General features: G+C 50.3%; 1 protein-coding gene across 1 annotated transcript; it reads left to right on the top strand.

Annotated features, from left to right (window-relative positions):
- The first annotated feature begins 30,941 nt into the window (after nt 1–30,941).
- KCNK1 (potassium two pore domain channel subfamily K member 1) lies at nt 30,942–69,487 on the top strand. The gene is made up of 3 exons (XM_045861213.1): nt 30,942–31,367; nt 66,371–66,766; nt 68,489–69,487. Exons 1-3 carry the CDS (start codon nt 31,013–31,015, stop codon nt 68,746–68,748), a joined length of 1,011 nt encoding a protein of 336 aa, XP_045717169.1. The 5' UTR covers nt 30,942–31,012; the 3' UTR covers nt 68,749–69,487.
- Nucleotides 69,488–71,107: the final 1,620 nt, after the last annotated feature.

Here is a 71,107-nt window from a genome sequence, read left to right as displayed (position 1 = left end):
ACTGGAAGTTACAGGCACTCTCTTCCACGATGTTTGCATTTCAAAAAGACGGCTCCAAGCCCTTAAGAGAAACATCGCTCAGCTTGTTTATCCTCTCCAAGGATTTATACACACATCAGGGGGACACAGGAAGGATGTATAAATAAGTACTCATTATTTCCAAGGAAACGCTCTAAAAAAGAGGTGGAGGAAATCTCTTTCCTCTTTACCAATATGGAAAATTCAGGGATTTTTACTCTTACACACAGACCGATGACAACATCCTCCATATACAGAAAGCTCTGAAAGCCAGCCAGGAAAACATAAGCACAGCAAGGGAAAAATAGGCCAATGATCTGAAAACATGATTCATGCAATCGTGCAAATTTAATGGCCATTGAACATATGAAGACAGGATCACATCATGAATGATCAAAGACGGGCAAATGAGATCGCACCTTCACCTGCCAACCGGACAACGGCTTTGGGAAAGGAAGATGACGCTCAGCGTTGACCTTGGGGTGAGGGAGCCGGCACCTCCGCAGGCTCTTCGGGCAGAAGAATAACCCGGCACAGCTCTTCCAGGGGCCGGTGCGGCAGTGCGTGTCCAGTGCCCACAAATGTTCGGAATCTTGCTTTCAGCGGTTCATCCAAAAAAGGTATCAGAGATGTACATACAGATTCATCTGTGAGTCTATTCTCCACGGTGTTATTTAAAATATTGAAAAATGGGGAAACTTCAATAACAGAGAAATTAGGTCGCTTTTGATATATCCGTATGATGTGTTACTGTGTAGCTCTAGAAATCTAATTTTCACAAAACATTTAATGACAGAAAAATGCTCACGATGCAAGCTAGAGGAACAGAGCGTGAAGAGAAGTAAGTGGATTTATCAACAATTGTTGTCTCTGAGTAGAGGGAGGGACCGTGTTATTTTCCTCAATTTGATGTTTCTTTCCAGTAAATAGGCACCTACCATTTTTCAAAAAGTACAGGCAGGGTTTTAGAAAGAATTGTTTAGGCAGCGAGAGTAACACAAAAGGATCGGGGAGCCGCTGAGACTCCATCTCCATGCCAACTGAGCCGCTCACTGTCAGACGTAGGGCCAGGCGCGGGTCCTGGCCGCATTCTTATGTCGGTGAACTTGACCCCTCCACAAAGCCAGGGAGGCTAGCCCCAGACTGTGGTGGCCTCTCCTTCATACCCTTGCAGTATTGCCGTGTGAACCATCCACTTTGACCCAATGCTATGTTGTGTTAAAATAACACTGACATCTGAAGGGCCCGTTGAAGCTGATCTGGCTCCATCCCAGAACAATGCAGCTGAGGGCAGTGAGCCCAGACGCTGGTTGTCAGCGGTTATTTCTGTATTCGTCCTTTTTTTTAGGACTCCAGGGAACGGTGAGGTACTCAGGAGACTCCAAGGTAGGAGTCCTGGGTCACTTCAAGGCAAGGACGCAGGAGACAGAAGAATACTTCGGGCACCAAATACAGTTAGGTCATTGAGGAGGCAATTCCGTGACCAGGTCATCTCAGACTCATCTCGAAGACCACAGGCAGCCTCTCCTCACAGCTCGAATCCTTTATTTGGCACTGACTCCTTTTCTCCAAGGTCCTTCTCTTTCCTGCAGACTCCTCCTTCTCCGAGTTTCTGCTGCTCTCTGCCTCGCACCGTCTGGCCAGGTGTGGTCCAGCATCTGTCCACGCGATGAATGGTTATGTTCTTTGTAAACGTCACAGGCAGCCTCCTCCCTGCCTGCCCTGACAAGGCCTGGCTGGTTCAGGAAGTCAGCACACCATGTGGAGGCCCTTCTCTGCCTGCCTACAGGGCCAGCCCGGGCGAGTCCACGTTCCCAGGGCCGTCGGGCCCGTGGTGTGCAGAATGCTGACCAGCGCATTCTAAATCCCCGAGGAAGGGGCCGAGGCCCCAGCGGCCGAGGTTCCCCAAGAGGTTCTCCAAAGAATGTCTGCGCAACACCAGGCGCTGACTCCTGGCCCGACGTTTCTCATACCAGAGCCAACCTTTTCCAGCATACGCGCCCCAGGGTATTCCAAACAAGCTACTGCCCCATTCGGTCGTGTTCCTTTCCTGCTTATTCACTTACTATACTGCAAAGGCGGAGCTGAGAGGGATGAACAGCACGTCTCATTGACTGAGCAGAGCAATGCTCTTGCCAACTTGGACCGTCCAGCTGTTACTGGCGTGATGGTTAACTTGATCTGTCGGCTCGGCTACGCCAAGGTACCCAGATATTTTGGTTTAGATGTGGCTGTGAAGGTATCTCTTTTTTCATGTGAGATTTAAATCAGTAGATTTTCATAAAAGCAAGTCCCTCTCCAGAATGTGGGTGGGCCTCACCCAATCCACTGAAAATAAGAAAAAGACTGGCCCCTCAAAGAAGAGGGGTTTCTGCCAACAAACTCCTTCTGGACTTGAGCTGCAGCATCAACACTTCCCTGCTGGCCTGCCCTGCCGATTTGGGGCTCACCAGTTCTCACAGTCTCCCCCCCCTCTCTCCCTCCCTCTCTCTCTCTCTCTCTCTCTGTCCCTCTTTCTCTCTCTCTCTGTTCCTCTCTCTCTCTCTCTCTCTCTCTGTCTCTCTCTCTCTCTCTCTCTCTCTCTGTCTCTCTCTCGTCTCGTCTCTGGAAAACCCTGGCTAATACAATCGGTAACAAATTAGTTGGGATCCAGTTAGCGATTGGACTCCATTATTATGAGTTACCGAATTAAGAACTGTTCCCAAAGTCAGCTACTTTGTTAGTGGCAGAATCCCACCCCCTGACTCCCAGCCTGAGGGGCAGCGAGTGGAGCCAGCAGGAAGAGAGCTGGTGGGAGACGCAGAGGCCTGGAAGTCAGGAGCAGGAGCACCGGGTAAAGGTGAAGGCATGGGTACCAGGTGGGCGGGGCACTAGGGGACCCAACTCGTGTCTTTGGGAAGATCGTTACCTACTCTGCAAAGCCAGGCTAACCTCCCCTCATACCACACAGCTTGCAGGTGAACCAAGACCCTTCCAGGAGAGGGGAAACTCCCCACCATTAATTCAGAAACAACGTTATGGTCACGTGGCGAGGTCCTGAACACAGGGTTAGTGTCAGTCATGGAAGACCTATAAAATGGGGTCCCTGCTCTCAAACGTCTGTCAATCAAGACTTCATTCCTCCAATTAGAATACTCACTTATGAGCCCTGTGGGGTGTGGAAGGCCTGTGAATTTCGGAGGAATTCTGAAACAAAAGAACCCTGGGAAATGAAGTTCCTGGGGATAAGTTGGAGGCAAAGAGTGATTGGATTTGGGGCATGATAAGATATTAACAAAGCAATTATGTCTATTAATTATTTCTAAGAAATCGGAATTGTTCAGTGAAAGCTTTAAAGGTCTTCATCTGCAGGCTCAAGCAGTGCAACGAGCAGCCCACGTCCTGTTGTCGCACGCGGAGATGGAACTCACGAAAGCATGGAAGCCTGCTTCGAGTCTTGTGCTCCATTCGGGGGATCTTACAAATCAATACAATCTTAGCATTTGGTGGAATTTGCTTTACTGCTGAGAATTGTTTCCCTCTGCACGCAGTCAGTACATCTTTTGCCCTGCACCACAGAGCTAAGGGTGGTGGTCCAACTGAGACAGGAACCTGACAGAAATGGGACGTTCCCACCCAGAGAGGCCCAGGAGGCGCGCCTGTGCGGATGACGGGGACGACTTCTAACCACTTGCCACCCGCTTTCTTACCTGCGGATTCAATTTCAGGGCAAATTCCCAGTGCTCTGACAGCATGGCGAAATGTGTCTGAAAAATATATGTCTTGATTTTTTGTTTGTTTGGGGCTGGGTTGTTGTGATTTTTAATTGTGGTAAAAACACACTATATGTACCATGAGTCATTTCTCTTATTTTGTAGGTATGCAAAAGTGTCATTTTATTTTTATTTTTTATTTTTCAGTTACAGCTTACTTTCAGTGTTATTCTGTATTGGCTTCAGTGTACAACACATCACAAGCTTCACGAGGTGCTCCCAAGATACTTCCAGCACCCACCTGGCGCTCTGTGCAGCCATTACAGTATTATTGACTACATTCCCCGTTCTTTACTTTATATCCCAGGGACTACCAATCTGTACTTCTTCATCCCTTCACCTCTCTCACCCATCTCCCCTCTGGCAGCCACCAGCCCACTCTCCGTTGCTATGCGTCGACGTCAGTCTTGTCTGTTTGTTTATCTTGTTCCATTGCTCGTTTCTATGGATAGAGTTCAGTCGTGTTAAATACTGGGGAGGGCAAAAGTGGGTTTCCATTTGTGAGTTTGTGAAACACTATTCTTATACTATTATTTATTAATCATTGCATTATTTTCCAAAGGGACAACTGTAACCCTACTTTTGGCCCACCCTTGTGTGCACATGGTGCAACAGAGCTACGATCTTTTCCATCTTGCAAAAGTCAAACTCTGTCCCCAAGAAACGGTAACTCCGTTTCCCTCTGCCCCTCAGCCCCTGGCAACTGCCCTTCTACATTCTGTTTCTATGCATTTGACCGTCTTACAGATCCAGTATAAATGGAATCCTACAGTGTCCATCCTCTTGCAACTGGTTTAGTCTACTAAGCATGATGTCCTCGAGTTTCCTCCACGTGGTAGCATGTGTCAGAATTCTCTTCTTTTTAAAGGCTGAATAATAGTCCACTGTATAAATATACCACATGTTGTTTATCCATTCATTTATTGAGGGACACTTGGGTTGCTCCGTCTTCGGCTAGTGTGAGTAACATAGCTCTTAACGTGGCTGTCCAAGTAGCTCTTTGAGATCCTGCATTCAGTTCTTTTGGATACGTATCTAAAGTGGAATTGCTGGATCATAGGATAGCCCAATTTTTAACTTTGGGGGGAACCACCACACTGTTTTCCATAGTGGCTGCACCATATTACATGCCCACTGACAGTGCACAGAGCTCTAGTTTCTCCACATCCTTACCAACGCTTGTTAAATTAAAAAAACATAGTAACCCTCATAATGTGTGAGAGACGATCTTTCACTGTGGTTTTCAATTGCATTTTTAAAATGAGTAATGGTGTTGAACATCTTTTTATAGACTTGTTGGCCAATGATATATCATCTTGGAGAACTGTATACTGAAGTCCTTTGCCCTTTTTTAATAGGTTCATAGTTTTGTTGTTGTTGTTGTTGAGTCATAGTTCTTTATATATTGTGGATATTAATTTCTTTCTAGATATAGGATTTAAAAATGTTTTCTCCCATGTCATGGCTTGCTTTCACTCTGTGGATTGTGTCCTTTTATGAACAAAGTTTCAAAATTTCATATGTCATCCCATTTGTCTACTTTTGCTTTTGTTGCCTGTGCTGAGGGTTAGGGCGAGGGTTTACTATCTAAGAAACATCAAGGCCAAATCCAACATCATAAAGCTTTTTCCCTTTGATTTTTTTCTAGTAGTTTTAAGTCTTCAATTTAGGTCTCTAACCTATTTTGAATTAATTTTTGTAAATATATAGTGTAAGCTAAGGGTGCGACTTCATTCTTTCGCATGTGGTCATTCAGTTTCCGCAGTCCCCTTTCCTGAACAGACTCTCCCTTCCCCACTGCGTGTCCTGGCTCCCTCGTTAAAGGTCATCTAACCACACATGTGAGAGTTCATCCTTTCCTGTTCTTAACCTGCGGAAAATCATTTATTGAGATTGCCTAGTGCCAAGGAACAAAGAAAATTTTTTAATCATTCAAAGCTGTTCAATAAATGCCTTTTTTACCTCAAGTTTTCTTTTTGTAATGCACCCTGTCATGCCAGGATAAATTACACCATTTAAAATTCATTCAGCACAAACAATTCTCTGTAGCCAGACTCAATAAAACTTTGGATTTCCACAGATGGTGAACCAGGAGTGGTCATTTGTCTTACTCGGTGAATTACCTAAGCTTCTGTTTGCATATCAAAGGTATAGAAACAAAGGGAGAATTATTGGGCTTATACGATGTTCCGGTAGTTGTCTCATTGAAAGTTACTGCAGCCTAGAGAGACGACAGCATGGTTTTTCCTTCAAGCAGCGAGCATTGGCTCATGTTTGTGCAGCTGAAGAGCCCCTCTTTTTGAAATTTTCCAAACTAACAGTGATTGCAGCAGAGGAGATGGCATTGTTACCCCCAGAACCTCAAACTATTAGTAACTCCCACACCGGTTAGGGTTAGCTCTGACTATACCCAATAGCACAAAGAGGCTTAAACAAGGTAAAGTTCACTTTTCTCCTGCAGAGAAGTTCAGAAATATGTATTCTAAGAGTGATGTCGCGTCTGCCCAGGGCTGGGAGCATGGGCTGCCTCTCTTGGTGCTCACCACCCACCTCCCAGCCAGCGGGAGTGGGAAGGAGGGGCAAGCCCAGCCGGGCACAACCTTTGCTGCTCACATCCCATTGGCCAGAGTCAGTCACGTGATCATAATAAACCAGAGCTACCTGTCCCTGGTTAGGAAAAGCTGCAACAGGATGGTAAATTGTTAATGTTTTACTAGACGTGTGTGTGTGTGTGTGTGTGTGTGTGTGTGTTTATTCAACACCTGTTTCCAATAAGCTGTTTGAAACTGGCCGACTTTCCCCTGCACTGTGAGGTAGAAGGAAGCCTTTCCTGTCACACCTGTTGAGGACAGGGACCTTCTTCTCAGCCAGACACAAGGCCATTCTTAGAAAGGTCTTCCGTTGAACTTGTGTACTTAATGGACTAATAAACGTTTTATTTTAAGATCTAATTCTGATTACTTTTTAACAATACAATGCCTAGGCATGAGAAAGTGGAAATGTAGTCATTTTTCCAGTTGTAGGTAGAGTCTGTTGCTAAGGAGGAAAGGGAAGATAAATATTGGGGCAGACGCAATAATCTCCTTTATATCTTCAAATGTCCTGTCGCTTGCTAAAGTTAAAGATAATAATAATAAAGTCTCTTTTTTGAGGCAATTCACAGAACTTCCAAGAGGCTTTTCAAAATAACACGGATGTTTCTTGGCTCCTTAAAGCCTGCCAATGGCTGCTCAGTATTTTCCAGAATATCCAAGGCCGTCATTTTTACACTGCCAGCCTTTCTCCTGCCGACCTTACATCCATCCTTAGCCCACTCCTGTCCCTGCACCCGTCCTTGGTTCCAGCCCCACAGAACTACTTACAGCTCCTCAAAAACACCCGCTGTTACCCCTGAGCCTTGCCATATGCCATGCCTCTGCCCTGTGCCTTTCCCCTCCCTGGTCTGGAAAACCGCCTCCTCAACACAGACCTTTGGTAATAAGGCCCTTCCTCATTCTGGCGAATGCCCCGGGCAAAGCACGTGTAAGACCAAAGACTGCGCTCTAGAAGCCTGAGCTCCGTACCTCCCTGGTGGGGGGCAAGGGAACATGCAAGGCGGGGAGGGGCTGAGAGCTTTACCTGCAATTTCAAGTCAAAAAAGACCTGAAAACTTGGTTTTTTCACGTCTCATTTGGCAACAAAATCTAATCTCAGATAACGAGGGTATTTTTCCTCTTTATCCCACTTAGTGAAAATATTCATACATTTCACTGCAGACATATTAATGTGTCTGATTTCGGGGTTCTGCCTCAGGCCCAGTGGGGGGTGTTATATAATATAAAATGCAAGCTGTAACAGGCCGAATGATAGCCTTACAGGCTTCAGCGAAGGGATTGTGGAACTGTGTTCTACTTCTCAACAATTAATACCACGCCAGCCACAGTTTCATTTCTGTGCTAGAGAGAGTGGCTGTGCACCTGTCAAAGGAAACAGAAGGAAGGGAACTGGTCCAGTGGGAACATAAAGTAGGTAATTTGACGGAAGGGTTCATATCCACCTTCCACTGTGTGACCTAGTGCCGATGTCCCCTGGCTGTTCTTTTATCTTTCTCCACTCAGAGAGCGTCTGCCCAGCAGAGTGACGCAAACGTGTTGAGAGGTGAACCTTATTTCCCGAGATCCTGGCTGCCTTCATCCCCAGGGGCTGATCGTCAGCTCCAGCTCACTCCGCCTTCATCACGTCCCCAAGCCCTGCCAGATGGTGGTTCGCAACTCCTATAAAGTGTTGCTTGTTCTCAGAGACCTTGCCCGTGTTGGCAAGAGGGAAAAAACCAACAACACACTTTCTACCTATTTGCTTGGCTAGGGACTTACTTTTAATATTGCATACTTTGTTAACAGTGCTCCATTAAATTCATGGGATAACGTGATAACTGTATTAAAGGTGATCTTTTTTTACATTTCAAAAATCAATATGATTTTTGTACAGACCCTGGAAGCAGAAAGTCTTTTTTACAGATTTATCCACATTCAGAAGCTTGGTGTATATTTTCTCGAACTTGGCAGTATTGGACCAAAGCAAAACTGATTAACTCACCATTAAGCTATCACTGAAGGACAATTATGAGGTTAGAGTTGTGATCATATTTCTTCTAGCTCTATGATTTCCAGTCTTAATAGCTACTCCTAAGAAAATGAGATGTTTCAGATAATAAATGATGATCATAGTTAAAGATTTGCTAATATTTGGGAATAGTTATTCTAATTAGAGTAGCTACTGTAAGAGCCAGAGAATTTTTAATTCCGCGTAGCGCTGGCATGGTGCCTGGCTAATGAGATGTTCGCCCCGAGGGAGCCTTGACTTTTCGGAGAAACGTGCCCATTCCTTCATCACACCTCCGCTGAGTCTTTACCAGGTGTCAGGCGCGACATTAGACCCTGGACATATAAAGATGAGCGAGACTCCACCTCTTCCTTTCCTTGAGTCAGGATGGCTTTGGAACACTGCAAACGAGAGTAGGAAGACCAAGAACCCTTCTGGGCCTAATGATATATTGCATCAAACTAGATGTTCATTTTCTTTAAGAAAATTATTTTCTTTATTTTTATTGTTGGCACTATTACAGCTGTCCTCATTCCTCACCCCCCAACTCTGCCCACCTCCACCCAGCCGTCACCTTCCTCCCCTCTGGCCATCGGCGTTGTCTGTGTCTATGAGTTATGGCGTACATGATCTTTGGCTATTCCCTTCACCTTCTGTCATCCGGGCCCCCCAACTTCCCTCCTCTCTCTCAATGGTCAGCCTGTCCCTGTTTCCATACCTCTGTTCCTATTTTGTTTGTCCATTTATTTTGTTCTGTAGATTCCACATGTAAGCGAGATCACATGGTATTTGTCGTTCTCTGACTGGCTCACTCCACTTAGCATAATGCTCTCCAGGTCCATCTGTGTTGTTGCAGAGGTAAGATTTCCCTCTTTCTTATGACTGTGTCGTATTCCACTGTGTAAATGTACCACAGGTTTTTACCCATTCCTCTACTGGTGGGCACTGGGGCTGTTCCCAGATCTTGGCTATTGTAAACAACACTGCTTTGAACATAGGTGCATATATTCTTTCTGGTTAGTGTTTGGGGATTGTTAGGATATATTCCTGGAAGTGGGATCACTGGGTCAAAAGGCAGACCCATTTTTACTTTCTTTGAGTAAACTCCATACCGTTTACCGCAGTAGCTTCACCAGTCTGCTTTCCCATGAACAGTGTACTAGGGCTCCCTTTCCTCCACATCCTCGCCAGCACTTGTTTGTTGATTTGTTAATTATGACCATTCTGGCAGGAATGAGGTGACATCTCATTGTAGTTTTAATTTGCATCTGTCTGATGATTAGTTACACTGAGCATTTTTCATATGTCTGTGGGCCATCTGTGTGGCCTTTTTGGAGAAATGTCTGTTCAGGCCCTTTGCCCATTTTTTAATTGGGTTGTTTGTCTTCCTGTTGTTGAGTGGTACAAGTTCTTTATATATTTTGGAAATTAACTCCTTATCAGATGTGTCACTGGTGATTATGTTGTCCCATACAGTGGGTACCCTTTTCATTTTGATGATGGTTTCTTTTGCTGTGTCGTCCCATTAATTTTTTTTCTTTTATTGCCCTTGCCCTAGGAGACATATTAGCAAAAGTATTGCTACAAGAGATGTCTGAGGTTTTACTGCCTATGTTTTCTTGTAGGATTTTTATGGTTTCGTGACTTACATTTAAACCTTTTATCCATTTTGACTTTATTCTTATATATGCTATAAATTGGTGGTCTAGTTCCATTTTTTGCATGTACCTGTCCAATTTTTCCAGCACAATTATCGAAGAGACTGCCTTTACTCTGTTGTATGCTCTTGCCTCCTCTGTCAAATGTTAATTGACTGTATAGGCGTGGGATGATTTCTGGGCTCTCTGTTCTGTTCCATTGATCTGTATGCTTGTTCTTATGCCAGTACCAGGCTGTTTTGATTACAGTGGCCTTGCAGTATAGTCTTGTATCGGGTATTGTAGTATGTCCTACTTTGTTCTTCTTTCTCAAGATTGCTGAGGCTATTTGGAAAGGAGGAAGTAAAACTGTCATTATTTGCAGATAATGTTATATTGTACATAGAAAACACTAAAGACTCCATCAAAAAGCTACTAGAGCTAATAAATGAATTTGGCAAAGTAGCAAGGCACAAAATTAATATTCAGAAATCAGTGGCATTTGTATACACCAATAATGAAAGATCAGAAAAAGATAGGAAGAAAACCATCCTATTTACTATTGCAACAGCAACCAAAAAAAGGTACCTAGGAATAAATTCAAAGAGGTAAAAGACATGTACTCAGAAAACTACAGGACCCTGAAGAAAGAAATTGAGGAAGTTACAAATGAGTAAAAGCATATACCGTATTCATGGATTTGGAAGAATAACATCATTAAAAAGTCCATACTGCCCAAAACCATCTATAGATTCAATGCAATTCCTATTAAAATATCAGTGGTCTATTTCACAGATGTAGAACAAATATTCCCAGAATGTATATGGAACCATCAAAGATGTTTATTTTCTATCACAGGTAGAGACCGTGCCTTCCCTCTGTTCTCTTAGTTTCCAGCTTGGCCGTGGGTTTACAAGTCATTAGTTAATTAACTGAAATGGAAAACTACAAAGAAATTAGTAAATGTATCATTAAGTGAACTACAGGGCAGGTCCCTAGGGCAAGAAACTTTCCCCTTTTTATTTTAGTTTTTAACTCATCACCTCACATCAGGCTTGCCCTCGCCCCAGAGAGCTCTCAGAGAGGTGTGGAGTGAGTGAAGGAGCCAGGGTTCTTCCTCTCCCTGGAGACAGACCACTCGAGCCTGTCTTGATGATACGGCGTACTGTGATAACATGACTATATTTCCCCATACTCAGCCTGCTGGGTTACCATGGCGATTACAGCTCATCACTGCCTTCCAGTTTTTTTTTTCTAGGTGCAATATAGCTACATCTGTGTTCCATGTGTGGGGAAAAAGCTGAGGACACCACAAGAACAGGTTTCCATTCAAAGCCCAAAGCCATTTAGACACCAAGAAGTAACATTTAAAATTGCGACATCATGTGCTTATAATGGAATCTTACACTGTCCTTTTTCATCCCCAGTGCTAGTTTCCATCTATAGTTTCAAGTATACAGAAATAGATTGAGAATCCAGAAAATAATACAAATTATAGCATCAACATAAGGAGAAAAGTTCTTCTATTGCACCTTCAATCAGCAGCTTGATTTTAAGTCCCAGAAATAAGATCACGTTGGCACGACAGCAGGTGAGGAGGGGAGTTTCTCATAAAAGGGAGAAAATTGAATGTGTTTTCTCCTTGGACTGCAGCCTGTAGGAGGCCAAGATGAGCTGGCGTGCTTTTACAGGAATGTATTCGGATTTGCACACCTTCGGAAGGAGAAGCAATTCCCTCTGCAGTCAGCTGTGGCCGTGTTTAGAGCGGACCACTCATTTTTCTACAGTTAAGAATAAGGAAAATAATTTCAAAGCAGCATAACAACTTCCAAGTTTAATTTCTTGATTTTAACCTCTGACTAACTGTGCTTTCCATATTACCTTTTTAGGGCATTTTTCCAGCTTCAGTATAGAAAACAATGGCAAGATTTAAGACATTACAATCAAAGAGATTGCAGAGGAGGGATGAAACAGAGGGGGGAGAGGGGAAGTGGGGTGCAGAGATAAGGGGGAGAGGGAATAAAGGATGAGGGGTGAAAGCATTCATAGGTTGCATTACATGAACAGTGGACTTCGATGAGTATTTGTTGTTTCGTTGCTTCAACACACCCAGGACTCAACTGTAAGTTATGGGATGTAAATATGTGGTCAACCTTCCCACAGCCCCTCCTGCCCAGCCCCGGACCACCTGGCTACGTGGTAAGTATTTCAGTTCCTTGGGGTGGAGAGTCTCCATTGCATGCTGCAGTTTCCAGAAACAGTAATAACAATAGCTAATGCTTCCATAACTCCTACTGTGCGCAAGTCCTTCCCTAGCTACTTTCTATATAGGGTGTCAGTGAACCCTCAAAACAAGCCTAAGGGATAGTTATACTAATAGTGGCCCCATTTTACAGATAAGGAAAACAAGGCACAGAGAAAGTATGGTACAAAGTTAGTAAGTAGGAGGCTCAGGGTCTTTCTCCAGGTTCTGAGCAATGATACTATACTGCTTCCAGAAAGGCTTGTCTGGTGAGCATCCCTGGTCTGGCCCCAATATTCAACTCTGAACTCCAGAATATAAATATAATAAAGAAACATCCTGGAAATTGAAAAAGCTTGACAGTCAAAAGTGTCAATGGGAAATTTGGTTTCCATTCATGTAAAGTTTGCCCTAATGATTTTGCCTTGTATGCCATGATGCTCTGATCACGAGTCTCCCTCCTTGGGCGTGAAGGAGATGTGGGCGCGCACCAGAACACAGATGTTTAGGAGCTCGGCTGCGGGGAAACACTCAGAGAGACCATCGAAGGTACGTTCCCGGAAGGATCTTGTTTCTCTAGGATCTCCGGAGTATTTATACCTTCAGTACTCTAACTAAACAGTGGAACACACAACCTGTAGTAGTTCCAGGACATAACAGTTTTCTGATCACAAAGAAATACAATTTTAAGCAATTGGTAGAATAACAAACTGGAATGCTAAACACCTGGAGAGAGTCCACAGTGGGGAGATCCCAGACAGACCTGGGTTCCGGTATTCGATAATGGATGTGTCGGCTACTGACTGTGTGTCAGGCATTGCTAGAAAGGGCAGGGCCCAAAAATCAAGGAGTTAAAGACCCTGAGGAGTTCATATCCAAACACAGGGCAGGAGTCACATATTTTCTAAAGTTCAGTGAACCTTTTAAACATATATTGGTTTTCGAAAAAATGAAACCAGGACTTTTAATTGTTGGAATGTAAAGGGAACCGATGAAATAGCCATTATCTACAACTGAGACCTCTGCTTGTCTCTTGGATTCCCACTTAGAAAAAAAAAAAAGAACTCATTATAGTAACAAGAAAAGAATCTGAATGTGTTCAGCTTGCCCTCCTTGATCTTTCTCTTTAAGGCCCCACAGGTAAGTTGTCTATACCTTATCAGTTAGCAGTCAGTTCCTACCACGTTGCATGACCTCTTTGCTAATCTCTGTTTCTCAAAACAAATGTTAAGTGTCCTGGTCGAAAAGACCATTTCTCTTACTTCTGTAACCTTTCTAGAACCACGGCCCCTGTGCTTCGGTCTCAGAAGGTGAGCGTTTGAAGTCAACACACATGATCAAGATCATCTCCAAATTGCTTGAATCTGTTTAACCTCTGTGGCTTAGGGGCCGGGAAGGAAACCCAGTCTTCTGTTACATTCCCCTTTCGTCCCCTTTCGTGTACATTGCAGCCGCAGGTGCACGTCCTCACTAAAAAACAAACAGAAGTCCTTACTTCCAACTTTATTCTCTTACATCTGTCAAACCAACAGTCTTATTTTCCCCATTTCTTCTTTTTCGATTCACAGAAACTAAAATTTACCCTTTTTCAGTAGTTTTTAGTATATTCACAAAGTTGTGCAACTATCACCACTAACTAATTCCACAACATTTTCATCACACCAAAAAAAAAGCAACCCACTACCTATGGTCATCACTCCCTTTACCCCTCCCCAGCCCCTGGCAACCACTAATCTGCTTTCTGTCTCTGTGGATTTGCTTGTTCTGCACATTCCACATTAATGGAATTGTGCATCTGTGGCCTTTGCATTTGCCTTGTTTCATTCAGCACAATGTCTTCAAGCTCCCTCTATGTTGCTGTATCCCTTTCTATGACTGAATAATATTCCATTGCATGGTGGTGCCACATTTTGCTTAATTAATTATTACTCAATGAGCATTTCGGTTGTACCTGTATTACACTTTACATAAAGTTATTAAAATAAAACAGTATTTCATTAAATAAAAATAAGATATCTAAATTATTAAAATAAAACCATCCTCCAGGGTACAGTCTTCTCTCGGGCTCAGGGTTTTACTCTCTGGGCTGTGGGCTCTTCCCTCCGAGTCACCCTTCCCCTCCTACAAACAGGCGTGCATGAGCAGCTGAACGGATTTTCTCAGCCCGCTCCCTGTCTGTCATATTTTGGGAGCTTAGCAGTTTTCTTCCACTTCACTCTGTCTCTGTACCTTTCATGCTGGGCCGGTGGCGGTTCTGCTGGTGTAACATTCTCAAGATGTGGGGCTCCCGTGTATGTCATAGACTTTTAGAGCCACAGGTCTTTTCTAGACAACCCCATTTCTATTTTTGGCTTCCACGGGGATGCTGAGGAAATTCACAAGTCGTGACCAAGCCCCGTCACTTTTTGTTCCTTCCGAGATACCAGAAAAATGTTGTCTAGCTACGTTCTTGGCTTTCTGTCTAGAGCTCACGAACTTTAGCATTTTTTTCGATCCGAAACGAGTGGGAATTTCCCAAATCATCAAGTACTGATCCCTGTGACTTAACATTCTTCCCTCAATGTCTCAGTGTGTCTCTCTCACCTTTGACCATGAGAAGCACAAAGGAATCAGGCTGCACCTTTCACACTTTGCTTAGAAAGCGCTTCAGTGAACATCCAAGTTCATTGCTTACAAGTTCTGCTTTCCACGAGACTTCAGCACACGGTGCAGTTTGGCATTCCGTCACTGTATGACAAGGGTCTCTTCTCCTCCAGTCTCCGACAGCATGCCCTTCATGCCTTTCTCGGCCCTCGCACGCAGAGTCTTTGTTCTCTCCAACCTCTGACGATCTCTCCGTCTTTCCTTCCTTCGTGACCCCGGTGCTGTGGATGAGTGCCCATCAATCGTTTCGAAGACTGTCTCTTAATTTGCATTTCCTGAAGCTTCCCCATAATTACATTGAAGTGATCCGTTCCCATGCAGTATTCGTGTACAGTTCTTTCCTTCTTTAGCCTTCCAATGTCCAGTCAAAATACTGTTTTCCAACGTTACAGAGGTTCATTCTTTTTTTCCCCTTCAATCTTTGGTGAGAATAACAGAGAAATGATGTTATGCCTTTTGCTGGGGTGTGATATCAATATTTCTTATTATTGGCAACGTTAATGCTGGTAACTTGCTTAAGGTAGTGTCTGACAGGTGTCTCTCCTGTAGAGTTAGTATTTTTTCTTTTGTAACTGACGAGTATCTTGGGAAAAAACTTGAACCACCTTCATATCCTGTTCTTCCTCAGAACTTCACCCATCAGTCTGAGCACCCTTAGGAGGATATTGCCTCAAACAATTATTAACTTGATGTATACCTAATGATGATTTCCCATTCCCCTTATTTTTCTCATTTATTAATTACAATTATTCTGTAAGATATGAATGCCTCTTCTTTTCCATTTATTTACTTATTCAATTATTTATATCAACTGGACTCATGTATGTTTATTTTATTCTATGAGGGTTATAACCTAATATTATCATACTTTATTTCATTGCTCAAACTGTTTCAACTGGGGCCATTGGTTGGATCCTTCAGTTTGATTCTTAGGTCCTTTTGACATGCTTCCTTCCTTTTCCAAGTCTTTTCTTATTTGGGGGCATCACAAGATAGTCTAGTATTTTCCCTGTTTCACTTCTGGGCTTAGCTACTTCTTCCAGGAACCCTGATTTCTTTTATTGAACAACGGTATTTAGGAACAGACCTGACTTGTGGGTGTGGTCACTGCCACGGGCAAGCTCCTAGACTGTGTCTGAGGGTCTAGGGTATAAACACACACACATACACTACACATGTACATATATACATGAGGTCTGTCCGGATGGCATCCAACCAGGTAATATGAAAAATAGAGACATTTATTGAAGAAGACACAAGAAACATAGTACATAGAACAATGATGCCTCAGTCCCCTTCAAAGCAGGCACACTGGGACCTCACACAGTTCTCCCCATTGCCATCAACTGCCCACTGCATCTTTCTGGATCTCATCGACGGTTTGAAATCTCTGCCCTTTCAAAGGTGATTTCAATTTTGAGAAAAGCCACAAGTCATAGGGAGCCAAATCTGGGCTGAGTCACATGGGTGATTTGATGTTTCACAAAAAAATGCTGCGTGATACATGATGCCTGAGTGGGTTTGTGCTGCCAGTCATTGCCCGCAGTTGCGGCCTTCTGAATCATCTGAATAATGTCCACAGAGGAATGTTCAGCTTAATGCAAAATTTGATGCAGATTCATTGCTCTACTCACTCAGTCATTTTGAATGCGACAGCCACACAGTACAGATGCTCACTCAAGGGCATCCACTGCCCCCACTGACTAGTACAGTAAAGTCATCATTGTTCACGCATGTGCATTCCAGTCCACTCTCCTTGGCTGCCAGGTTACATCCATGTCACAAAAACTGTTCTTGTTATATTAACAATGGCTGGTCTTTTTCCAGATAGACCATTATTTTATATATGTATATATGTATATATTATATATGTATCTTATATAAGTTATGTTAAGTGACTTATTATCCTTTAATACGTATATAATTATCCTATATAAAAGGACTACAAATTCCATTAGTTGTATTTTGTTTACTGTTAACAATTTTGAAGCAAGCAGGGACAATGATATTATTCTTATAACGCATGCTACTTAGGTTTCTCATGATGGAGATGGAATAAATCTCTGTGGATAGGCTGGTTCTAAAGCATGGCCCGTGTAGTTCTCGGGCTGCTGGTCAGAGCGTGGGTTTGATAACATTTTGTTCAGTCCTCTGATCTTCATTTCCCCACATCACCTGCTAACTCCTTTCAGAGAAAATCCCTAGTCCATTGTTAGAAGCTGAATGCCAACACCTGCTAGAAATCTTCAACGTGCATTATTCTGAGGTGAAAGAGGTCAAATAAATACAGCCATTACTGAAAATACTATAAACACGCGGTGAGATGATGGGATTAGCCAAATACTCATGATTATATGTAAACTACCTCCGTTAACTTTGTAGAGAAGGACAGACGAGAGGATGGCAGTGACTCTCTCTTTATTTGGCAATTAAAAGTATTGGGGAGCCAGCTCTATTTATCATACTGAACTAGAGCAAAATGTTGCCCAGGGTCTGCTACTTCTAACTTATGCTCCTGGAAAATCTCTTGTAAGTAAAGCCAATGCACTTAACAACATGAGTTGTTAGATATTTTCATGATGCCTTGATTGGAAAATGCCTAGCTTGGCTGAGCTGGCACGAAAAAACCCTCCAGCAAATTTCACTGACAATTGAGACCAATGTTCAATGCAATTGATTAGTAAAACGGAAGGTAAGTCCTTGCTTCTGATGAAGGGCTCCAATGTTATGTACCAAATTTTTTGCAATTATAATTTCACAAATGAAACAATTACACTTAAAAACTCAGCATCATTGTTTCCATGGCTTCATTTCCTTAGTTTCTTGGTGCATAACACACGTGCAACCATTGTTATGACATGGTATTGCTGATCACGGATATGCTCACAGCATTTCAAAGCAAACTGCATAAAACATAAGGCTGGTGGAGGGAGGAATACTTACTTTTGTTTTCCTTTAACTCTAGAAACAGTAGTGAAAGGACAGAGCATAATTTTTCATGTTTACTCACCACTTAAATCATTAGGGGTGACTAGTTGATACAGAGCGATAATGTACTAATTACAACATTGAGTATTTTGTGGTTGAGTATTTTGTGGGGAAGGACTTTGGGAATTGGGGGGCTTCGGTGGCAGGTTTCAGTCTCTTTCCTCTTGGAAATGATGCTAAGGGCACGACCTGGGTGGGGGAGGGGACAGGAGTGTCAGCCTGAAGGACCAGGAGCCGAAGTGCAGACTCTTGAGGAGCAGCTGGGCCTCACGAGCTCCCTGATTTGGAGGAAAGGCTGACTAAAGAAAAAGCAAGCTTTTATTTTTTAAGGCTGCCGCAAAGGATTATATATCATAGCATAGGTCCTAACGAGCTTCTATCTTCGATAAACAGCACTTGGAACCAAATATAATTGCTTGTGCTTGGCCATCATTTTATGTTCAAAAGCAATAATGTCATATGATTCACGTAACTTCTCTTAAATTGTAAGATACTTACCATAAAGCCCAAGCACAGATTTGGGGTCAGTACGAGTTCATACTGATTTATATGTCAAATCTGTAATCTTTGCTGGTTTTGCTTAAAGGAAGGGACAATTTGGACATTTTTCTTCTAATTCCGGCCAAGTTTGTTTGGAGAAGATTGAAAACCACTCCAAAAGCGCCCCCCACCCCCCACCGCCCTAAAGATTCTAAACGTGGTCCACTCAGGAAGGTTTCTGCCATTTGAAACCCTGCTTTGAAAGTGGGGGCTCCTAGAATGACAAAAATCTTGGAAATACCTACAGAGGTCTGTCTACTTATTTTCCAGTGGCTGTTCTGTTGTCTTAAACAGACACGAAACACGCTCCTTGTTCCGAATGCAGCCACCGCTGTTCATCATCCTCATTGTTGATTACCCATCACTTTCGCCTCAGTCATGTGGTTTTCAGCAAAGAACAAATGTATTTTTCAGTGGTTCAGAAGTCCTTGAAAGATGACAAAGCAATAGTGACAGGAAGCTATTATTAACAAGTCCTGAGGTTTCATTTTTAAATATATCACCAAGTGCATCATAATCATTTTGTCGGCATGTTTTGGAGCAGCCGTACGAGCACGCTTTGTGACTTTGCAGTTCAAGGGGTGGGACCCTCTAGACAGGGAAACAGCACAGAACTGAGCTGCCCTTGACAAGGCATCTCCCACATTCTTATTTCACTCATCTGTCAGAATTGCATCATATATAACGCCTTGCCTACTGCCACAGTTATGGCAATGAAATTAACGAATGACTAGATGAAAATCATCTACAAACTTCAAAGCATCAAATAAAAATGAAGTTACTTAGAAAATAAGTAAAAGTAAAAGGTATTTGAAAGTAAAAGGAGTAGTCTAAAATTCAGTTAAAGACCATTCTTGGAATGAAAACTTCCAACATGCACCCTAGGTACGGGGGATATTAGCAAAGACAGGTCGACGCTGGTGTTCGGCTTACTGTGACACTTTCTCATGTTGGACGTGAGCATGCCTTGCATCTGAGGGCAGTGGGGGAGCAGAAGCAGAAGGCATTGCCTGGTGGCCAGGAGGACCGCAGCCAGGACCACCCAGCCTTGAGTTTCAGCTGCACCTGCGTCCAGGCTGCTTCGTACCACAGGTCACTTTGAAACCTTGAGACCAGTTCACTCGGCCTGCTGCATTTCTCCACCTTCCTGGTCACCTTCCACAATGTGGGCTCCTCTGTGTCTCCATTCTCTCCCCTGCTCTCCCCTGCAGTTCCTTCTTGGCTTCCTCACCTGTACTGACAATTTACGCTGCTCCTCTTCTGTGCAAAGTTTTCCACCTACCCTTTGGGACCTTTACCAAAGCCAATTCACCTACTTCTTAATTCCAATCATAGAACATCCCCAGCCTCTTTGCCTTTCTGAAGCCTGGCCCTCCTGGCATAGTCCCACAGTCCTCGTGGAGGCTGCTAATTTTGCTACACCACAGAGGAAGAGAGGTGATCAGCATGGTTCTCCAGTTTTTAAATCAATTTCCACTCGATTTCTCTCTTCAGCAAAAGGACTCTCAATGGGAGGTCTGTGCCCACAGCAGTACTTTTCCCTTCTACCATCATCTCTGCAACCCACTAGCTTCCTGCTCACTCCTGAAACCATGGCAATCTCTCTCCTGGCACCGACATCTTTCTCCACCCCAGTCCTGGCATTGTTTTGCATGTCTTCCATGTCAATATTCATAATCCCAGACTCGCAGTGCATTCGGGGACTTCCTTCTCTCAGCTTTGGCAATGGGTGAATGCTGGAAATTGTCACCACCCAGAACTCGCCCCACCCTTCTGAAATAAATCTCCTCCCCTCGGACTACAGCTTCCTCCCCTTTCAGCCCGGATGTGGCTGACATACCCCGCTGTCCCAGCCTCCCGCCTCACAGAGCCTGCTAGCTGCTCGGACCCTCCGTTCCTTCTGATTTTTCAGCCCCTTACTACCGTCATTTCCCACCCTATGCTTGTCTTCTAATTCTTGTCTTCAGCATTTTATTAATTTTTTCCTAACACAGGTCTGTATCCACCACCTGCTATTTCAAGTTCTAGCTCAAGAACGTCTTCCTGCCCTGGCTGGTTGGCTCAGGTGATGGCACATATGAGAGGCAACCAATTGATGTTTCTCTCTCACATGGATGTTTCCCTCTCTCTCTCTCTCTCTCTCTCTCTCTCTCTCTCTCTCTCTCCCCACCTTCCTCTCTCTCTCAAATCAATAACATATTCTCAGGTGAGGATTTAAAAAGGAAAAAAATAATTAAAAGAATGATTTTCCACCAGAAGACATTTTGAATAACTCAATGCAGTTCATGACACGTCTTTTATCTTCTGAATATTCGGGGATTTTATTAGAGCCCATCGTGAAAACTAACTACAGCCCTGCCTTACATTTCGACAGTGCTCGATTCTAAAGCATGCAAAAATTAATCTCCTTGATCCTCACTGTAGCTCTAGATGGAAGACGGGTGATCGTATCACTCATCTTTGCTCCTTTTTTTGTTGTTAAGCACACACAGAAAAAGAGGCTCAAGGACGCTAAACGACTTGCTGAGGCTGCACAGTTAGTAGAAAGCGGAACCTGAGTCTCCCAAAGCCTGAGCTGGTGGCCTTCTTGTGCTCTGCGCATCCTCACGGCACTCGGGGACCACTTCTCAGCCCACTTCCTTTGTTCCCTCTGTTACTGCCCAGACCCTGGGACTCGGGCACTCGGCTCAGCTGCCTCTCCTGTCCCAGCCCCTGCCCTCTCCTCGGAGATGTTTAACACCCATGAGGGTGTCCCATTCAACAACCACCGTCCGTGTGTTTTTGACCCTCTTTACTCCAATAATCTTATACCTTGACTAAACTTCACTTGTTTCCATTGCCAAGCTGAAACTGGACCATTATGCAGAAATGTTCCATATACATTGCAAAACCAGAACTGAATGACTACCCAGAAAAGTTCCATATGTCACTATTAAGTTAGATAACCCAGCATCTTGATTTCTGCCTCCACAAAGAGTTCTCTGAGCTCCGGGGCTGTATGTAACTGCCCAGAGGGACTCGTTCTCTTGGATGTCCGGGAAGAACCCCCAATCCAGCTCATCCTAAATGAACATGAACTTCCCCTGAAAACCTCCCCCTCCTTCTCCAGTGACCCTGACATTGAGTAATGACACCACCTCCGTGGAAAGTGATACACAAACCGGAAACCGGATGCCTTTCTTACTACCTACATCCACCCCTCCTCCATGCACTCACCCACTCAGGCCAGCCCCCAATCCTGTAGAACTCCCAAGTCTACATACTTCTGCTCACATTCATTCATGTTCATGTCCACGACCATTTATGGAGTTCCTGCTACAGGCCAGGCCCTGCTCTAGGTGCTGGGGGTGTGGCAAAGGCCAGAACAGTGATCCCCGTTCCCACTGCAAGGGCGCACGATGACGTCACCCTCCTCGCGGACCGCTCCCGCACACCGCAGTTCTGCCAGCGCCCACCCGTGTCCCACTCAGACCCCTTTCTCATCCTGCAAAGTGGCCACTTAGAAGTATAGACTCTTTTGCTGAGAACCCTTCCCTAGATTCCTAAGACCAGGGTTCGTCATCTACCGTCCCAGTTCCCACGTGGTCTGGCCCTGCCTGCCTTCCTCGCGGCCTTTACCACCAGTTCCAGTCACCTCCCTGGGTCCCACCTCTTTTTCTTTTCTAAATATTTATCGGGTTGACATTGGTTAATGGCATCACAGAAGTTTCAGGTGTACAGCTGTGTAGCACAGCATCTGCAGATTGCACCGTGTGCTCCCCACCCCAAATCTAGTCCCCTCCCATCACCCCCCCGTGTATTTGACCCCAGTCACCCCTTTATCCTCCCCCCCTTTGCCCCTGCTCACCACCATACTGTTGTCTGTATCTATGAGCTTGTGTGTGTTTTTTCTTTTGTATCCCACATATGAGTCATATATGTGGTTCCTGTCCAATTCTTTCTTACAGTAGCTGATTCTTACCACCTCCTAGCTCACGTCCAATGCTTGTACTCAGGGGAGGCTTGCTGAACAAAATTCAGACAGACCTCCCTCCCTGTCATACGCCTTAGAGTTCCCTGAACCACACTTTCCATATCCACTTCGTGTTTGACTCGCCTCTCACTTGAAAATGTTCTTTTAAGGCAAGAAACATAAATCATTCTGTTCATTATTATATCCCTGGGGCCTCGCACACTGCTTATTCCATGACAGATACTCAATGTCTATTTGTGAATGAAACAATCAGTAAATGAATGAAGAGTTTAACCACTTGCTTTTCTCCTTTTTTTTATTGTCTGCCACGCCTGGGCTATCCACGCAGTCCTGCCCCTTCCTCAGGAACCATCCTTTATCCACTGTCTTCCCTTTCTTCTCTTGCTCCGACCCCACGTCTCCACTGGCTCCTTCCCTGAAGTGCACAGCCAGGCTCCAGCCTCTCCCTCGTGAGCACGGAACACGTCCACACACACACATACACACACACACACACACACAACCACGTGCACACACCCTCTACTGTGCTGTCCCTTGACGGGCGCCCCTCCCTTTCGAGGACTGACTTCAGTGAATGTCCTCGGTTTATGTCTTTGGTTCTCCGTCGCTTTCTCCAAAATGGCAATGACTCTCGGACGCGGTTTCCAAGGTCTTCCTTATGCTGGCGCCTCCCCCTCCCCCTTTCCCGTACCCCCTGCTGCATCCAGCACTCCGGAGCGCTGTGTTGGCGGATCTCTCTCTTTCTTCCGCGCCCGGGCCGCCCACCGCTCTCCCCTGAATTTCTTCCTGCTCCTCTTCCCTGTTATGTTCTTTTATTATTTTTTTCCAATGTCATCATGGTACATGTCTCCCACCTTACAATGATAGACAATGCTCTACCAGTCCCTCCAACTTTTTTCTTCTCTCTCTCTCTGTCACAATCAAACATGTCAGAAGCACAGCACTACCATCATAAACTGGTTTTGCTTTCTCACCCCCATTTACCTCCCAGTGCCCACAACCCACTGCCCCTGTCATTTCACTGAAGCTTACTCCTGCTTCTGCGCCTCGTCCTTTCTCATGTCTCACCCATGCAGTTTCTTCATCTTGAACTTGATCCCTTTCAGTCCCAATGCCTACCCTGCTTGAAAATCCACATTGGATTTTCAAATAGTTGCGGTGAAGTTGATTGGTAGAGAGACGACCACCACTTCGTGCAGGTTGGTTTCAAATGCTGTTCTAGTCCAGTGTGCTGGGCTGCGGCTGGGGGCATGGCCTCGGTCTTCTTCTGCCATCTGTAAAAGGGGTGTTTTTTTTTTGAGATTGTGGGCAAGGAAGATATTTGAAATTAAAAGTCTAATAAAGAATTTTTTCCATCCTTTGGGTTTAATAGAGCCTGAAAAGTCTTCTTTACACATGGAAAATGCGGGAATCCAGAACAAAATTACCGCCAAAATAAACCATTCTCTGTTTAGGTCCCGACAGGAGGGACGTTGTGCTAAGAACCAGCTCCTTCACATTGAAAAGCACAATGCATGTTTATTGCCTGAGCACAGGGTGGCTGCCCGTGGTTCTAAAAATATTTCCCGCTAAACAGTGCACTGTCACCTGGGGAAAGTGTCACCGCTGTGACTGTTTGTTAACCAAACAATCAAAGACATCCCTGTACACACATCGTGTGAAGGAACTATGCTGAGTGCTGACGGGTTACAAGAACTAAGAGAGGCAGGGGCCCCTCCTGCAACTGTCCAGTCTTATGGGGAGACAAAGCACGTACCATAATGACACTGGGAGGTGTGTGTTAGGGACCTAGTGACTCGCTTAGATAATGTGTGTAGCACAGATTCAGAGGGAGGACAGATGGATTTTGTGTGTTGATAGTCAAAGAAGGCAACCAACCGACAGGGCTATTCCACTGGGCCTTGAAAAACAGGATAGGTTTTAGTGCAGAAGCATGTGATAGGGAAGGAACTCAACCGCTGTGGGGCCTGGGGAGGTACTAATCCAGCCCGTGCAGAAGTGGGACGAGGTAGTAGCAATTACAGACTTCATTCAGAGCCGGGTCCTGGAGTTCCTCGGGATTGTGCGGAGGGCCCCGATCTCAAAAGTTTCTTTCCGAGTAGGTAGGTTCCTGAGAAGGGCAAACACTGACCTTCAGGACGAAGCCACTCTCTGCTGGAAAGCTGCCCGCATGGCGCTCGGGGCCTGAGCTGTACTGCTGACCCGTGTCCATGCAAACACAATAGTTAATTGTGCGTTTGCTGTCCCGCATTGTCAGAGAGCTTGCAGCTCGGGCGCTGTCCTCTAGGTGAGAGAGGAACACAAAGGCTCTGATGACAACCAGTGGCCAGGCTGGATGACTACAGGGAGCAGAACAGATAATGTCCAACCCTTTCCTTCCTCTCTTTTCCAGCCTAGGGCCACAAGCTCCAACACACACACACACACACACACACACACACGGACTAATAAAATCAGGGAATAACCAGGCCCGTTCCAAGCTGCTGAGGCATGCAACCTGGTTTTGGAGAGAGAGTGACACGGCAGCTGTGGGGAGGGTACATCCGGGGCAGTGATGTCATGAGAATCTCTCCGCTCCTCCATTAATCGGTGGGGGGTTTTTTGTTTCAGATTTAAACTCCACCTTCTCCCTGCTCCCTATGATCTCCTTTCACTCATCTTTCTTGCTTCCAGGAGACCGTTTCCTTCATTTCATTTCCCCCCTTATCTCTCAGACCCCCAAGGCGCACCTGGAGTAAGAGGTGGGCAGGGATCCGTTGGAAGGCTGGCAAAGCGACAGAGGAGAGGCCGGGGGATCGGGAACATCACCAAGACAGGGCGGGCACTCTGCCACAGGCCTGCATGGGCAGGAGGACCCCAAGGGGAGTCACCTGGTGCTTGCCACTCTACCGCCAGACCCTGAGCTGTGCTGCTCACAAGGCGGACACCTGCCACCTCAATAAGATGATGGAGAAACACTGGGGGGTCCCTGACACCTGGGCATGGCACAACCTGGGAGTCAGGGCTGGAGTGTCCTGGGCACCCTGGAATAAAACTCCAGCACTTTCCAGGGACACATCAGGGCACCTCTGTGCTTCCCTCGCTTCTCCTCTTTCCTCCTCAGAGCCTTGACCTTGGACATGCTGCACCTGTGACACTCAGACTTGGAAAGAGCCTTGAATGACACCAGGCTGAATGTTCTCCATTCTACTCTCCAGTTTCTGATTACCTTCTGCCTGAACACTCACGGCCGGGAGCTCCCTGGTTCCAGGGGGAACTCATTCCAGTGAGAGTCAAGTGGTAGAATGAGAATGTTCTCTCTTGTAGCGATTTTTAATTCTCATACCCCCTATTTTCTTCCCATAAGTCCTAGCTCTGCGCTTTGAAGATGTAAACAATAAATGCACATATTTCTTTCTCTGCTATCAGATCGTCCTGTCTTCTCTCCTCAGGCAAATGCTTGGAATGCTCCTGGCCCTTCTCCAAGTTTCCAGTCCCATCCCTGGCCAGGTGCATGTCCCCGGGGTGTGTGTCAGGTCCCTGGGGTCCCTTGTGCTGTGCCCCAGCTGGACACTTGCATCTTCAAGGGCCCTCACCCCAGGTATGGCCTGGACAGTGATGGCTGGTGGGGAGCATGCCTTCGGCCTGCCTATAATGCCCGTGTCTCCGCCATCAACCCAATGCCAACTGTAGAGAAACTGTGGTAAAACACACACAACACACAATGCACCACCGTAGCCGTGTTCAAGTGTGCGGTCCAGCGGCACTAGGTGTGTTCACGTTGGTGTGAAACCATCCCCACCCTCCGTCCCCAAACCGCTTCATCTAACAAAAGCAAAACCCTGTCCCCATTAAACACGCACTCCCTGTGCCCCTCCCCCCTCCCTGCCATGGGCCTTCATTCTGCTTTCTGTCTCTTTGTACACGACCACACTGGGTGCCCATGTAAGTCGGGTCACACAGCCTGTCCTTTCGTGATTGGTTTATTTCACTTCAAAAATGTCTTCAACGGTCATTCATGCTATAGCATGCGTCAGGATTTCATTTTTTAAGGTGGAAAAACACTTCATTGTAAGTACACACTACACTTTGCTTATCCATTCACCCACTGAGGGACCTCTGGGTGGCTTCCATCCCTTGGCTGTTGGGAATCACGATGCTGTGAACACGGGTGTGTGAATACCTGAGTCCCTGCTTTCAACGCTCCAGGGTGTATGCCCAAGAGAGGAACTACAAACCCTCACGTTTTGTTCTCGCTGCTGATGGACGGGGTTTTCCCAGCCCCGTGTTTGTGAATTTCACTTTGTGATCCCGAGGGAGCCTCCCCCTGTGAACCGTCATCTCTGCAAACGGTTCTCATATATCACCCTGTTCATTAGACCCGCTTCCTGGTTGTCATTTATGTCTAATTACCATGCGGCACGACGGTGGTCATTTACATCACCAGATCTGTGTCGGAATTACTGGCAAGGCTCTGTGCCAAGCACCAGGCTGGTTTCTCACGAAGCTCGGTCACCTGTCTCCAAATGATACCAATGAATGAGAACATGGATAGAAAGTGGCCCTGGTTTGGTACCACGCTGCCTCCCTCCCCCAACCCGGGCTCCCTCCTGTGAGTTGCCGCGCTCTGCTCTGAGCTCTCTTCCACACTCCGTGCTTTCTGAGAAATGCCGGGACAGCCTCTGGCACACTGGGCGGGGTGGCAGGGATCTCAGCCCTCGCTCGTATGGTCCCCTGGAGGGGTCAGCAGTGTGGTACACAGCAATCTCGTGGGGTGAAGGTTTCAACAGAAGAAAAAATCCTCGTGTCGCTAAGGTTGCTAACTGTCCAGAGCAGTGGGCCGTGAAGGGAAGCGAGACAGCCCACTTCCTACCCAACAAGGAGGGCCAGAGCTTCAGAAGCCCTCACCCCCTCAGGCCACCCCATCTCCAGGTCTCCAGCTGCAGGACAGGGCGTGGGTTCCTGTCGGACCACTCAGGTGACTTTCCCCCTTTCTCTCTGTAGTGTAAGGGCCACACAGGAATGTAATGTGTTTGGTATTCCTGCCGTAGTTGTACAAGAATATGGAAGAGGCACACAGCAGTGAAACATGAGAGAGAATGGCAAATTCTTCTTTAGAAAACATCTAACAATGAGTTTTAAAGTTCAGCATAGTCCAGATACACGCTCTTTCAGTATTTTTACCGTGTATAATGAGCACTTTTTTTGCCCAAACTTTTGAGGGAACAATAAGGATGCGCATTATACATGGGTCGTGCCTGAAATACCTTGTGTCTGTTCTTGTGTTTTGTAATTATTTGTTACATGAAATTTCTTGTACCGTAATATGTCCAAAAATAAATGCTAAAATTCCTTTATAATACAAAAAAACAAGTATCTAAATACAAATAAGTAAAAACATTGAATTAAAAATTAAAACAAAAATTATGTTCCTGAAAGTTGGGGCCCAAGATGTGGGTGCGCATTATACATGGCAAAATACGGTATCTTTCATTGCCTAAAAAGCTCCCTCCAACCTAACAGCTGAAGACAACCACCGTCTTGCACCTCGGCATTCAAGTGCCGCACTCTGGGAGACCCTTCGGTCCTGGGGCATGGGCGGAGCTCCCCTGGTGGTGCTCAGCGGGGGGACAGCCTGGTCTGGAGGACTCAAGATGTCTGGGGCCTCAGCAGGGGTGGTCCGCAGGCTGGCCCCCGGAACTGTCACCCAGAACACCTTCTCAAGGCTTCTCCAGCAGCGCGGGTTACCGGAGATCTTAGCAGTGGCTCAGGGCTCCCAGGACAGGGTACGCCAGTGAACCAGGTGGGAGCCTGCTAGCCTTCTAGGATCCAGCCTGGAAATCACGGAGCATCATTTCTGATGCGCTCTGTGGGTTGCAATAGTCACAAGGCCAGAGCCCCAAGGGTGGAAGACACAATCGCCACCTTTTGGTGAGAGGAGGGTCAAGGACTTTGCAACCGTATTTTAAAGCTGCCACATGTGTGCATGTATGTTTGAGTCACGGTGATGAACCACCCCTGTGTGTGCAATTGTTAACCACACGTGCCCCACAAACTGGTGTTCAGAGGGCCCTGTGGTTAGGGAAGGGGGAGTAGTCACATCCCTTTGGGGCATCAGAGGTGCTGTGGGCCAGGCATGGCATTCGAGCCCGCCCTGAAGGGTAGGCACCACATCACAGAAGGAGATGGGACAGGGACCATCCGGAACAGATGGGCAGAGGCAGTGAGGCAGGCAGAGCAGGAGAGGCCCCACAGGAAGCAGAACCCCGAGGGTGCTCTGCCAGAGGAACTGGCCTCAGCAATGTGTCCAATTGACAAAGACCAGGAAGGCTGGGAGGAGGAGCAAGGGTTACGGAGCACTCTGCAGAGAAGGACAGTGCAGGGTGACGGAGCCTTGTAGGGAGTGAGTCTGTCGGCAGACAGCCAAGAGCTGGCAGAGAGGGAGCAGTGTGGGCTGTGGGAGAGCAGGGGACTGGCTGAGGAGCACAGGGCTCCCGGGACCGAGGGACAAGCGTGGTGGCTCAGTGCTTTCCTCCTCAAGGGCAAGAGGAAAGGGAAGAATGAATTCGTGATTGAGAGGCTTGGAAGTGCAGAAAAGTGAAGTTGAGGGTTCAATCTTCTAAGTAGCGGGTAAGGTTATTTACTAAAAGTGAAAAATCACTGCTGAAAATTTCTACATAAACACGAAATACGGTGTTTTTATTTCTACAATTCAGCAAAGTAGGCAGAGACTTAGGAGTTATGCTAAATAATTCCACAATTCAATTTCATTTATTTTTTAATGTTTTTTCTAGTTTATGATAATAACCTATGTCCACTGTAGAAAATTAAAAGAATATAAAAATGTACAATAAATAAAAACCACCCATACCCTCCACTATCACCCCAAAACAACAATTAGGGGCTGGTTTTCCTTCTATGCAGTGGATCTATTAGGCAGAGACAGTTCTGTTTTTAACAAATTTGAGACTCTGTACATACCATTTTATATATTCTATAAAATATTAGAACATATTTTCTAATATATATTCTATAAAATATTCTGTGTGCTTCAATAGTCTTCAAACACATCCTTACTAGCTATATGGTGTCCTCACTGTAGAGCTACCATAATTTATCATTCTCCTATTTGGAACATTTTAATTGTTTCTGATTCTTCATTATGTCATATATATGTATGTGTATGTAAGACACACACACATTTTATAGGTGTAATATACACGCATATTGTTTATGAACGGTCTTGTCTGCAAATCTTTGCCTCTGCCTCTCTGACGACTTTTTCTTAGGATGCACCACGGAGCCACATAAGCTCTTTCCCGGCTCTTGACACAGAGGTTCAACCACCTTTCCCCAACGGGCGCACCCACTCCCACGGTCACCACAGGCAGGTGGCGCCCTGGCCCTCCTCACCTTGGCCAGAAACCCCACTTGGCGAGGCTCAGTTTCGCCTGGTAGTTGGCACCTTGGGCCTTTTCCACTCCTCATGTTTTAAAGAATTAGGGCTCAGAGACAGGGCTTTCCCAAAACTGTGGGGGATGGGAAGGTGGGAGGAGACTTCTGGTAAGAGGCCAAGGTGCCTGAGGCGGGCACGTCCTCCTCGCTGGAACCACGCTGCTCAACCCTCGGGCCAGCGAGACAGACGGGAAAGCGCACCCACGCTCTCCGTGCGGCCCTAGTGACTGGCGGGGAAGACACAGGTGGGAGAGGGCGGGGCCGCGACCAGCGCTGAGACGGACAGCGCAAAGCCCGGAAAGGTGGCCAACAGTGCGTGTGCGCACACACTCTTACTGGCATGTACAGACACACTCACACAGTCTCATAGACACACGTGTGTGTGCACAGACACACTGTCAGGCACATTCACATACAGACACGCACTCACACAGAGACATCCTCGCGCACACACACACGCATGCGTGCACACACATTCTCCCAGGCGCACACATGGACATGCTCTCGCAGACACACATGCGTGCACACAAACACCCTCAGGTGCACACCTGCATGCACACAGTCACGGGCACACACTGACAGATTCATGCATGGACATGTGCACTGGCTCTCAGTCTCACATGCGCGTGCGCACAGACACCCTCATAGACACTAGCACACTCACTCGGACACATGCACACACACTTGCGCACATACACACTCACAGGCACTCACACAGAGAGACATGTACACTGAGACACATTCCCACACGCGCGCGCATGCACACAGGCGCGCCCACAGACTCACGCGCACACACTCGCAGACACACATGTACATTTCACAATCTCACATTCACACACGTGCACACACACGCACACGCTCTGACACTCGGGTTCGGTTACTGAGCCAGGCGGCAGCAAGAGGAGCCCAGGGCTGGGCCGTCCGTCCGGCCCCGAGGTCCGGGCAAGTTTGCACACGGTCTCCAGGGACGCTCGGGTTACCTGAGCCGGCACCACGTCAGCGCCACATCATCGCGGCTTTGTGTGCCGAAGGAAGCAGGAAAAGAAAGAAGAAAACCTCCCGGAACGAGCCAATCGCTAGCAGCGGACGCGGGCTCAGCGGGCGGGGCGGGGACCGAGGGCGGGCGCGGGGGGCGGGCGCGCGGAGCCGCTCCGGGCGGCGTGCGGCGCGGCCCGGCTCTGGCTCGGGCTCCGGCGGCGGGAAGATGCTGCAGTCCCTGGCCGGCAGTTCGTGCGTGCGCCTGGTGGAGCGGCACCGCTCGGCCTGGTGCTTCGGTTTCCTGGTGCTCGGATACCTGCTCTACCTGGTCTTCGGCGCCGTGGTCTTCTCGTCGGTGGAGCTGCCCTACGAGGACCTGCTGCGCCAGGAGCTGCGCAAGCTGAAGCGGCGCTTCCTGGAGGAGCACGAGTGCCTGTCGGAGCCGCAGCTCGAGCAGTTCCTGGGCCGGGTGCTGGAGGCCAGCAACTACGGCGTGTCGGTGCTCAGCAACGCCTCCGGCAACTGGAACTGGGACTTCACCTCCGCGCTCTTCTTCGCCAGCACCGTGCTCTCCACCACCGGTAGGAGCCCGTCGCCCCCGGGCCCCCGCGGCCACTCGGATCCCCGCGCCCCGGCCCCTCCGACCCACCCACCCCCACCCCGACCCCTCCGACCCACCCACCCCCACCCCGGCCAGCCTGGCCGGTCCAACCGGGCCACCGGCCCCTCCCAGGGAGACTCGCCAAGGGCGGGCTCCGTGGAGCCGGAAGCCGGTGAGGTGGCCTCGGAACGTGACTTGGCCGTTGCTGCCCTTAACTCTTGGAAAGTGGTCTCCTACTAAAGCCTCCGGCCTGGGTGGTTCTAAGGGCTTCTTGGGCTGCGCCCCTTCTTCTGGGTCTCCTACACCCATCCCCTCCGGTTCTAATCTACACCGCCCTGGCCGCGGCGCAGAGAGGCCCGGGGATGCTGGAAACTCCGTGTTCCGAGCGCGCGCACCTCCCGCCGGACCCATCCCGCAGGCCCAGGCTGCAGAATCGAACCGTAGCGCGTTCAAGGAAGGGTCACCTTCCGGAGGGCGCCTTCCCTTTCGAGCTCTTTCCTACCTTCGGGGCAGTTTGGGGAAACCGGGTGACATCACTCTGCTCCTCTCCGGTGACCTCTGAGCGCACAGGCCGATCCGGTTTCTTTTCAGAGTAGGAGAGAGAGTGAGGGAATGCCGAGCCCCTGGCAAAATGGGGCACCCTGATTCAGCAGTTTCTTCAACTTTAGGTGTGCTAGGCCACCCTTAAACTCTTAAACTTGGGAGCGCACTTCCCTTGCGCTAGTCACCCCGCAGGACGTGCGCCGAGTGGAGGAGCTTCTGGGGGTGACCCGGGAGGCCCGCCCCGTCCTCCAGGTAGCACGTTTGTGCTGCTAGACCAGGTGAACGGAGGCTGGGTTTTCCCCGCGGCTAAGGGAGCCACCTACCCCCCCCCCCGCGTGGAGATTTGTAAATTGGTACGTGGATCCCGGAAAGTGTCTCAAAGAGTGCCCAGCACACAGCCCCGTATCTGTGTGCGGAACAGCAGATCCTCGAACAGTCCATCACGGCTTGCACTGCTGGATCGCTGCTACCCGTGTGGTTCTGGAACCGGGGCCTTGAGACTTCCTGGCCGGGAGCTCTTACCTCATCCTCTACCCCCCCACCCCCGCCCTGGGTGGTGAACCAACACTGTCACTTCAACTCTTCCTTCACCCCACTCCTTTCCACCTCCCAGGGTTGGCTTGTTTCTAATGGCTTTGGGCTGAGTCCAGTTGATAGTTTCGGTGATTATTTGGTAAAGCCGGCAATGCCTCAAAAGTCTGGGGGTGTGAATGACTAAACCGAAGTGCGCTTACCCTGAGTAAACAGAAGTCCCGCTTGCACTGTGATCCTTGTAAAACTGTGTTAAATGTAGCCCTAAACAAGACAGACCTGTTACCTTACTTCTTAGCTTTTCCAACATGACTGTTTAGCTTTCTACCGGTCCCGAGTCTGTGGCCTGTGCCTGGTCCTCAGGTCACTCAGGAGTCACCAGCCTTTCCTTGGGGCATGCGCATGCTAAATTGGGAATCCTTCCTTCTCTACAGAAGTGTTTCCCTGGGCTCCAGGAGGTCTCCACGGGGTCACAGGGGTGGGCAAACATCGTGAAGAATGATGGTAACTTTTAGCACTCACTGGTACTTTCAAAGATGGAACAGCAGTAAGAACAATGTTATGGAAAAAGTTATTGGGTGGGATTTCCCAACGCCGTGCAGCTCCTGTATAGTCTCAGCACTGTACGCGCCTAATTAAACGTCAAAAATACTGGTTTACATTTTGAAGAGGCAATTATTTCCCAGACTTTCTTCTGTTTTTTTCTTTAATTCCAGCTCCCGTTTAAAAAAAAAAAGTGGGGTGGATGGCTTATTATTGGTATTCAGATTGCACCGTGGCTCTTAAGAAAGTCTGCATTCATGCGGAAACAAGAGTTCTTTCAGGGAGCCAGGGCGAGGGGCGCTTCAGGATAAACTGGATGAAAGGGTGCCTCTTGGGTTGTAAGATTAGCAAATCAATGAATTTTGGTCATTGATAGGATGGAATTGAATTTGCTAATTCAAATAGAATTCTAATAGAATTTAGAATCTATCCTAAGTCAACGTTCTGTTGTGTTGGTTTTGTACTGACCCGCTTCTGACAACATTGCATGTTCCGTGTAGTATCCAAAACACCAGGAAAGGACCAGACCACTCAAATAACTCACATGAAAGAGATGCACTGGTTCATGCTACTCTTTTGGGTTAGGTACTGGACATGCTGCGTGTGTGTGTGTGTGTGTGTGTGTGTAGCATTTTTCGCTCTGTTGATGGGCAGCCACAGAGATAATTGTCACCCATTCAGTCAATATTGGCAGCCTCTGCCTTGTCTGGAGTAGAAACACGGGGCATTATTACAGAGGCACTGTTCGTGGGGGCCTTCCGTGCCATATCCAAGAGCATGAACACATTATATCGAAGCTTTTCATCCCCCAAAGGACAGGCTTCTTTCTTTTCCCCTGGAAGGAGCTGGGGAAAGCCCTCATGGTCTGTCTGGAGAAAGTCTTAGGTTGGTCATTCAGCACTGTTCTCTGGTCATTCTCTGTGCTGCCAGGGTCGCTGAATGATTTCCAGCAACAGTGTAACATCTCTGCTTGACGACAGCGTGCGAGAGAGCACAGCTCACTTCCACCCGCACAGAGGGACGTGCTGTGTAAAAATAAAAGGTGTGCGACACTGACCTTTCCCGCTTCACTTTTTTTAAAGATGTTATTAATTTATTTTTAGACAGAGGAGAAGGGAAAGAGAAAGAGAGGGAGAGAAACATCAGTGTGTGGTTGCCTCTTGTGCGCCCCCTACTGGGGACCTGACCCACAACCCAGACATGTGCCCTGACTGAGAATCGAACCAGCGACCCTCTGCTTCGTAGTTTGGCATTCAATCCACTGAGCCACACCAGCTAGGGCCCACTTCACTTTTATACTGGGATTTCTTTCAAGGATTAAGGAAATAATATGTGACACTTGGGGGATAAGGAAGAATTTTATTAGAATTATCTGTAGTAGCTGCATAAAATTTTGAGTGACCTCATCCATTCTTAAGAACCATCTGTCCTGTCCGTTTTCTGTCCGTGTGCTTCCTTATTCACCCCCCTAAGCAAGGCTGCATCAGGCGATGGGTGATGGGTTAAAATATGGTCTTTGTATGCATAGGAATGCAAAGCTGCCGCTGCCTGTGCAGCTTTGTAAATGTGGGGTCCATGAGACAGCTCAGTTGCTATTTCTGTCCCTTGGACACATGGTGCAGCCTTATTCCTGTGTATGGAGAGACGTTTTGAAGCTCTTATTTCAGGTGCTCACAACGGAACTGACTGTAGCTTGTTTTACACTGGTTTTCGACTTAGGCAGGGAGCCCCCCCCCCGCCATGCGTTGGAGAAGGCGGGAAGCAGTAATGGGGATGCTGCATCGATCCTCGGTTTTCCAATTTTTTTAAAGATTTATTTTATTTTTAGACAGAGGGGAAGGGAGGGAGAAAGAGAGGGAGAGAAGCACCAGCGTGTGGTTGCCCCTCGAGCACCCCCTACTGGGGACGTGGCATGCAACCCAGGCATGTGCCCTGACTGGGAATCGAACCAGCAACTCCTTGGTTCACAGGCCGACGCTCAGTCCACTGAGCCGAACCAGCCAGGGCTCCGGTGTTCATAAGACAAATCTGTTCTCACCAATAACATATTTATTGAGCCTTTAACTAGAATGGGGTGCGCACACTGTGCTCCTGGCCAAATCCAGCCCACCGCCTGTGTTCGTGCGGCCCAAGCTAAGAATGGGTTTCATATTTTCCAGTGGGTGGGGTAAATGTCAAAGGAAAAATAGTATTTCCTACCACACTATAGTGGTATGAAAATCAAATCTCAGGGCCCATAGCAACATCCCACTGGTGTCTGCACAGCCACATGCATTTGCTTCCGGATCATTCCTGGTTGTTCCCCAGCGACTGTGGCCGAGCTGCATGGCGGTGACAGAGACCGTGTGTCTGCAGACCCTAAACTACTGTCTCTTCCTCTGCAAGAAACGCTTACTGGCCCTGCTTCAGAATCGTGTTTGCAGGGGGCCCTGAGAGGAGTGCTAAGGGCCTTCTGTCCTTTTGGAAAACGTCCCTTGAGGCTGTCTGGCGTCTTCGACGTCTGCGCTTCTTTCTAAGTGCTGTGCGCCATTTAAATCGTGCGCTGCTTCCCACAACCGCTTGCAGAACACATGGTTGCGTGTCGTAGGATGTCACTAGTTCTGGGTCCGATGGATGGCACTGCCTTGTTTTTCCAATGGTGACAAAGCTGAACTTCACGTTGGTATCACCTTTTCTCTACCGGGCGGTAACTACCACATCTCGACCAAAAATGACCACAAGGAAAGAGATTCCACCCAAAACAAACGAGCGAACTCCATCAGCCAGAGACAGACCTGAAGTGCACGCTCTGTATCCTCTGCAGAGCCTTTGGTCTCAACTTGGAGCCGTTAGGTTTCATTGTAACGAATTTAATGATCTGGTTTCCACGCCCCTGGCAGGTTAAAGAAGGAAAGGCGCCGCCCCAGACAAACATAACGGGAAGGTCACAAAAACAAAAACAGAAAAATGAAACATTTTAGAAAAACAAGCGTCTGCCAAACACTTCACTGTGCCACACAGCGCTGACACATGACTGTCACAAAGAACTAACGAGATGTGGATGTCATTGTCCCCTCCCCACAGAGACTGGCTCTGAAGTTCAGATTGAGCCACTCCCTACCTGGGTGCCTGAGGGAGACGGGGTGTGGCCTGGAGTGGAATCCAGGTGTGTCTGAGCCAGTAGCTCGAGCATTGCATAGTGACCCAGTGTACGGGGTGGTTGTGGGCTGACTTGTGTCTCCCCCAAATTCCTGTGTTGAAGTCCTCACATTGGTACTTCAGAGCGTAACTGGGAAGGGCTGGGGCGTGCAACAAAGGTGGAATGACAAGGTCGCTCTCTGTGAGCCCAGCAGAGAGGCTGCTGGACAAATCCAACCTGTTGGCACCTTGATCTTGGGCTTTCAGCCTGCAGAACTGCGAGGAGATGAACGTCTTCTGTTTCATTCACCCAGTCTTGTGGTCCTTCGTTATGGCTTCCCCAGCCAACGAATACAAAACTACTCAGTTATTTACTTTAGTTGTGTAAACACAAATGAAAAAAACCAATACAGAAGCGCAAGATACAGGACTCCCTCTCCAGCAAGTGGCTACTGAGCATTAGGTTCAGCAGGTTACTGTCGCAGCCCTCAGGGACCTTGTTTTCCTGGATGTGTGTCTGTCTTTCGGGGGAGGGAGGCACCTTCAACACAGTAACTGAGTGAAATGTGCAGGATGTTGTTTGGGGTTAATTGCTGAGACAGAAATAGGGGTGCTCATTCAGTGCGCAGGTGCCTGGGGGTGTGGAAGGGTCCCAGACTGTGGTCTCTGGCAAAGAAGTCTGAGCAGGCTTCACTGAGAGGTTGGCCTTTGAGTGAGAAGCCGGAGGAGGGGAGCCGTGTTCTAGAACAAAGTCCCCATGTTGGGGGTGCAGCGCAAAGCCACTGTGGCTGGAGCAGAGAAAGAGGAGGGGCGATGAGGTGGAGGAGAAGGAGAGGCGGACGGGGGGTGTGCCACAGGCCACCGAGAAGCACTTGGCTTTTCTCTGGGTGAGTAGGAGACACCGGGAGAGTCTGAGCGAAGGGCTGACATCATCTGACCGGTTGTTCCAACGGGTTCACTGTGGCTGGCGCTGGAGGACAGGGGAGGCAGCAGAGGCCCTGAAGGGGGAGCTGGTGCAGTAGCCCAGGCCAGGCCTGCTGGGGCGTAGTGCAGGGCGGTGGAGCAGAGCTGGGTGGTGGAGTAGGTCATGAGGTCAGATTTCAAATACAGGGTGGAGGACGCAGTGGGATATGTGGGGAAACTGGCGGGATTGGATGTGAGGTGTGAGAAAAACAGTCATCAAGAATGACCCCAAGGCCCTGGCTGGGTAGCTCAGTTGGTTGGAGCATCGCACCAATATACTGAGGTTGTGGGTTCCATCCCTGGTCAGGGCACATACAAGAATCCACCAATGAATGCGTCAATAAGTGGAACAGCAAATCGATGTTTCTCTCTAAGGTCAATCAGTTAAAATGAAAAACATTTAAAAAATGGCCCCGTGCTTTTGGTCTGAGGCCCGGCAACACAGAGACAGAGGAAAGGCCCGGGAAGGCACAGGTTTTGGGTGCAGGATCTCAAGTGAGCTGAGATCGCGGGCCAGTGGAACTCGAGGTCCCTCCTGGGTGTCCGAGTCTGCAGGAGAGAGGCTCTCACTCCCCCGTGGTGCCATGAGGGCCGTACTGACAGGGTAACATGCTTCCTTTTGCACGGGGTGCCCTGCCTGATTTCAAGTGAACTTGCCGGCCTTTTGTCTGACTGCAGAGGTCGGGGCAGCGGTGGGGGGCGGTGCCTGAACGCGGTGGGAGGAGACAGAGAGTCTGGAGGGGAGAGGAGGGAGGAGCTATTCCAGGGGAGCGTGCGAACCCTCTGGGCCCAGTTGCCGCGTGGTGAGCACGTTTAACAGGAGCTTCAACTACTTCAACCTCCAGGCCACGAAACAGCATCTGAACTATAGTTCTGTGTTCTAATGGAATGTTATGTAAGGCCCTGTGGACAGCGGGGTGGGGGAGGGAGAAAGGGGGCAGGAGGATTTGCCTCATATGTTCTTAAATTCAACAATGGGAAACTTAGTGTTGGATATAGTTCAGCAAGAAATGTACATCCTATATAGGCCAAAGAGCAGCAGTAAATAAAAATCTACAGTACGTTTTTTAGGACAGGCTGACATGAAAGCTATGGAAGAGTCAGTCAATCTAGGTCACTTCTATTTCTAGGGAGTAAATAAGAAAAACGTGATTTTCCTCCCACAAGAAATCTAAGCATTTTAGGAATCGCTGATCTTCAAATAAAGACCCAGTTTGTGGCAGATGGGAAAGTTATCACACGACTCTGAAAACAACCTAATTTTGTTTCCATCTGTGTATGTGTAAGTTTGCTGAGTTACCATGAGTTACAGACGATGCCATTTGAACACCGTCACTCCTTGCCTGTCCTCGATGATGGAAGCTTCCCCTGCTCAAATGCTGTATTTTTTATTCAACTCAGGTTGTGAGTAACCGGAGGGAGAGTGAACGGTGCAAACTAGAGTTAAAAGGTTAAAACATTCTTGTCACTAATGTTCTCGTAACTGGAATTCTTTAAGCGCTTGAACAGCGGTTACCCAGGCACTCAATTATTTAAAGGCTGTGGTTAGGTCGATTAAGTTAATTAAAGAACCAGACAGACTGCCCGGTGTCAGACGCCGCCCTGAGAAGTTCTGGGCGGGGACAGCTCCCCGTCACGCCCCACGTGTCCCCCAGTGCTGTGACGCCCCACTGCGGCCACACAGCCCCTCGCCCAGACTGGGTGCACAGATGCTGCTGGCGGCAGGGCTCGGAGGGGCCCTTACACGGTCCAGGTCACAGGTCACAGGTCACAGGAGGTCACTGTGTGCGGATAGCAGTCTTACACTCCTGCTTCTGCAATGCACTTGTGCTTCAAAATGGAACCCACAAAAATAGAAAGAGACAAGACTCCAGCTGCTTCCAGGTTTGCACACTTCTGACCTAAACCTGCATTTGTTCTGCAGCAGCTCGGCCGAGCACCGGCCATGGTCTGTGAGGGTGGCTGGGTGAGGCTGCAGAGACACGGTGGGCACCGTGGTGTGCACGGTGGGATGTCCCCTCTGGTTCACTCACAGCTGGGCCTGTGCGCTCGTCCGTGCTGGTGGTCCCGCCCTGGTGAGCCTGTCATGTGACCCAGGGCTGGTGGGGGGGTGTGTGTGTCCTGGCCTGGCCCTCCTTGGTGTCCCAGTCTCCACACAGGGCAGCCGAGAGCAGGACCACCTTGGAGCCGTGTCCCCCGTCACCATGGGCAGGGATGGCTTTTCCCTCCCCAGCCCCGAGGATGGAGCTGCTAAGTACGATTCTCATCAGTGGTGTCAGACTGAATCAGTATTTAAAAACACAGCCCGGCTGCGTGAAAAGTGAGAATGGCGCATTCTTTTGGGGGAGAATGTGTACTTTCAGGTGTATTGAATCACCCTTCAGGGGTGTCCGACCCTAAGCCCAGGACGGCTGTGTGTCTGGCCCAACACAAAATCATCGATTTACTTAAAATCTTTGTGTCACTCATCAGTTTTCATTAGTGTTTGTGTGTTTAACGTGTGGCCCAAGACAACTCCTCTTCCAGTGTGGCCCAGAGACGCCAAAAGGTTGGACACCCCTGCTAGACTAAGTAAAACATTGTTTGAAAATGTCCTTGTGGGAATTTAACAAATAGACCCGGGAAGGCTTATAGGACTGGTGTTGGGCGTGGGTGGCGTGACGCGAGGATCTGGGGACCAGGGGAAGAGGTGGGTGCCCCTGACGAAACCGTCAGGCACTGCACGTTCTAAACGTTCTCGCGTCCCGCTGGTCGCCAACCGCAGCTCCGCAGCTCAGGTGTTCCCTCCGCACAGCGGGACGGCTGAAGGGGGTCCTCTCCTAAAGTCCTGTGGTCCTAGGTCTTTTCCCTGTTTCCTGAGCACTTGCTACTCTGTGTCCTACCTGCAGGGACACATAAAAAATACTGCGAAGGGACAGCCACTCACCTCAACAAGCCCACACAGCCCAGCTGGGAGACGGAACTAAACCACAGAGCTCTCGCAGAGCCGTGTAGGGTGCAGACCTCTAACTGCTGTGCCGTGTAGGGTACTGGTGACGGCTGTGGGGTTTTCCGGGGCTGAAGTGCTCAGAGAAACATCTCGGAGGAGGTGGCTTGAGACAAACAGGCAACAGGGGTAAGGTGTGGCGGGATGGCTCAGCGCAGGGGACACACACAAAGCCCAGGTGCCCGGAGGAGGAATGAGCCGTACCTGCCAAAGGTCTCGAGGATGGCAGCCTCCCAGAGCCGAGAACCACCAGTTGGCAAGTGGCCAATAAGGGCCTCAAGTGTGGGAAGTGGAGTTTGCACTTGACTTCTGTTGGCCGTCCGGAGCCACAGGAGGTTCCTGAACCTGCCCTGTGGCAAGCAGACTGGCCGAGACTGGGAAAGCATGGCTCTGAGGCTGCAGCCGTCCTGGAACGTAAGGTGCCCTGTCCTGGGGAGGAGAGGGCTCCCTGCAGAACCGCCAGGGTGGGCAGACTGAGTCGCAGGATCGGGGCGGGGTGGCCATGGGAAGACCTGGGCAGAGTGTGGGGTGGAGGTTGATGGGAACACCAAAGCCAAGGCCCTGGGGCACAGTGGGATGCGGAGACTGCCCTGGGCTGACACACCAGCAGTCCCACAGCCCGAACTCGGAGCGAGGCCTGGGCGAGTCTCCCAGCTGCTGCTCTTCACAGGGGTGTGAGCTCTTTCCAGGCAAGTGGGGGGCAGGGAACAGACCAGAACTGCCAAGGGGCAGAGAGGGAGGCTCTGGGAGCTGGGTCCCTCCCCCCAGATTCTCAGGGATCCAGCCGGAAGACGATGAATCAGCCCTGAAGGGTGTAGTTATAAACATTGTTTGTCATGAGTATGTCAGCTACAGATGAGCGCTGCGAAATGGTTTTGAAAAGTTCCAAGGAGCACGGCCATTCCTCAGATCCTGTTTGTACTGTGGACGGGCTTTAAGGACCTTCTTTTTGACATAATAAATCTTAACTTCCACTCAGTTCCCGAGTGGCCACACTGTAACTTTATGAAGCTTTCGTCTTTAAAAGAAATGCAGGTGTTAGACGTACAATTCTTCGAGTTCTGTCATTGTTCAGGACAATTTCTTATTGCACTGGACTCGGATCAAGGCTGGCTGGCTTCTGTTTAATCTCTCCCCAGTTGCAAGTTTGCTTAAGGGCATGCAGTGCTACAGTGCGTTCTTGCTGCCCAGGGTGGCAGAACTCCCTGTCTGAAAACTCAGGAATGCTTTGAGGAAAAGGCACCCCTTTGTGGAAACCTTTAAATCGATCACCTTATTCGGCTTTCTTCCTCATCAGATGTGATTTATTTAAAACTATACCCACGGCCGCACTCACAGAGTGTCCCTTTGCTGCTTGCTGCTGTATTCGCAAGCCCTGAACTCAGGAAGTGAGTCGAACCCATGTCCTGCTAGCCCAGGTGTGTGCACAGCTCAGAGGCAGGTCCGAGAGGCAAACCGGTAGGTGCCCTGTGGCAAATGGGATGCCCGAAAAGCAAAGAGCTGATATTTTTAGTCTCTTAAAGACCCGCCGTCTAACCTCCGAGGATCCACTCTGGTGCGTCTGTCACCTGCTCCCCGCTCCAGGCGCCCCCTCCTTGGTCACATGTCCCCTCGGAGGGGTAAGGGCACCCTAGAAAATTGATGCGTGGCCCCCTTGCAGCAGAGGGGAGGCAGAGCTGCGGCGTTTACGTGGACTTACTTAACAGTGTGAGTAGGTTGAACGTCATTCCCTGAATAGCATCAGTCACCCTGGCTTCCAACCCGAGGAACACCGGGCCCGCCCCCCAGTCCCCCAACCCCCCAACCCCCTGGCTGGCCCGGAGAGTCACGCGGCATCCACAGTCTGTTTCATTTGCACCTCTGTCGGAACCTGGGAATTCTCGCAGCGCGACGGCCCTGTCTTCAGAGGGCTTCCCTTGCTGCCCAGTGGTAGGGTTCTGTCAACACCAGGGTGTCCTCCTGAGAGGGCCGCTCACTGGCTGCTCACTGGCCGAGTGACGTTTGTCCAGCTGTTAGTGAGAAGGGCGAGCACCATGGCGCCGAGGCCCTGAGTTTGTTTAGTCCCAGCTCACAGGGATTCTCCTTAATGACGGGATTTTAAGCCCAGCCGCCACCAGCTCAAAAGCAGGCAAGACTACCTGTGGCTGGTGCCCCAGTCCCTGGAGGGGAGTACCGGGGGAGGGGGGCAGCTCACGGTGGGTTTAATTGAATTTCCCTCTGCTTGCGTACACGATGGTTTGGAAAGCCACTCTGCTCGATCTGAGAGTTCAGTGAAGTCACCCCGCAACCTCTGTGGACTTTGCTGCACGTTTTCAAAGGGGGGTTGTCTGGGGAACGTGGTGAGGGGCCGGAGTCGAGCCGTGTCCGGGCCTTTCCTGGTCCTCACACCTTCGGCTCCTTCCTGTCTGGTCCCATTAGTGCCGGCAGGTTCCGCATTTTCTCCGGCCGCTGTGCCTCTGTTTCCCATTAAATTTAGGGGTGGAGAGAGTAGTGTCACCCAGAAACTTCAGTGACCGGCTGTCTTCTAGTTTGGTCCCTTTCGGTTCGGGCAGAGGGAACCACTGTCCTTGTCCCTGAAGAGGACTCACAGCTCGAGCTGGCCCTGGACCTGAAAACCACCTCCCAAGACCCCGTGGCGGATGCACCCTTCACACTCCGGTTCCACCTGGGGGCCATGCGCCTGTCGGGGAAGGACGGCATTGCTCCGTGTTCCACTAACTGGGAGTGACATTTGGCGGAAGAGAGTCTTAGCGTGGGTCCCTAGGTGCCCTGTGCACTCGGGGAATGTTCTCTGCTTCCCTGGAGGCTGCTACGTGAGTTCGTTTCCTTGCATGATACACTCTGCACAGATTCACTGTTACATGGACACAGTTGCCCTGTTTTTGTACGTTTCCCCCTAAAAATAGCAGCTGTCATTGGAAGCCAAGTCTTGACATAGGCAAACAACCGAATTTCCTGATCGCATCAAGGAGAGTGTTTTATTAGTGATTGCAATCAGGTAGGAGGGCAAGGTCAGTTTCCGGAGTGAGGCCTCACGGGTCTGTTTCTCCCGTCATCTTACCCATCCTGGATTTCACTGTGTTTTTTCACTGCTGGCCGTCCCTGTGGAGCTGCAGCGCAGACACTCTGCCGGCACCGGGCCATCCCCTGCCTGCTGTGTGGACCTGCCAGAGGGCTCTGGCTCAGGGATTCCAGAAATCACTGCTGCTTGCTGGCCACGTGCTGCGGCCATGCACTGGACATGGCTTCTCTGTTTTTCCCTTAACTGGGCGTCCCTGTTGTCCCTCTGCTGAGTCTGGAGGTGGTGGCCACGCCCTGATTTTCCTGACTCTGGGCCCCTTCTCGGAAGAGCTGAGGCCCGCATCTCTGCCGCGTCCTCCAGCTGGCCTTCCTCGTCAGCTTCCTCTGCGGTGCGGTGCTGGGAACTGAGCTCGTGGGAGCTGCTCGCCGCCGACACAGTGCCTTCCTTCAAGGGCCGAGCCAGGGGGTCACGCGCTCGATCCTCGGAACTGTTTTGCAACCTTGTCTACCTGGAGCTTTTTATCAGAGCTTCCTCCTTGGCCCTGGCAGAGGCCAGGTTCGCTGCTCCTCATTTTGGATTGATGCCATAGGTCATTTCAATGAAAATTGGACTGATAGTGTGAGAAGGGCAGTGAGATCCTTGAGAAACGGGGTGGGGAGGAGGTTAACGGCAATACTGTTTACGACAGAACACTTAAAGCAGAAAGAAATAATCGTTTCTTCCTGAGTTAAGTGGACACATTATAACCCGCATTGGTCCTCAAGGCTTCTACCCTGGGCCCAACTGCAGAAGAATGTTTAAGTGTAAGCGGTTCTGTGGTCCAACGTGTTCATCATTTCGGCAAACTGCTCACAGAGGGACTGATTGCCTTGGTGGGCGGGGGCGGGGTGGATCTCAGGCGCACCAAGGATCCGAGGGCAGTGAAGCCGCTCGGTCTGGTGTGACTCTGGTGCACCTGTGCCGTTCTACGCTTCTTCAGACCCGTGGATTGCACTACAGCAGGAGTGCACCGTAACGCAGAGGGTGGGCTGTGGGTGATGATGGTGCGGCGATGCAGAGCCACCTGGCGTGGCCAGTGTCCCACTCCCATGGCGGGGGGGGGGGGGTGTTGTGATGTGCATGTGTAAGGGCCGGAGGGATGTGGGAAATTTCCGTGCCTTCCTCTGAGCTTTGCTGCGAACCTACAAGTGCTGGAACACAGTGGGACAGATGACTGGGCAGGGTTGCCCGGGGCGGGGCGGGTCAGGAGGGTTAGTTTGTTTATATGGCAGAGGGCGGGGTATCAGTGTTTGTGGAAAGAAGGCAGACGGGCTGCGCAGGTGAGCCAGGCTGGGGCCTCGTGCCCGGGTGGGGCGTGGCCCCAGGGACAGAGAGAGAGCGGCCGGGTCCTGCTGGAGCGTTCTCACGGGTGCTTCCTTCTGCTTGCCTCCGTTTCCTTCGCGAGGTGGGACCGTGAGGAGACCTGGAAACACCAAGAGTTTTAGAGCCTCACCGTGTCCTTCGGCAGTGTTCCCGCCCTTCGCTCAGCGCTCAGCCTCGTGTCCTTCCAGCGAGCCACTCGGCCTTTTCAGGTTAAAACTGCCGTTTGGCACTGGGCTGCCCGGTGGTCCGCGTGCGGGGCCCCTCCGACTGGCGCGTGTCCCTGGGCCTGACCAGCGACGGGATCGCCACCTGTGTGAAATGCACACAGTGGGAGCTCTGCTTTCTTGTGCGGTGGAGTGGCTAGTAATGACGTTTCGGGACCTCTGGGTTAAAAATAAATCCAATTCAGTCATTCGAGGAGCAAGTCACTCACTCGATGCTTGGAGGGGTTCTGTTTCTCGGGCTGAGACTCAATGGTCAAGGCCTTGGAGAGCAGGAATTCTCGGTGGCTGTGGGGCAGGAAAGGGACATGCAGTGGGAACGCTGAGTGTTCTATTCTGTGCTTATTATTTATCGTAAAAGTTTCAGACATTAATGCCTGGCAGACTGTGTCTAGGCTGTGGAAGAAAAGGGAGTTACCCACCTCCCCGGCCCAGTAGAAGCAGGACCCTCTCCTGTGGCGGATTTCTTTTTGTGGTGTTATTTATTTATTTATTTATATTTTTGGAAGATTTATTTATTTATTTTTAGGCAGAGGGAAGGGCAGAGAGAGGGAGAGAAACATCAGTGTGTGGTTTTCTCTCATGCCCCCGCAGCCCAGGCGTGTGCCCTGATTGGGACTCAAACCAGTGACCCTCTGGTTCCCAGGCCAGAGCTCAATCCACTGAGCCACACCAGCCACGACCATTGTGTCATTTAAACGTGACATTGATTTTAAAAGTTAGTAAATACGGGTTTGAACGTTCACCCCGTTAGCTTGCATTCCTAAACAGTAAAACAAAGCCAAGGAAGCGTCTCATTTGAGATGCTTAAAAGTGGGGGGACCCTGGGTGCCTCCGCTTCCCCCTACTCTATGGGGTGCCTGCCCTAAGCAGTCACACAAAGACGTGGATTAGGAAAAGAAGAAAATCTCTCTGTCTGTCTGATCAATTTCCAAAATAGGGGCAAGGGGAAAGCCATGATCAGCTCAGGAAATGAAGCAGAAGCAAGAAGATTTCCCTTTGTAAGACAGGTGGGGCCCTGCAGAACCTCTACTGGGCAGCAGCTGGGCAGGGTGCTGACAGACTGGGCTGCAGAGCTGGGGCCCGGGAGGGGGCGGGGTATCCTCCAGGAGGGGGCGGAGCATCCCCAGAAGGGGGCGGGGCATCCTCCAGGAGGGGGCGGAGCATCCCCCAGCGTCCCTCTGGCGGAGCCACCAGTGTCGCAGGTGCCCATGGCACAGGTGTGGGGCTGTGGGACCCAGCTGGGCAGGAGCCGGCATGCTGAATACACCAGCTCTGCCTCCACGGGCTCGATGACTAAGTGGAGCCACGCTCCAGAAAATGGTTTATGCCAGAAAGCACTATTTTCAGAGAGGGAGGAATCACGTCATTCTACCAAGCAGCGGCCCTTCCTACGTTTTGCTCTGTGGGGCAGGTTATGCATCCACACAAGTGGCAGATGCGTTTCTTCTGCCACTTGAGGGTGTGTGTGTCATCTGCCGTTGAGTCGCTCTGACCTGGCCACCCCATGAATGAGTGATGCCCACGGTGCCGCGTCCTCAGCTGCCCATCTCGGCTCTAGACTCGCGCCTGGGGCTTCTCTTCTGTGGGGTCAGTCCAGCTCCCACGTGGTCTTCCTCTGTCCCCCGCTGCCTCCTGTTTGTCCTGCTGTTTCGGGCAACTGCCCACAAAACAAGTGATGCCGCCCACGGTTCGGGCAAAGAACACACAAGCCTAATGGTTAGTTCTCCCCGACCGAAGTCTTCAGCAGTCTTTTTGTTTGGTTGGCTTTTGGGGGGTTGTTTGTTTTTTTATTGCACCCACGTGCATCTTTACTCAGGACCGTGGGTCCACCATTGGGTCCCATCCTGGTGGACCCAGAGAAGAGGCGAACGTGCCGGATTGGCATTTCTCACTCAGGGCCCCTGCCCCCCAGCCCCGAATCAAAGGGAGGGGGGCACCGACTTCACGCCCTGCTTGCTCGCCTTTCCTTCTGACACAGAGCATTCTAACCACTCATCGGGCCTCTGGTAACACACTGCTTGGCATTTCTAGAAAATGTTCTCTCTTTGTTTCTACATCTGTGTTTTCCGTAAGATGAGGGGAGCCTGGGTTGGCCGCATGTGTCTTTGGAGAACCTGCAGCACCCAAGTGCCTGGTTCATCGTCACACGTGCGTGGGGTCATCCTGGCCCAAGCGCGCTCCTGCTCTGGGAGAGGGGACACGGGAGAGGCTGGCTTTCCGACACTTACGTTGCCCAGGGAACCCATCTCTCTTCTAAGAGATACCTCTGTTTTCACCACCCGGCTTCCTTCTGATGTCTGACGAAGTGCTGAGTATTCTCTGTGTTTGTGTCAGATGCTTGATCTGCTCATTAATATCCTGGGGAAAAAAGAATCCAAACTTTTTAAGCTGTTCAGGTTTTTTTTTTTAACAGCTTTGAGGCTATCAGTCATCTCATGAACTTGGCACTGGGGCGTTTGTGTGTTTGCTTGGTTTTCGTTTTAGTGTGTAGTCCTGACTTGTATTCGGAAAACTCCTTCCTGACAGCTTGGTACTGAGAATGCCGGTCCTGCCTATACATGCGCCAGGTTGGAACCCCCAGTGGGGACCCTCCGAGGTGCTCCTCCCCCTCCTTCTTGCTGTGGGCAGCTGCTGAGCTGGGGTCTAGGGATGCATGAGAAAGAAACTGATTAATAAAAAATTGAGCACCTCAAGAGATTACTGCTATGACTTCAATAGCCTCCTAGAGCCGGTGAGGGCAGTGAAGGGGACTGTAAGCTTCGCATCCAGACAGAGCTGAGTTAAGAATTCTCTAAACAGAAAGACTGGAACTCCCCTGCCAAGTGTGTGGGAAGCAGCTGGGACAGAAAACCATATGTTACTCTTGGAAGAGTTAAACGTTTTTTGGTAACATTTGAATACATTGGAAGTATACTCCTCTGGTAAACTATAACATTTTTGCACCAGTTTGGAAAAGGTGTGGAAACACTTATAAGAAGTAGCCATTGTGTGTGGTGTTGCTGTTGCCGTAGGCTACTCGGAGACTGATGTATTGCCAGGTGGGCAGGTGTGTAGCAAGGTGTAATTGGAATTCTTCCCGCTGGACTCTCAGGCGTGGTCAGGAGGCCTAGCCTCACTTCTGACCTCGTGATGAGCTTGAATGGAACAGGCTCTTTATATCCCTAATTCATCATCGTTGATGAAAGACAAAGCAGGCGTGGAAGTAATTCCCTGTAGTTAGAGGTCCATGGTAAAAGGAGTTGGCTTTCAAAGTTATTTTCTTATCACATGAACTAACTTCCCCATGGTGGACATTTGGCAACATTTTACATACGTGTTTTTAACCTCTTACGTAGGCCCCCCCCCCCCCGCCCCGGTTAGTCGCTCACAACAAGGCAATGTTCCTGAAAATTATCCAGAGCAGAGGTCAGGTCTGGCTCCGTCTACCTGGAGCAGCCTCTCAGGACCGCTGTCCCCATGGGTGGTGCTGTCAGGCGCCCTGGCCTTTGTCAGTGTGCCACACGCAGGTCCCTGTGCTGGCTCCCGGAGTCAGCGACGGGTAGGAGACAGCCCCAGGGGTCAAGCACAGCTTAGAGAACCTTGCAGACTGGCCACTATAATACAGGTGCTTGTGCCAGTTAAGATTGCTTTCAGCTTCAGTAACGCATAGTGGTTTAAATTGATGTGTGTGCGTGCATGCATGCGTGTGCATGCCTGTGTGTGTGTGTGTGTGTGTGTGTGCATGCTTTTGCCTGTCTTTTTTTCTCACATTGCAAGGCCGGGCTGTGAGCAGCGGCTGGCATTGGTTTAGCTGCTCCGTGTGGCCAGTCCCTGGTGGTTGTCCCTGGCTGGCGCCCCTTCGCTTGGCTCCTTCATCCCCCCAGCGGCCCCTCGGCATCATGGGATGGCTGCTTGGCTCCAGACCAGGTGTTTATGACAAAGGCAGGGAAAACGAAGATGCCCCAAAGTGGCTTCCCGCCAGCAGATTTCCACTCATCCCATTAGTCAGAGCTGGCTTCTGGGTCGACCAGGAAAGGGAACCTGTGCTTTGCCAGCCTCTGGTAGGGACAGGACCGGGAGAAGGGGTCCTGCTCAAGTGTGAGGGCGTCAGGGGTCTAGTGCTGGGGAGCACCTGCAGAGACTCCGCCTGAGGGGCTTGGGGACGGGCAGACCAGGTGCAAGGGCGCAGCAGGTGTGGTGCCCTGCAGGTGTGAAGGGCAGGGCGTGTTCTGAGACCACCCTGGTTCTCTGGGACCCACCCCGAGTGAGCAGTGAGCCTGGGTGTGTGGGCACCAGAGTCCACCTGAGGAGTGTGGATGCAGCCCTTGGCAGTCAGCAGTGGCGGCCTGGGGGATGGCCAGAGGAGGGGGGTCTCCCGCATACAGAGAGGGAATGAGACAATCCTTGCCTGTAACCTGCAGTGATGACAGAGACCGAGGGATAAATTGGGGACCCTTCCAAAGTTGGTGGCCCCTGGTATCCACTGTAATGTTAGCGGTGAGGGAACCAGAGTCTGGGGTTGCTCCAAGGCCCCTGGTGGGGGGCAGGGGAGCCCTGCTCCAAGCTGCAGGGTGCAGGCAGGGGGCTGGTGTGAGGCAACTGGTCCAGTCATGGGTGTGCTGGCGTAGGGGGGCTGCGGTACCACCCCGGGTACCGCCTGGGATCGTCGGGAGTGGAGGACTAGGTTCGGTGACAGAAGTTGGGCTCGGCATACGGGGTTGGCCAAAAAGTCCGTTTATTTTTTTCTGTAAGATAAAAGACATTTTTCATTTTCACCAATAACTTTATTGATTTGGATGTTTTGAGTGTGTTGGCTGTCTCCCACTATTGGCTTCTGGTGGGTAAAGGCCAGGGGTGCTGCTAAACATCTTCCAATGCATCAGACAGCCCTGCGGCAAAGAGTTATTTGGCCAAAATGTCAAGAGTATCAAGAAACTTCACAAAGCACTTTTGACACGTTCGATCAGTCACACCACCGTCTCTATACACTGCATACACCTTTTGGGGGGTTTCAGTTGCATTTTTACCTTTCTTAAAATCATAAAGCATAATACACTGGAAATGTGTAGCTTCTTCCATCATCAGTATTAAAATAGCTGCACAAAAAATCACCAGTTTTGGTAAGTTTTTTTTTAATGCACACTGATAGGTGTATAGCTGTCACAATACAATCTAACAAAATGTTTCAATGAAGTTAAAGACAGCTGAGCACCGCTAGAGCCACCGTACAGAAAAAAAATGTAATGAACTTTGTGGCCAGCCCAGTACCTAGACTGGGGACTCTCTGTACGAGTGGGGGGGGGGGCATACAAGTATGAGGGGAAGTTAGGGGGCTGGATGGAAGTTTCGGCGTGGGGGTCCCCACACACTGTGCACTGACTGGGATGCATGTCGATATACGAGTTCATAGTTTCACATTTCCTTCTGAAGTGCAGCGTTCTCTCTGATGACCCCCTGTTGCTAGTACGCCGGTTTCCATGGAGTGGGATCCCCTTAAACACACACTTCTCTTTCCTTCTCATGTCCTCACACTGGGGTACCTGTCGTTACCATTTCCAGAAGTCAGGGCTGCCTGCGGCGTCTGGATCGGGGTGGCGGGAGGAGCCATTGCCGTGCCAGCCCTCCCTCCCCTCTGCGCGGACGGGACGTGGCCCAGTCCCTGTGAAACACAACGGCCCTAGTCTCCAGTCCCATGTCATGTGAGTCCCCGCAGCCCCAGCCATGCTCGGTGCAGAGTGTGGAGGGGCCATGGGGGTGGCCACCGTCCCCATAGAGCTGTCTCGGTTCACCCTTCTTTTTTTAAGATTTTATTTATTTATTTTTAGAGAGGGAAGGGAGGGAGAGAGAGAGAGAGAGAGAGAGAGAGAGAGAGAGAGAGAGAGAGAGAGAGGGAGAGAGGGAGAGAGAGAAACATCAATGTGCGGTTGCTGGGGGCCGTGGCCTGCAACCCAGTCATGTGCCCCGACTGGGAATCGAACCTGCGATGCTTTGGTTTGCAGCCTGTGCCCAATCCACTGAGCTATGCCAGCCAGGGCCGAAGTTCACCGTTCTTTACACTCACATTGCTCCTCGTCTCAGCAGCTTCATGGTGCTCCCAAAGCAGTCCCCCTGCTGATTCCTGTACGCACAGACATTTGTCACCCTGCTGGCGTGGAGCCCTTCTAGGCTCTTGGGCACACAGCATAAACACACAGACCAGGTGCCTGCCTCCACCGCAGCTGGGGCAGCAGTCGGCACGTGAGTAAATGAGACGGGTTTGGGGATGCAGGAAATTGACACAGGCTAGCGGGCTTCAGGGTGAGTGGGAGAGGATGGGGCTACTTTAGAGAGGCGGACCCGGAAGCCCTCTGTCGAGGCAGGGGTACTGGTCAGCGGCCTGAATGCAGACTGGTGGAGAAGGCTTTGAAGCTGGGGGACAGGAAGTGCAAAGGCCCTGGGGTAGGAGCTCGGGCTTCTTGAAGGGCAGACAGAGGCCCATACATCCAGAGGAGGGCAGCTGTGAGGGGCACAGTGGCAGGAACTTGGTCGAAGAAGTCACCGGAAGCAAATCCTGTAGCGTTCCAGAGCAGGGAATTTAACATTGCGTCCTAGTTCCGGCACTTGTAATGAAAGTCACTGGAACATTCCAATGGGAGGAGTGATGCGATGTCACTTGCATTATTAAAAGTGAATCGTCCAGTCTTGTAGATTGAATGGTGGCCCCAAAATGTGTGTGCATGTCCCAACCCCCGGAACCTGTAGATACGACTTTATTTGGAAAAGGGGTCCTTGCAGATGTAACTAAGCTACAGACCCTGAGAGAGTGCTCCTGGGTTACCCGGGTGGCCCCTGAATGCAGGGACAAGTGGTCCTTACCACAAGGGAGAAGAGGCGCAGACACAGGGAGAGAAGGCTGCGCCCAGGCGGAGGCAGAGACTGGAGTTGGGGCTGCAGGCCGGAGCCGCCACCTTCCTTGCAGCCCAGAGCCCGCAGGGTCTGGAAGAGGCAGGAAGGGCCCCCCTCCCCCGGAGCCTCCGGCGGGCGGTGTGGCCCCGCCAGCATTGTCATTCCACTCTGGCCCCAGACTGTGGAATGATGTACTTCGGTTGTTATGAACCACCAGGTTGGGGGGAATTTCTTACGGCAGCTGCTGGAAACTCATTCAAGCGTCTCAGGGACTCAGTGCGCATGGGGGGGACGGGGAGTGGAATCCTGGGGACCAAGCAGACGGCGGTGAAAGTGACCCCAGGGAAACTCCCGTGGCCCGGGTCAGCAGCAGTGGGAACGATGGAAGAAGAATTCAAAACCGACTTGGTGTTTGTGCTGAAGAGCCCAATAGATACTAGTACTGTTACCGGAAATGGGATTCTGGGGGGGGGGGGCACCCTCGGGCTGAGGCTTCCAGGGTGGGAAGTGGCGCTGGGGCGGAGGTGGTGCTCAGCATGACACCCTCAGGAAAGCGGTTGGGGACGTGGTCATTGGGAGATGCCCCCGCCACATCCCTGATGGAATGTCGAGCAGGAAGCCAGGCATGAGTTAGCTCAGAAAAGAGGTGAGGGCGAGTCACTTTGGGAGTCGTTAGTATGTAGCTCGGTCAGCTGTAATTTGGAGTCCTGGGAAGCTAAAAAAAGTATCAATTCCTGTGTTCCTTCCCCGGCCGATTGAAATAACTCTCTGGCAAAGTATGTAAGAGTTTCCCGAGTGAATCTGAGCCCAGGTCGAAGAGCCACAGTGAAGGACGGTGTTTAAAGTCACGGTTCTGATGCGACCCCCGCGGCGGAGCTGTCTGAAAGGGTCCCAGCAAGGCTGGCCTCTGAGCCCCCTGGATGGCCATCGTTTGGGGGTGGCACCCTTGTTTCTCTTTGTGGGACCGAGTACAGACGGGGTAGTGTCTGAGAAAGCCTGGCCGAGGTTCTGGCCGCTGGCAGCTCCCGGGGGAGGGAGGACCAGCGTAGGATGCTGGGCGGGGCCTGTCAGCCCCTGAGAGTGAGGTGTGCCCGCAGCCCGGGGAGCCCAGTGGTTCCAGAGGGAGGAGGAGGAGTCAGTCTGGCCAAATTGTGCTGAGAGCTTGAGAAGCACGAGGGGGAAATTCAGTTCCGGATTTCTCCAGATCGCAGCCCTTGGCGACCTGGAGAAGGCAGGCTCTCGCCAGCAGAGCCGTGGAGGCGGAGCTGGTGCGGAACCCGTGTGCGGGGGGGCGTGCCCACAGACCTTCCCACCAAACCTGGAGCGGTGGGGGGCTGGAGGGGCCTCTTCCCCACTCATTACTTCTGCATCACCCCTTAAAGTCCGGCACATCCGGGAGTTAGACAGTTTTATTCAAAATGACTGTGTTGGAGCAAACATTCAGTCTTGTGGAAAGTGGTACCTGAATCTCCTTATTCACGTGTCAGTTTTATAAATGGTGCGTCATCTACGCCTCTGTTCCTCCCGTTCACCTCGTTCTCTTTCTGTACCCTCGCCCGCCGGTACTCCCTGGGCTTCTGCAGCTGTTCAGCTCTCACGGTCGGTCCGTTGTCTCTCCCCAGCAAGGTTGTTCCAGCTAACAAATCACAGCTGCTCCACACACGCGTGTGAGTGGTGGGGTCACAGCTCATTGCCTGGAACACAGCTGGGGCTCAGAGAACAGGAGTTGACACTTAGGGCTGAGATAACCCAGAGGCAGACGGCGGCGCAGCCACTGGCTGGGAGTGAGGTGAGCGTTGTGAGGTCCTTTGGCAGGAAGGCACAGGAGCCACTGAGGTGGATGGGACCGTTCCTGCCCCCGAGACCCAGCTCCTCCTCTGCTGAGCCCGTGGTCCTCCCTGCCCCCAGCTCCCCTGGGCCAGTAACCCGAAGTGCCACGGTGCTGGTGGGACTGCCTGGCCTTCCGGTTCTGGTTCCAAGTCCTCACTCCGCTCTGCCACCGTGCTCTCCGGGGATCCCTGTGTGCGGCCGCAGTAGTTCCCGGGGGCAGTGGACGTCCGCCCAGCACGTGCCGGGGTAGCTGTGCGTGGCCGATGGCAGGACCCATAGCCTTAGGGAAGTGGCATTTTCTGCCACACTGCACATCAGGGCTGGGTTGGGGAGGCCAGGGGGCGCTCTCCGGGCTGTACTGCACCCCTGCACCCTGGCAGATGGACCGGGGCTCCTCTGAGTCGTTGGTCCCACGTTCGGGAGCAGACAGACAGCTAATGTGGTTTAACCCCTTGGAAACCCTGTGGAGGAAGCGAATCCATTTCCCTCTCTCCATCTGGTCCGCTGTGGACTTTCAGGCTGCCTGAGGGCTGGGCGTGTGCCCTCCTCAAAGAGCAGCCTGAGGCTTTAACAACTCCGTGGGGGAGATCGCTGCGGCTTCCGTGTAGGGGGAGGGCAGACTTCCCGGGCTCTCTGTGCAGAGGCCAGACTGGAAGGACTACAGAAGGTCCAGACCTTCCTTCTAGAGCTTCTCTCGATGGAAAGCTGTGTTCTCACATGCACGTTTCAAACCCTCGGCTTTTTTGTTTGTTAGTGTAGCTTATTGTCAAATATGTACAAAAGGAGGGCTCTGTGTACAGCAAATACTCCCGGCATCCACAGGCTCACGGCGGGCACTCCGACTGTTGCCGTTCTGCAGAGATCCCACCTTCCTTTTCTTTCTTCCTGGCAACTGTATCAGCGAACTTTGGGCAGGCGACGCTGTCGTGCTCTCGGGGGCCTAGGACGAAGGCGCTGCGGCCCCTCACCTGTACTCCAGGACCACGGCAGAAATGGGGGCCTCTCCCCGTGGACGCCCCCACTCGCGTCACTTCTGACGTAGACCCCGCACCCCCGGGCTGGGACCCAGAACTGAGGGAAGCGGTGCTTCCCAGAAGGAAAAGTCTGTCACGTTGTCAGACACTTAGCAGAAGTGGAAAGTGTTGCATTTTTTCACATAGATAGTGTGATCGTGTCCTCTGAGGGCGGGAAGTTAACACTCGAAGTTCCCTGGTGGGAGTATGTTCTGTACTCCTTCCATGCTCCGGGGCAAGTGAGTGTGGGAACGACCCCGAGGAGGAATCCAGGCCCCTAAGGTTGGCTCAGCGAGTACCTAAGTGCCTAGGCTGCCAGGGAGCTCTCAGAGTGCCAGGGTCTTTCTCTTTGGTGACGTGGGTGGTCGCCAAGTGATGAGCATGCACCGGGGTGTCACCTGCCCTCGCACGACGGGGAACGCCATCTTCTCGACCCCGGTGAGTGGATGTGCGTCCGTGCTGTGTTCTAGGCCAGGACTGTGCCCTTCTCAGAGGCCTGCCCCTCGGGGAGGGAAGGACACTTTGGATCTGTCACCCCATCTGACCGGAAGGGAGCCGCCTCTCCCCACCAAACCTTTCAAGTTCCTAAAGCAGGGAGAGCTTGAACTTCTGAACTTACAGCAGGTGCCGTGACTGTTTCGTGCCTCTATTTGTTGCAGTACGCCACCTGGTAGTAGAGACATCCAGTGGGAGGAGGCTGCAGTTCCCACCTGCCTTTGACATCGGGGTCCACCGGGATCCTCCTCTGTGGTACTGACTGAACGGCCACCGGGCTGGGTCAGTGTGGGATGGAGGAAGGGAGTGAGAACTTGAGGGGCAGTTGGATTTTTCTCTTGTTGTGGGGGTGTCATGAGTACTCCCCCACACTGCAGAGACCCACACGGCCCCTGTGTCTCAGATTGTTCCCTGAGTGCTGCTGTGAGGTCCTGGTGGTCAGGGACAGCTGTGACCAGCATGTAGGACGTCTGAAGGGCGTGGGGAAGAGGCAGGCAGGTCTGCTGGCAGCCTGGGGACAGCCTGGCCCACAGCGCACATATAAGCGGACCCCTGAAACCCAGGAACATTTATAAAAAACTGTGTATTTATTCTTACATGTTTAAACTTCAGTCACCTTCAAAGCACTCTCATTTCATGCAATATGCCCATCAAGATGTTTCTGCTGCTAGGAATGGTTTTGGAACTCATCGATTTTGATGCCTTTTAGTGCTTATGCTGTTTTTTTGTGTCACCTCTTCCACATCGGCAAAATGTTTCCCTTTGAGGACTTTTTTCATCTGGGGAAACAAAATGTCACGCAGGGCAAAATTCGGTGACTATAGGGAGGGTGGGTGGGGCAGAGGGGTCATCCATTTTTGGTAAAAAACCGCTGAACACTCAGCTTGGTGTGGGCAGATGCCCTCGTAAATCACCCGTCATGGAGTGGGCAAATGTGTTGGAAGAGGCTCAGGAAAAATTCACTGAAGCCAAATGCAGCCTCTCACAACAACACCAGCTGGTATGTGCACTGATACAGATGGGTTCCTCGTATACTCACCTAGTGGGGGAAGCCTGTCCTACAAGGGGTCCGCCCTCCAGAAGATAATTCTGGGTTTTTTTGTGTCCCCCTTTGTATTGTCGAGATGATTCAATGAGCATTAACTAGAAAAGTCAGCATTCCTGCTGCCTGTCACCACCAGACCTGATACGCAGAAGCAGGCATTGAATCTCTATGGGCGTCTCATTCAGATGGCCGGCGATCTGAGAAGACTGCAGGTTATGGGCCCCAACAAACTGTCTTACATTTCCTTTCAAGCCTTTTTATAGGGAGAAAAAAAGTGTAGGTAAGGGGTTTGGAATTTAAGGGAGAAAAAAGTGTACGTGAGGGGTTTGGCATTCAGGAAAGAAGTTAATCAGATAAAAGATGCAGTCTTTCTTTTTTTCTTTTCTTTTTTTTAAATTATAGACTTTATTTTTGTTTATTTTTTTAAAGATTTCATTTTTTTAGAGAGGGGAAGGGAGGGAGAAAGAGAGAGAAACATCAATGTGTAGTTGCCTCTCACGTGGCCCCCACTAGGGACGTGGCCTGCAACCCAGGCATGTGCCCTGACTGGGAATCGAACCTGTGATGCTTTGGTTCACAGCCCACGCTCAATCCACTGAGCTACGCCAGCCAGGGAAAAAGATGCGGTCTTTCATCTGTTGACTGGCAGGTGATTGTCCATCTGTGTCCCGTGTCCTGGGTGATCTTCTTTATCTGTTTCCTGGGCAGCAGGAGGTCTCTCCTTGGGACACAATAGCTCGAATTGCTCTCTCCTGGAGGCCGGGTGGGCCGTACCTCAGTTCCTGAGACCATAGCTTCTTACACACATTAACTACTAAGCTTGTTAACTATTACCTAACACTGAACTTTTCTGACTCCTGAGTTCCCCGTCACTATGTCTTTGGGCACCGGTGGAGGAGTTTGCCATCACTGCATTGGTATCTACCATCATTCCTGCTCATCGCTCTCCACGTGGATTAGTCACGTAACCCTGGCAGCACCCCCGTGAGGTCGGGAGGGTCACTCACGCCTGACGGATGAGGGGACGAAGGCACACGGCTGGCAGGAAGCACAGCCCGGGTTCGGATTTGGGGAACCGCGGTTCTCGGCCAAATAGCACCTTCCGCTCCCAGGCCTGACCTTGCACCTCCCCCTCTGTTCTCAGGGTTCAAGAGCCCCGATGTCTTTAAAGTCTAACAGGGAAAACTGACCTTATTCTGGGAGCCTCTTTCTCCAAAAGGGATAGAGCGTTTCACTCCGAGAGGAAGCGGACATCTATGTGTTCGCCCCACGTAACCAGAACCCCTGGGACATTACTGTTTGGAGTCCCAGGTAAGGCAGGAGTGGGGATATGGTTTGGTTCAGTCAATGCCCAGGCCTCCCCCCCATGCCTTATACAACGGGAGGGTTCAGGGCCACGTTGGTGTCTTGCCGGGAGCTAAGCCTCGGGCAGGCCAAGGTCTACATCGACAGTCTGCGGGGCGGAAATTCAGCACCAGGTGAATGGGGTGAACGGTGTGTCTTCTCGTCGTGCAGCATGCGTCCCGTTGCCTCGGAGCCTGTCTCTCTGCCCCGGGGCCAGTGCTCACTGCTCCCGGGGGAAAGGAACTGGAGCCCGGAGCTGTCTGCCCAGCCTCGGTGCCCAGGGGAAGTGCCAACGGCACGAATTGAAAAGCCTGTTCGAAAGGACATCCCTGGGACAAGGCTTTACAGTAATGACTTCTGAACTGGGGGTGTCGGGCTGCAGGACAGTTCTGTCCAACTTGCAGGCAAACCTGAGGGGAGAGGCCGCCACGGAGGAAATGCTGCCTCAGTTCATAGGTCAGGAAGCCTCGGTTTACATATCAGGCTTTATCCAATCAATCAGTGAAACGCCGGGCTTTTGGAAACACTGGACCCCACTGTTCTGTTGCTCTCTTCAACTTTCCTGTTGTCAGAATTTCTAAGAAATGGCCAAGAATGAGTGAGAGGGGAAAAGAGAGATTGATAAAAACCCACAGACTGGGAAACGGTGCGTGATTCCTCAGCTGTGCGCTTCCTGCAAGGACCAGGCTTGGACTCGGGTTGAGGCCGGAGAAGCCGGCACCTGCGCTGCCTGTCACCTGCCAGATCCGACACGCAGAGACTGGGCTTGAATCTCTGTGGGTTTTCATTCAGACGGCCGGCAGTCTGAGAAGACAGCGGGTTTGCCCCCTACTGGGCCATCTTACATTCCATTTTCAACTGGCCCTTTTCATAAGGAGAAGACAAGTATAGGTAAGGGGACTGGAATTCAGGGAGAAGTTAATCAGATAAAAAGCCGCAGCATTCTTTCATTCGTCCTGGGCTGAGGGCTGGGCGTCTCACCCTGGAGCACAGCGGCTCAGACACCTTCTTGATTGCCGTCCTCCTGAGACACACAGGTGGAACTGCTTGTGGTCTCCTAGAGTCAGTTCCTGAGACAATAGCTTCTTTCATACACTGATCACTGATCTCATTATCTAGTACCTGAAACTAAACATTTTCCAACATTTGAGCCCCCATAAGGGTTTTAACTCTTTCTTCAGGTGTTCCGAGGTGGGGGGTGTCTGTGTGTGACACAGCAGCCGGGGGAACATGGGCATGTGTACCTGTGGGTGGCAGCCGCTGGTGTGAGAGGGGCGGGCACCTTGAGGGCGGTGCCTCCTCTGCAGCAGGCTGCAGGAGGCCAGTGTGGATGGTGGTCACCACAGAGACCACCTGTTCTCTCTGAATGGAGACTGGGTAGATCAGAGACCACCTGGGCACTCCCTCCGGGGTAGAGCACCTGTGAACCCAGATGGTGACAAGTCCTAGGAGTGGCCCACGGCTAATGGCAGCTGTGAATAAGAAAACAGATGGGGCCAGGCTGAAGCCTCTTCCTTCTGGGGGCCAGGGGAGGGCCTGGACGGGTCAGTGTTCGCCCGGGTAGCCTGGCCCTCCCCTGGGGCCACTGGTTCTCCAGGGCCGGGACCAGTTTCCGGGAGACCTGGCCGTGGACTAGCCAAGCCCCTTGGTCACTGTCGTTCCTGGGTCCCCTCCATCTGGGAGTGCTGCTTTATCGCAGACACCGGGACTTCTCTAGCTCCTACTTCCCACGGAGTCGGCCACCGCCCCTCTTCCCTTTCCCCCAGCCCCTGTGGCCGGACTTAAAAGCGTGGGAACCACGAGGCTCAGGGCTGCGTGCCTCCTGCACTTGCAGCGGAACTGGGGTAAGCGACTTCGTCACACACACAGCTCTTGTCTGTCGACTGCGGACTGGTGCCCTCAGCTCAAAGAGCTGACCTGAAGGTGAGAGGCGAGGACGCCCGACCTGCGTTTCCTCTTCTGAACGCTCTTCCCCGGGTCAGAACGGGAAGCAGGGGTTCGCAGGGAGCTAGGATGGGGGTCACGGAAAGGTCCCAGGAGTGCGAAGTCTCCCTGTGGTTATTCACAGGCCATGGTCCCTGACGCTCTTGGATGCTCCCAAGCACGTCTGCCCGTTGCTGCCCCTGGGTTCTTCCTGCTTCGGTTCCCGGATCAATCTGGCGCACGGGCCTTCCCAGAGCTGGGGTCCTGGTTCGCTGTCTGCCTGGGTTAAATATGTCTGTTCTGAGCTTTTGATTTCTTGCTGATGACCCTGAGGGAGCTCTCCTCCCAGGCCCGTCAACTCCAGAGAGTAGAAAGAAGGCTCACCTGTGACCCGACGCTCCCTGTCCGAGCTACGGTCCCACTGTCCCAGTGCGTGACGCCAGGGCCAGCGGCCCCAGAGCCTGCCGAGGTCACTCAGACGAGCCAGGTGCAAGCCCGTTCATTTTGTCTGTTTTTTCCTGTGGAAACTGCAATAAATGTGACTGCTTGGAATTCTGGGAAAGCTGCACTAAAGTGTGAAGTAAAATAGTTACAATCTCGTGCTGGGCCGTGGGTCACGTGCTGCCTTTTATGCCCCAGCAGCCTAACAAGGGCATGAAATGACAGTGCTCCACAGACAGTACAGCTGGTCTTTGGGATGTAACAAGATTATTACCTTGTATTTTTAAAATATTTTATTTATTTATTTTTAGAGAGGGGAAGGGAGGGAGAAAGAGAGGGAGAGAAACATCGATGTATGGTTGCCTCTCACAAACCCCCTACTGGGGACCTGGCCTGCAACCCAGGCATGTGCTCTGACTGGGCATCGAACCAGCGACCCTGTGGTTCACAGGTGAGCCACGCCAGCCAGGGCCTGATTTTTTCCATAGGGACATGTACACATAACTGTGATGATTAGCAAAACACGCCCTTGTCTGACTGTTGGCTGTACTTGTACTACTGGAGCATGTAATACCTTCCTGCACATGTGATTCCGTTGTAACCAGCCAAGGTGAGTGGCCCTGTCAGCACCTGGCAAAGTCAGGCTCCTGCACAGGATGGGGGACCTGAAGCTGGCTGTCAGCCCGGTACTCGCCAGCTCGGGAGGAATGGCAGAAAGGACGCTGGATTGTTTGACAAAGTTATTCAACACACTTACATCAGAATTTCGGTCTTAATGGAGTCGGGGTTCTTACGGCGATGCTGGCTTGTGAGAACACGCAGTGACTGTGTGAGAAAGCATCGCTGTGGGGGCCACGCGCCTTAGAAGCAGGCTGAGAAACGGTCATGAAAACATGAAAGACGGACCTGTAAGAGGGAGCCTCATTACAGTTGGGACTCCAGAGCCAAAAACGATCATTTAAAACATTTAAAAGTCAAACGGTAGCCCTGAGCGGTGTGGCCCGGGTGGCCGGGCGCCGTCCTGCAAAGCAGAAGGCCAGTTGGATTCCTGGTCAGGGCGCCCGCCTGGGTTGCGGGTTCAGTCCCCAGGCGGGGCACGTGTGAGAGGCAGCCGATCGGTGTTCCTCTCCCTCTCTGTGTCCCTCTCTGCCCCTCTCTCAAAGACAAATGAATAAAACCTTTTAAAAGTGGAGTAGTAGAGAGTGCCAGGGAAAAGAAGACATGGAGAAATGAAACAATAGGGATCAATTAGAGGTGAGTATTGTTAGTGTTACTAGAATAAGCATGTTCCATAGAGTCACAGGCAATGAACCCCGACAGCTGCCCATCTTAGAAATAAAGAGTTCATAGTAGGACTTCCTGAATCGGCCAAGTTGCTTCCTTAATATTAAAATTAGAAAATTAAACATTTTTAATTGGATAACCTGTGACGAATGATCGATAAGCAGGCAGGAAACAGTGGAAAACTGGACGTTGAATCCGAATCGTGGGCACAGACGGAGCTGTTTGTGAGTCAAGGTCGTGAGGGGAGTCCAGAGAGCCCGGAGGGAGAATGGCTGAATGGCCCACGAGCCCTTTGTTAAATAGACAAATACTGCATACACCCCGTTTTCATGTGTTTTCTTACAGTTTTAAGTGAGGAGACCAGGGGACAGGACCCGAGGAACGGTGAGAGCACCTGTGCATCAGGGCAAGGGCCAGGTCTGACCTGGAGGTCGCAGCTCCGCACACCCTGCCAGAAGCTGGTGCTGCCTGTGCAGGGCCCCGCCCCCGGCATCCCTGGGGGCGGTGCGTGAGCCGCGGGGCGTGGCCTCCCGCCGGAGCTGGGCAGGGCTCCAGGTTCCGCAGACTCAGGCTTAAGTTTCTGAGAATAAGCTCTCCTTTGAATTGGAAGTTGGTGCAGCACGTGAGGCTGGAAGGGAAAGGCAGAGACAGGTGACTCCTCATCAGGGACACGGTGACCTACGAGGTCGCCTTTGACCTGGTGTCGCTCACAGAGACAAACTGGGAACACCCGAATTGTCCATCCCCTGGGGGTGGGTAGAGGAGGTAGGGGGCTTGCCTAGCGACGAACACGGTGTTTAAAAGTCTTTGTGCATCTCAGGATACATTGTTCGAAGGAAACCTGACAGTTGGAGAATAACAATACATGTGGAATACTGTTTATGATGAAAACAGAATAAAACACAGTTTTTCTAGGAATATACATAAACGCTTAGAAAAATTTCAGGGGCTTTTGGCTATAAACTCCTAATAGTGACCTCTAGAGAGAACTGGAGAGGGGGTGGGTGGTGAGGGAGACTTGCTTCATTCTGTACTTTGGAAGTTTTACAACGAAAATGTACTTACTTGTTGAGTCATTGGTGAATTTTACTATGAACCATTTTTAAAATTTTTTTATTGACCAGTTTTAGAGAGAGAGGATAGGAGAAAGAAGAAAAGAGAAAAAGGGAGAGACATCGCCTAACACGTCTGGGTGGGCACGGCGGAAAGATGATGGGCTCCAGTTATTGTTATGCATTGGAGCACGCCACCCAAGCTCTCGGAAACCCGGGGTTCTCACTGGTGAAGTAGAAGTAAGGACTAGGATGGACTCTTGCGCAGATGCACAGTCCTGTGCACACTCAGACTCTCACACGGGCCGGCAACCAGCAGAGACGGTTCTGCGGGGTGGTCAGAGCTCACCTGCCGTCTTTGTACAGCCTCAGCTGCCGTGCCTGATTGCTCGTCCACCGCTGAATCGGGACAGTCCTGCTGCAGAAAGTGCGGGGTGCTCTGCCCCTGATGTTCAGGCCGTGTGCTGGGATCCTCCAGTTTTAAAATGCAGAAGGGCCTCTCCAGGGCGAGGAAGCATGTGGTGCCCTAACTAAGAGTGTTGGGGCCCCTCTCTCTTTGGAAGTGAGCAAGGTGCCATCTGCCAAAGGTGGCGGCCAGGAAAAGCAGAGACCACATGCACGTCTGTGACTTCCTCCACCTGCTGCCCCCTGCCATCTGTGCCTCCTTCTCACGTGTACTCGGCCTCACCCGCACTTGCAGCCTTTGCCAGCATTTCCCTCTCTGGCAAACAAACTTCCTTCTGTAAGCAGGGGAACACGCTGCATATGCCTTAGCATGTCGGTGACATGCATGGTCAGGGCGAGCAGAGTGTTTCCATCTGTGGGTTTTTGAAAAGTATTGCCCTGCAAAAGAGAGTTAGGAAGACCTGTTATATGCAGAGTACCTGGAAGTTAAGTTTTTTGAACCATGGGGAGAAGAGCTTATTTCAAGCAAAAAATAAAAGTTACAGAAAAAGTCAACTGGATGTGATGCCTAGTCATTGTCTTGCCCTAAGTTTCTAGCCCTCCTGAATTCGAAGTCACTCACGGCCCCAGTGTGACTGCTGTCCCTGCGTTGGAGGGCACTGTGGCCGGGAGCCTGGAGAGAGCCGTTGTCTCCCTCTGGGAGGGCTCACAGTCTAGAGGGGGAGACAGAGCGAACAAGTTCAGGTCCAGGGTTGCAAACTAAAGTTGGTTCTACTGAAGAGAGACATGACGCTTATTTCAATAACTCCACTGGGGTTGATTTCAGAGGTTGGCATTGTTCTTTTGTAGCTTTTTTTTTTTTACCACGTATCAAGTTAACTTATGGAAAATGTATACATCGTGCCTACCCATCACCCTAGATAATGTAAATGTCTGTTACGCGTGCAGCGTCACAGCGGGCGGGGACTGGTGGTGCACCTCTCAGAAGAGCATCTGGGCCGTGGGGAGCCTTGCTCTAAGGTGCCAAACGGGGCCCCAGAGTTTTTTTCTGGAGGCCTCACAAGTCAGACAAGCTGGCAGAGTCCCTGCCCGGGAGTTAGCTGGCGGGGTGTCAAGAAACGACCTTTCTTAGGAGACTGTCATGAGTACGGCCCCATTACACATAAATTCCAATGTGCCATGTGGCTGGCTGCAGGGTCAACAGGAAACCCAGCCAGGGTGCAGTTGGGGGCAGGAGTATACGGGTGTTTGCACCTGGGGATGTCTTCTCAGGACCCTGTGTTATTAAGTCCATTTTCTCAGGAGGCTTCATCGTGTTCAGTCTTTGGGCCCCCCAAATTATATGACTAGCCTTCGAAAAATTTACATGTAAGGGTTATTAACATTTTGCTAACTCCTTCATGGTTTGTGATCGATTTTAATATGATTATAAGATTTTAAAATACAAGCTTTGCTTTATGACACAAGGCCCAAGGGCCGCACCGACCTCCTTGCCCCTAGTTAAGGAGCAGTTACATTTCCACAGTTCTAAAGTTATTTTGGCCCTTTGAAGGCAACCTCGAGGGTGATGTGACCCCTGCTTTGTGATTTATCTGGGGGTTCAACTGACTGCACATGAGTACATTCTTCACCCCTCACTGAGGTCCCTACCCGAGCCCTGAGCCCAGAGCTGTCTTGCAGAGGAGGGCCCAGCACCCCGCAGAGAGGGAGGTTCCCCCCTTCCCCCCACCACCCCCCAGCACTGAAGGTATGGGAATGCAAATGGGATGTAAAGTTGACATTTACTTTCCATTCACAAGATTCCGTAGGCATCAGGAAGGGAAGGGGTTCTCAGTGAAGATGTACACGCTGGTGGTTTTAATCTCTCGGTGGGAACGTGTTACTGGCATAACAGCTTCACAGCAGAAGATGATCTCCGGAGTCTCATAATGATTCTCTCTATTGCTTGGAGAGAGCATTGTGGTAAATGGAGGTTTAGTTCATTCTAATAAAAAGAGCTATCATCATGTGAGAGTAAAAATTATACCCTAAGATATTTTAAAACTACAAATTTATTTACTTACTGCTGGAATGAAAATCACGTAATTTATTGGAATAGATGATACGGAAGAGATAGGCTGGGTTGAAATCGGTGTGTTATATATACTCTTAGGAAAGATCACTTCTAAAAATGCTATAAAGAAGCATTATAAAATCGTGCATTTAAAGGCTTTTTACCCAGCGGCACTGACTCAGCTAATCTCATTTCCCCTACAGAGTTCCTGCCGAGGTTGAGCCCCACCCCCTGCCCCGCCTCCCCCCAGCTTCTGCTTGAGTGTCTCCGGGTCACAGTCTCGTAACCAGATTTGGGAATCGTTTTCCTCTTGCCTTTGTTACCTGCATTTTCAGGTTCTGTTTCCACGCGTCTCTGACCAGTAGAACATCCTTCTTCAGTGACTAGTTCGGATCGGAGCTCTGATTGGCCGGTCCTCTGTGATGAGAGCTGCTTCACTCAGCGAGCGGTCTCCTTCCTCCGTCACGTGGTTTCCTCAAAAGTAAACCCTGGATTTGATCCTGCTAACTTTCATCCTGCATCCTCCAGCATGCCTCCACCACCCTCCTGTTATCACTCTCTGGGTCCTGCAATGTGCCCAGCACCCCCGTTAACCACGCTGCTCTCGTGGCAGGACCCCAGGAGCGGCGGAGGGTTTCGAGGACCCCATGGGCTCAGGGACCAGTGCTCAGAACCCTGGTTCGTGGCCCTTCCGAGAGTCTAAGCCCTGGAATCTCCCCACGGAGAAACACGCATGTGTTTAGATGTATACATTGCACGTGATTTCGGGGCGCTCGTGGGCTCCCTGTGGCTCGTTTGCAACCCTCCTGTCTCCTGGGACGCGGGTTGGCGGCCCTGACCCCCAGGCTGACGCTGTGCACGCAGGAACCAGGGAAGACGTGCGACCACCTGGGCCTCACCCGGGGGTTGGAATGAAGCAGAGAATCTGGGTGTCTGTAGCTGAATATTTTTCAGTCATTTCTTTTTAAGCAGGACGGATATATTTTATAAGTCCGACTTTGAAACCACCTTTCAATTATAATTGCAGATGTGAGGATTTTTCGGAATCTAATTTCATACACACAAAAAATGTGTTTAGTTGGTTTTTTTCCTGAACGGACTTGTTCAGACATGTCGATCCTTCCAGGATGATGTGCTGGTGAGATTCTTTAAGTGGCCATTGGGCCCACGCCCTGCAGGCGCTCTCTGGCTGCGGGGTGGGGGACTGGCCAGAGTTGGGAGTGGCCGGGACCTGGTGGGAAGTGAAACGCGTGTTTGTTGTGACCACTGGTGTGTGTTTTTATGTTTGTTTTGTGGAAGCGATGGCATCCTAGAACCTACGGAAATGACAGGAGGGATGGTGTTCTGGCTGTGCCATGTAGCCAGATACCTGAGCGAAATATTTTAAAAGGAGTGCTCGAGGCTGTGAGGTGCTGTGCTTTAGTCTTCCTTTTCTCCCTCGTGTTTGAGGTCTGCGTCCACTTCACCCTCGCTCCTGCAGGGCCCCGGCAGCCCGGCCCTAGCGCCCCACCTGCACCTGCGGCTGTCTGATAGCCCATGCGGTGAGCAGTCTGTTTTGGATGCCCGTGTAGTCTGGCATTTGGACACTAAGAAGGACCCTTGGGGGTAGGGGGGGAGCGTGGGAGGGGGTTGCTCCAGCCTGGGGAAGTAGGTGTCCTGTGATGCCTTTTCCCTGGTGGGGCCCTCGCTCAGCGCTCGGAACTGCTGCTTCCGCCAGACCATGAACTGGAAGCCAGACTCCGCTGTGCTGCAAAGAGCTGCTAAGATTTTACACGTGGGGGCGGCTTCCCGACGGCACGGCCTCTAACAGGGAATTCACTGCGATAACAATTACAGTGAGCCTCTGCGGCGTCAGACCTGACGCCCGGCCGGTCTAGTTCCGGGGGAACAGCAGGTGTGTCTTACTTAAAAGTGCCTTCCCCCTGCTCTTGCTCTCCTCGCAGGTTATGGCCACACGGTGCCCTTGTCGGACGGGGGAAAGGCCTTCTGCATCATCTACTCCGTCATCGGCATCCCCTTCACCCTGCTCTTCCTGACGGCCGTGGTCCAGCGCATCACCGTGCACGTCACACGCAGGCCGGTCCTCTACTTCCACGTGCGCTGGGGCTTCTCCAAGCAGGCGGTGGCCATCGTGCACGCCGTGCTGCTGGGGCTCGTCACCGTGTCCTGCTTCTTCTTCATCCCGGCGGCCGTGTTCTCTGTCCTGGAGGATGACTGGAACTTCCTGGAGTCCTTCTACTTCTGCTTCATCTCCCTGAGCACCATCGGCCTGGGGGACTACGTGCCCGGAGAAGGCTACAACCAGAAATTCCGAGAGCTCTACAAGATCGGGATCACGTGTGAGTACCGGGTGCTGCCCCCACTCCCCGCTCTGCCTGCTCTGCGGTGTGCGGGGAACATGGTAAATGACCTCAGGAAGTATTTCTGTACGTGTGCACCTTCCACTTCGATACTTTTCCAAGAAGTGGGATTTCTGGCCCAAAGTGAATGTGCCTTTTGGTGACTCACAGGACAAACTGACCCAGCGCCTTCCAGATGACATCAGGAGTTCCCAGGACTCCAGAGCTCTCTAGGTGTGGCAGGCCAGGTGCTTAGGGTGTGGGGCTGGCCCAGTGGCATTCTGGGAGCCCTGTGGCACATTTCGCTGCACCGATAAACACTATCTCTGCTTTCTTTCCATACCTTAGGGAAACGTCACCTCCTTATTTTAATTTTTTTGTGACTTAGGGAAGTTGAATACATTTCTATAAAATGTTGGTTAGCTCTGTTTTTCTCGTGTTACTTCTGGTCTTACAAACTTTGCCCATCAGTTTAACTTCCTCAATTTCTCCCATAATACCGAATCCTTGCACAACATTTAAGACTTGTTGTAAGGTGGGATGTGGATTTTTTTAGGCAGTCTACCAGATGTTCCCAAAGGCATGTTATTTGTGGGTAGGAGACACTCCTCCAGCTTTTGTCTGAAAACCCATGGGTGTTTTTGGCAGTAGTTAAGAGTTGGACTAAATAATGAGGAAAGGAAAAGGAGGGGACTTGCCAAGTAGTTTGATTGACATTGTTTTTGCTGTTTCTAAAATACACTGTGTAATCAACACGTAATAGACAAATTCGAAAGGTACTAGGACTGTGTTACTTTACATTCTTAAGATAACCAGTCTCCTTATTCCCAGGATGCTGCCAATTCCAGTTTCCCCAGTCCATATATTTTCCTGAAAATCTCCAACACTGTACCACTGAGAGATGAAATTGGGGATTTTGTTCTTACGAGTTTTCATTTTCTGTTCCTTTTCCGGGATGAATTTTTTTTTTCTGAAAACTGATTTTAAATGTGTGGAAACTGACTTCAAGGGACCTGTTTCCCATCACAGATTCCAAGGAATAGCAGTTTACCTAAACCAACAGGTTGTCTTTGATTTTTGGAGTAAGACACTGGTAGAGTTAGTCAGTGAATGGTCCACGTGCCCCGAAAACATAAATAAATAAAAGACAGCCACATGATGAGAGCTCACCTGGCAGGACCAAGGTGGAAGGGTCACTAGCCACGCACAGAGCAGTTTAATACCTGCGTCATTTCTGAAAGGAACTGTCATCTGTTAAACTGTAATTTCTGTCGCTGAGCTTCTCGTCCTGTAGTGGGGTAAGGGGGGAAGTACCGATCGCTTCCAAGGCGGCCATCTTTGTTGTGAGCACTCCTGATAAATCAGAACTCTCCTAAAATGTCACTGGTGTTTTGAGAGCCACTGCTTACACGTGGGGGGTGGGGAGTGCCCCCCGAAGGTTACCCTTGGGTGAGCACAGTCTTCTCTCCCTCTAACAATTCCACACCAGCCCCAACTGTTTTTTTATTCTCAAACATTGCACCATGTGATTCTGAATAGTCCAATTTTGTGGCAGTCAGTGCTCAGTTTTCTCTGAGTCCCTCCTCTTTGAGCCCTGGATTCCGGGTGTTCTTAGAAATTACAGATGTGGTATTGAGTTTACTCATCCATCCCCCGACACTTTGTGGCGTGACTCGGGTTACCCTGACGGGACCCACTGAAACACACGTTCCTCTCCCGCAGGCTACCTGCTGCTCGGCCTCATTGCCATGTTGGTCGTCCTGGAAACCTTCTGTGAACTCCACGAGCTGAAAAAGTTCAGGAAGATGTTCTATGTGAAGAAGGACAAGGACGAGGACCAAGCACACATCATGGAGCACGACCAGCTGTCCTTCTCCTCCATCGCAGACCAGGCAGCCGGCCTGAAAGAGGATCAGAAGCAGGACGAGCCCTTTGTGACGCCTCCGTCGCCAGTCCACGCCGACGGCCCCGCACACCACTGAGCCGCACACATGGCTTTGCCCTGGGGCGCTGGGTCAGGCCCGGAGCGAGGGGCTTTGCTGCGGTCATGTTTATGACCATGTGAAAGCCAACATATTTTAACAAATGTCTACTGTTTGTAATGTTAAAAACAAAACAAAGCAAGTGAAACAAAGGAAGCGTTTACTCTGGAGGACTGTAATATCTGGGGAAATGGGATATGTACCTGTAATTCATAGGCAACAGAATTATCTAGATGTACTGTTAGGTGAGGACTATTTGAAGCAGTGCGCTGCCGTGGATAGAAGCAGATTTTATACTTTAAATTGGGGACTTCAGGGTTTGCCTTGAAATCATTTAGCTAAAGGCTAAATAGCAACATTTATATTTAAAAGCAAATAAAAGCATAGAGATTTGTTTTATAAGTAAGTTCATGTGTACTGGTTTGCATGCATACATCCAAATGATTATTTTTGTAGCACCTACGTTAAACCTACTGTTTATAATGAATAGGTCAGCATTAACTATGTACATATGGAACATAAACATGTTTATATCCTGTACATACAGTTATAGGTCAGATCTCAGCAAACTTCTTAACCCAAGATTGTAGATATTTTTCCTCTTGATTTCTTTTTATACTAAAGAATCGAGAGTTGCTACAATAAATAAAGAGGTATAATGCAGTGAGGAGCAAATGCCTATAGTATTCTGCTACAATGAATGTTTCTACCCTCTTGCAATAAATAGTACAATGTCAGAGGTCTGTGAGCATTTCTCTGGGGGCGGACACGTCGTGTAGAATATGATTTATAAACTGGGTTGAGACACTTGCTTTGAAAGTGCAATGTGATTTGCAGTCACCTAGACTACACAGTGGAATGTGACCGTAGAAGCCCCAGATGAAGAGACTGTCAGATTTACCTGAGAATTTTTAAGTTATCCATGGAAATAAATAAAAATTATAGCTGGTTGCAATCTTACGCTTTCATATTTCAGGAAAAGTTTTCTTCCATGTAGGTTACCTGTAGGAACTCCTTTGTAGAAACCATGAAGGTGACATGTCAGTGATGTGTCAGGACATGATTCAGGAGAGGAAATCAGACAGACTTTGTGACGCTGCATGATAAGGAATGCCCAGTGACCTGCTGGCTGTGCCTCACCTCCCATAGGAGCTGTCCTACAGGTGGGGCGCAAGGTGTTGCTAGAACTAACCCCTGCCTATGAGTGGAGCTGGCTGCACAGCCTTCCCTCAGGGCACTCACTCAGAACCTGTGCTGCATCGTCACATACCACCCCAAGTACTGGTCCCCAGCCCTGCCCCCACTGGTTCAGCCTTCAGACACGGGATCCCCTGGCTTACAGCAAGGCCCTTCTCAGTTGTATAAAATGCCATCTTGTGTGAGCAGCAGAAGCAGGTCAGGACTTCCTGGCTCCGCAGCCCCCACGCCGCTCCCTGCTCCAGTGCTGAGCTGTCCTCAGCAGGGCTCTCCCGTGAGGAGTTGCAGGCGGTCCTTGCTTCCTCCCCGCCTGGGTCCTGCTACCCCGTGAGCACGGTTCTGTCTTCCTTCCACCGTGGAAGTCGGCTCTCAGCAGGCAGGCCGGCAGCTGAGGTCTGGTATGTTCGGTGTCACAGAGCTTGGAACGGTGCCCAGCGCAGAAGGATAAGTCTCAGAAACAGTGGTTACAGCTGGGGGTGTCGTTGCTTTTTGTTCAGTGCAGGAGGAGCGACTGGCCTGCCCCCACGAGAGGGGATGCAGCAGGTCTAACGCGTGCAGACGCGCCCTCAGGAGACATACTGCGTTGGGATAACAGGAACAGCCGAGTGCAGACCTTACTTCTCAAAGCTTCTGTGAATCTGCAGGGGGTACACTGCGCCACAGTGCCCTTCACACTGGCTCTGTTGTTGTTAACGTGCAGGGTGAGGTGGAGAACTTGGAGCACGTGCACTCCCCACGCCCTGCCAGCTTCTCAACGTAAGGGAGCATCGTCCCTGGACTTCGTCATCGGCCGAGGGACAGATGCTGCCCGGTGGTCCTGAGGGAGGGGCACTGACCAGGACGGACGCTGGGCCCTCTGCTTGGAGGTGAGACAGTGGACCACAGAAGGGGGTTCAGAGTGGTGAGCAGGGGATCGGCTGAAGGAGCCACTGTGGGGCAGGAATGTTCTAGACGGAGCTCCTCAGAGCCCTGCAGAATGCCCAGAGGACAGAGAAGCAGCAGAAATGAGTCATTCAAGGCGTGTGCTACTGTGTGTGAGCTTAAACTTCCACGAGTCCCGCGGGTGTGTTCATTTAGAGCAACAGACACACACTCTTGTGAGGAGAGAACAGGACCTCAGAGGAGGCATTCTCAGCCTTTCAGAAATTAGAGGAATCTGACA

The sequence above is a fragment of the Phyllostomus hastatus genome, unplaced genomic scaffold (assembly GCF_019186645.2).
Source record: "Phyllostomus hastatus isolate PE091 unplaced genomic scaffold, TTU_PhHast_1.1 phas_contig_148, whole genome shotgun sequence".
Taxonomy (NCBI): Eukaryota; Metazoa; Chordata; class Mammalia; order Chiroptera; family Phyllostomidae; genus Phyllostomus; species Phyllostomus hastatus.
The sequence above is the reverse complement of the archived record's forward strand: the minus strand, read 5'-3'. Positions and strand labels throughout refer to the sequence as shown.

What these genes read in the sequence shown, in the direction of transcription:
- KCNK1 (XM_045861213.1), top strand. Translation starts at nt 31,013, where the DNA reads ATGCTGCAGTCCCTGGCCGGCAGTTCGTGCGTGCGCCTGGTGGAGCGG. An exon ending in CACCGTGCTCTCCACCACCG is followed by an intron (nt 31,368 to 66,370) that starts GTAGGAGCCCGT and finishes CTCTCCTCGCAG; the next exon opens with GTTATGGCCACACGGTGCCC. An exon ending in CTACAAGATCGGGATCACGT is followed by an intron (nt 66,767 to 68,488) that starts GTGAGTACCGGG and finishes CCTCTCCCGCAG; the next exon opens with GCTACCTGCTGCTCGGCCTC.